The sequence below is a fragment of the Tripterygium wilfordii genome, chromosome 2 (assembly GCF_013401445.1).
Source record: "Tripterygium wilfordii isolate XIE 37 chromosome 2, ASM1340144v1, whole genome shotgun sequence".
NCBI classification, from domain to species: Eukaryota; Viridiplantae; Streptophyta; class Magnoliopsida; order Celastrales; family Celastraceae; genus Tripterygium; species Tripterygium wilfordii.
In genome coordinates this window covers 7,830-77,108 of record NC_052233.1, presented here as the reverse complement: position 1 = coordinate 77,108, position 69,279 = coordinate 7,830, and the positions used below count along the sequence as shown (strand labels likewise).

Here is a 69,279-nt window from a genome sequence, read left to right as displayed (position 1 = left end):
GCCGTCAGATTGTCCAGTACATACGTGAGGGGGAGTGTTAGAATACGTATAAATGATGTGAAACGTCCCAACCCAACAAGTTAACTTATTGGGTAGAATGACAAAATAACTAATCTTAACAAGAACCATTCCATTACAATACATAAGGGACAGATAACAGCGAAAGTTACACTATATTGCCTGCTACATATGCATCGTTCTGTCATAGAGAAAATAAGCAAATAGAGTGTTAAGGTTACCTGTTGGAGTATTTGAATCCCAATCCCAACAGCCAATGCACGCTTTACTCCTGGTTCAAAGAGGTCTTTCCAACCAGGTCCTTTAGCTGCAGTTTCAGCTGGGTGAATCATAGCTGGTCCAACTAGATGCTGATTCAAAAGCTCCTTGGAATAAAGAGCTGGTTGACTCACCACAGCAGCAGCCTGTATAACTTCACCAGTTATAGGGACATCGGCACCAGAGATAGAGACTAAAGACCCACGCCGAGAACCCGGAGTACCCTCTTCGTGTAAATAAATTCTTTTGAATCCTCCTTCCTTCTTACCGTCTAGACCTTCTCTCTCGGACCATTTCCACACCAACTGCCAGCCACTACCAATTCCCATGCTGCCAACTGGTTCTCCATTTTCTTGCATCACACTGCCATGTCTCATGCTTGCAATACTTCCATGAGCAGGCGCAACCATATCCTTATCCATGCTTGTTGTCTGATGTGAAATCAATGGACTACGCAAGTCGTCATCAGAATCGCCTCCACCAGCATCAGCATCAGCATCAGAGTGGTATTCTTCATCCTCTCTAGCGAGACTTTCCTCATCCCACTCAACATTCCTAGGTTGATTCCCTCCCACACTGAACATGCTGCCAAAATGTGGGAAAAGTGTGCTCCCTTGCACACTTCCAGTGTCAGGGAGCTTTTCGTGTACGCTGCCAAAGAGAGTAACAAGAGGATCCATAAAAGCCATGCTCTTGTTTGCCAAGCTTCCTTGTCGTGACACGATACCAAGATTACTCTGCCCAGTGACAGGTCTGGCAACCCAGGAAAGACCTTGTTCAGGGCCATATAACTTGATTTGGCCTTTCTGGGCAGATATATCCTGGTCATCAGTGAGGTCGGTTGGGCCAATAATGTACTCCTCCAGCGATGCTTCACCCCCGACTCCAAGTCCCTCAACCAGTAAAGCCATCTCAGCTGTTTATAGGCATTATATCATTAAATTGACACCATAATCAAGCCAGTGCAAGGAAGGGATTGATTTTCCCCTCAAAAGGAGAGCAATAACTCCTACTAATGCCAAATATCATAGAAAAAGCAACAGATATCACTTGATTAAAGCACTGACATGCACCAGGAAAGTGAATAACTACAGGAAATTGAATACTTCTACTCTTCTTTTCTATCAGCCCCTCCAAAATCAATCTAGTTATACTACATATTTTCTTCCACTTCTGTTTTGCTTTGATTTTAATAAAATATGCCACCCAAGAATTGAGCGTAAAGCCTTGTAGTACTTATGTTATTGACAAAACAAAACGATTTATGACATATGAAATCAAGAGCTAATTCAAAAAAGCTGGCTCTAGCATGAATTCATTCAAAAAGGTGGTGATTATCATCAATGCAACACTGAATATTTAATTTGGATACATGAACGGAGTTGACAAACTGATACCAAAAACAGAAATTAATGCAGTAACCTGAAACACCAGAGACCACTAGATATTAGGACTCCAATCACACTGGCTACCAGGATACCAGGAAATCGGAGGGCAGTATATAGGCACTGCATGTGTAACTCATGCATAAATCAACCACTACTACATTTATGTGTTTGAGAATTCAATTAACAGCTGTATGTTAAAAAACAATCAACAAGGACAGAACCGGTTTTTAATTGAGAAGGAGAATAATGATCGGTGAAATGATGGATTTGTTAAATTCATGTACTACTTGGATATTTAATGATCTTTTTCCCTTCTTTTGCCGTCAGAGGATCATATACCGTGAAATAGCACAATTGACTTGATTTCAATCACCTCAAAATGATTTCAAGTAAATGGATCACTGCTTCTCTAGCGTCCAAGGTACTAACTACTTTTGCCAACCTCAAACCCACATGGAATATCGTTAGTGTCAGCTCTCAATTAACTCACTGAACAACAAACTTCCAACTCTAGTGATATGAAAATAAAAGCTCCAAGCATATCAAGTATTCCATAACCAACTGTTTTGAAAGAGCAGAGAAGAAAAACTAACCAGTGACATCTTCTCTTCCACGCAGCCTCTGCAAAACGCGCCTGGCCTCAAGCATTTGTCCCTTACTCACAAGCCATCGTGGAGATTCGGGTAAGTAGAATATAGTCGATGCAAAATAAATAAGAGATGGTATAGAAAGAACCCCGAGCATTAATCTCCAGCTGGGTGACTCCATCAACGACATCCCGAAAACCATACAATATGACAGGAACATTCCACCAGATCCTGTGAACTGGGGAAGAGTATTCAACAATCCTCTTATTTCAGGGGGAGCTGTCTCAGATATATACACTGGTACCAAAGTAACAGCCAAACCAACCCCAAATCCATCTAAAAGCCTTGCCACGAGTAGGACATAAACATTAGGAGACCACAACATCACAAGACCACTAACAAAATAAAGGACTGATGAGATTATCAGCATACGACGGCGGCCTAGATAATCTGCGATGGCCCCAGAGCACGTAGTGATTAAAGTGGCCCCAATAAGTGACATGGCCACAATTAGGCCTTCAATAGTAGGCTCACTTTCCAATTTAAATTCCTTCTTTATGTACAAAACAGATCCTGCAGCAAAGACAGAAATAGTATTTTGTGATAATGGTTATAAAAACACGATCAAGCAAATCCAACAACCAGCTCTACCGCTGATCAACAAGAAATCAATGTTCAAGAAGTCTTAAGGCGCAAATATACTTACATGTTCTCAGGAAATTCAAGAGAAATTTGAATATGGAAACTGCATAAACATTCTCTATCGGAAAAAATGTTTGAAAGCATGAATTACCTGCGATGGTTGCATTATCCCACCCTTGCAGTAAGTTCCCAATAGCAGCAGCAATAGCCACAAGCACAGCTCCACTCATCTTTCTTTCCCAGTGACACCAACTTGAGATCTTCTCAGTACTGCAAACTAATCTAGAACCCTGAAAAAAGAAAACCAAAACCACGGATCAAAACAAGCAGAACTTGTTCTTGCGCACCCAAAACAAAAAATTAAGAAAACAAGGTTTATGAGCTATGACCTGAACGGATCAACACCATCTCGAGCAAAAAACGTTTAAAGAAGATATGATAGAGACAAAAAGAGGAAAAACCAGATATCCCAATCTTAGAAGAAAACAAAATGAGGGGATTTTTGGTTATCTATGAAAAGGAAGAGAGGCAAAAAAGCTTTGGGTTGTGAGAGTATCAGGTATCATTAGACCCAGAAAAAGCCATCAAATTTCCATCAGTTGGCATAAAAAAAGTGGTCGTTCTAGATGAGGTTTTCTAATAATAATAATGGGGAAAATGACATGAAAATAGGAAACAGAAAAAAAGAAGAAGAAGAAGGCAATAACCGAATTTGCTGAATGAGAAAGTAGGATGAGAAAAGCCAAAAGAGAAACAGAAGTTGATGCCCTTTGGCCTCTGCAACTAAGACAGCTGCCCTCCGAAACTCTCTCACATCCCTGCACGTCACCAGTGCCCTCCTCTGATTGCTCGCTCGTATAAGTCGGGGACAATGTCACCCTTCACAACGTCAAAAAGTTAGGACAACCCAGATTTACAATTTCAGGTATGATCAGTAAAGACGAGAAAATCTCCCATAAAAGTTTTTTATTGTTTTGTCGTCAGACTAGTAAAATAGGAGAAGATTCTGTGATTGAGAGAAACAGAAACCCCATAATGGAGAAAAGAGTCCAGAGATGATAATGGTAATCAGTCCAAGATCCACTATACGAGAACAGAGACTCTGGAGAATGGAATTTTCTGGTCTTCTACAACTACTATACCCAATATAAAAAATTGGAGGCTCGTACAGGCATACATCCCAATAAGAAGAGAAAAAACAACCGATGAGTTATATGGTGTTTTACCTAATAAGTCGTACAGTGACTAGAAAGGCTAAATTTTGCGTGAGAGTATACTGTATACCTGGAAACAGAAGCATACCTGAGAAAACGACTTTGATCTCTTTTTTCCTCAATAAGCAAAACATGAAAGTAAAAAGGACATGTTATGAATTTAGAGTCAGAATTCTGACTCGGTCATTTAGGGCTCAGACGGAGCCCCTGCTCTCGGTCTATAACAGATGTAGGTGGTTAAAAGAGTCGCAAGGATTTGCAGTGATTGGGACAGAGTACAAAGATGTGGTGGGAGGACTAGGAATCTACCGAGAGGGGAGAGGAATGAGATCCACCTCTTGTATTTATTTGTTTTTAACTTGTCAATTATTTGCATTTTGGACCCACTAAGACCATCAGTTCATGTGTGGTCGGGTCCCAATCATATGTTTTGTTTTTTTGGGTCCCAATCATGTTGGCCCGAAACAAACTCAAATTTTGATTATACCTTCTCTTTTTGTTTGTTTGTTGGTTGGTTGGTAATTGATCAAAAAATGATTAAATTGATTTGGCCCAATTCATACAAAACAAGCCCCCCAGCCCAGCCCAGCCCAAGGTCAAGGTGGGGAATTCAAATTAATGTGCCCTATAAAAGGAAAAAAAGTGTCTACGAAACCCTGTTTTTTGAATCTGGAACTGTAAACGTGGACTCATTGCCTTCAAGAACTCAGCCATGGCCATCGAACTTTTTATTATTCCAAACACCCCCCAAGCGACGTACCAAATAGGCAATCCCAAATCCTATACACACCTGTCTGTCCTCTCCGGCTCTCAGAACTCCTTATTTGAACAAATTCTGGTTAATCATTTGATGGGTTTCTGCCGTGATTCGTGAAAAAGCAATCCGAAATCCTGGGGGGTTTTTCGACATGGGAGGGCTTGATGTTAAGGGGAGGGTTCGTAAAGAGCTTTCACCTGGGCCTGCCTACTATGGGATTTGTACTGTTGGAGGAATGCTCAGTGCCGGAACTACTCACCTTGCAATCACTCCCCTTGATGTCTTGAAAGTCAATATGCAGGTTACCTCTCTAAATTGCACTGCGATACATTCCTCACCTCTTTCTTTTTTTTTTTGATTTACAAGTTCCGAGGGACTTTTTTAAGTTTTCACCGTGGACGTGCATTTTTTGTTCACTTTTTAATGCTAGAGTTAGTAGGACAACAATAATGCTGCTAGTGTTTCGTTGTTTATGATTGTGGTTGGTATTTCCATTTCTTGTGCTTATTTACTAATTTCTCTACTCATTGCCTGTAGATTTCATGTCAGTTTGTGCTAACTTAATCCGAGATCAGTGACAGTGTTTGAATTTCCTTCTTTCTACTTTTTCATTGGGAAAAATAGGTTTCAATGCAGCTTATTGTCAGACTTGAAAGAAAAACTGTAGGAACAGTCGTATTGGTATGTTGATTGTTCAAAGCTATATTAATGATAAGGACTTACTTTTTGAAGACAAATTTGTGAATGTGTAACTTATCTTTACCTTTTCAGATAAGAAATGTTGCTTGTACTTAGATATGATTTTTCATTTTATCAATTAGTGTAGTAATGTTGCCACATTATTCTCAAAGTGTTTTTTTTACTCCATTACAAATTTGAGGCTCTTTTAATGCAATAATCTGTTTACTACAGGTGAATCCAATCAAGTATAACAGCATTTTATCTGGGTTTTCTACCCTCCGGAAAGAACAAGGAGCTTGTTCTCTATGGAGAGGTTGGTCTGGAAAGTTCATTGGATATGGGGTTCAGGGTGGCTGCAAATTTGGTCTTTATGAATACTTTAGGAGGCTGTACTCAGATGTCTTGGTAGATCATAACCGGACTTTCATATTCTTTCTCAGCAGTGCATCTGCTCAAGTATTTGCTGATGTCGCTCTCTGTCCATTTGAAGCCATCAAAGTCCGTGTTCAAACACAGCCTAAATTCGCAAAGGGCTTGGTTGATGGGTTTCCAAAAGTCTATGCAACTGAAGGGCTGGCTGGGTACTTACCTGAATACATATGATGATCTTTCCCTTTCTCCTTCGCTGACGTTTTCCACTCTTATCTTTGTTTTCAGATTTTACCGTGGACTTTTTCCGCTTTGGGGCCGGAATCTTCCTTGTAATATTTTTTACCCTTTAACACTCTTGTTCATTTGTGTGTTTTGCTAGTGCTAGATTATGTATTTAATAAGTTTTTCTCTTTGTTATTGCATCGTAAAGCATGTTCACCTCTTAATGGTTCAGTGATTTTGTCAAGCTTACATACTGTGTTAGAGGTTCATATTCTTTGATATTATGATTTTTGGAACTGTTTCAACCAGCAAATTTGCATGTTTGTACTAATCAATTTAAAGAAATGGTGATGCTTGGCAAAACATGATTGGATGAGTTAATAACAATTTGCCAGTCACTAGTAATCCAATTACATTATATTGTTTGTTTCACATCTATTTGACATGTTTGTTTCTTTTTTGGTTGTGCTGTTTTGATTTTCGTCTTTCAAAGATTCAATTTCAGGAATGACATGTTCAGATGTTCATGTCAGATGGGTACATCATAAGATATGAACATTTCTAATGACTAGTTGACTTTCAAAAAAGCTGAAAACTAGAATTTGGTAATTGTGCTGTCCTAATGTCCTTAAAGACCTTTCTACCAGGCCCACCTGCATTTAGGAATTGGACTTTGACTTGTGGAACTTGAGATAGTCTTGCAACTTCACGGATGCAAAACTTGGAAGGATGCATTTATCTTGGAATATAGAACCACTATTTGTATGCACTGTCAGAAATTTCATGGCACGGTTTGGATACGTTCATTTGAGGAAAGCCAATGAGCAATAGGCCTCTTCTCACCCTGCCTTTTCTTTTAGGTTTTCCATAAGCTTGTGCAGGAGTATTTACAAAGTTTCTAGTGTGTAGGCATAATCTTGTACTATTATTAAGATCAATGAATATTTATGTGTTGACTTTTGAGTGATATTCTGATTGGCAGTCTCCGTGATAATGTTCTCGACATTTGAGCACTCAGTGGACCTTATATATTGCAACATGATGCGAAGGAAAAAGGAAGATTGCTCTAAAGCTCAGCAGCTTGGTGTAACCTGTTTAGCAGGATATGCAGCTGGAGCTGTTGGAACTGTAGTCTCTAATCCTGCCGACAATATTGTTGCCTCACTTTACAACAGGAAGGCTGAAAATGTGCTGCAGGTAAAACCTCGCTGGCTCTATCTGTAATTTTTTTAAGACCCTTTGAAACTTTTTCTCTCTAGCCAGTAAGTTAAATGGATTGAGTACATTTCTTCTTATGTCCTCCAGGCCATGAAGAATATTGGGTTTGCCAACCTTTTCACTCGCAGTCTTCCAATTAGGATCACAATAGTGGGGCCTGTAATTACTATGCAATGGTTTTTGTATGACACCATCAAAATTTTATCTGGACTGTAAGTGCTTTATTAGTTTATTCTTTACTCATTTTGAAAAATTTTATATCAAAAAAATATGTACATTGGCATTTTTGTACTTTCTCACAATTCCAGTTTTGCGATAAGAAACTCCTAACTAAAGAATCAATCATTTGAATGTCCTTTTCTTTTCTGACAGTTCTAGGACATGAGACATTTTATTATATAGTCCACTCAGAGATCTCAGCCTTTTATCGTGAATACTTGTAGTTGTAGGGCACCTGGCTCTATTTTCTCCTCCTTTTTTCAACTAATGATGAATAAATTGTGGCTGAGAGATTAAATGTTCCATGAAATGACAGTAATGTTTCATATTATTTTTTGACTAGAAGTTTGAGAAACTGAAATGATTTATGATACGGCATGACATTTCTTCCTAGTGGTGAAATACTATTGATAGGGCATAATTTTCTTCCTAGTAGTTAAATATTATTGATAGGGCATAACTTTTTTTGATGTCAAAAGGAATTCATATTAGGAAATCAAATGCTATGAAGCAAGATGCAGCCATGCTTAAAACTATGAAACATTATAAAAGGTTCAATTTATTGCAATTTCGGGTTTTCCTAAACAATGTCAAATCTTGGATATATCCTTTCTGTATTGTGGAGTTTTGGTTTTTGTACATCTTGTCATTCTCCTGCATCGCCTTTGTTGGGGGAGCTTCTAATGGGAGTTGTTTAATCTTTAATCTAGTTGTTTCCTAAATGAGATGCGTGGTATTTGCAAATTGTTAGCTTTCCAGTGTTATATGTTGTTGAAGGCTTGCTTCCACTGACCTTCAAGAGGAGTGAATGTGATTGGATTTCCCTTTGCATGCTACTTACCATTTGTTGTTGCTTGTAACTTCAGGCCTACTAGTGGAGGGCTTAGCAGAGATGTGAAAGAAGCGAACCTATCACCTTAAAGGTCAGTGGAGTCTGGAAGTTGTACCCTCATAGGCTGATCACTGCCATACAAAAGAAGATACATGTCTATTATCACCGGGATAGTTTCTATATTTATTGAGCTTGTTTTCAGTATTCTTTGACTCTCCTTTTCAATTGCATTTAGTAATATAGGAAACAAAATAACTCTATTTCTCTCAAATACTAATTTGATATATATGTCATAACAAGATGTCTGAACCAGTATGCGGGTGTTATGAGATCCTTGTTTTGTATAATGATCAGTCATCAGTATCAATGTAAGTGCCAGTTTTGATCAGGTAATACTTGTATGTTATGTAACAAATCATGAACAACTACAGACGCTATCTGGTGTCTGCCATTGCATATTCCTGTTAATGTCGGGTAAATGCAGGACATAGCCTTGTGACAGTTTCTTAACCTGATGGCTTGTGTTGATATTGGGTTCTTTTTAGTTTCTAGTTGTGATAAAAGCGAAAGTATGTCTCTTTGAACGAAAAGGCAAGGAAAACCAAACCTAGCCTAATCGACCATTGGCATCGTGGTTCCAGGAAGTCAAAACAGGATGGCATATATATATATATATATATATCTTAGCTCTTAGTGAAACAGTATGAAAGTTGTGAAGGAATCTTTTACCTGATTAGAGTGTCTTTGTATAATAACGAGCAAGCTCTAATTCATATTGGATTCCCGAAGTCTTGTCTTCTATGTGAACTAAGATATGTTCACTTTTGTTCTTTCAATTGAGTTAGGAGTCTCCTTTTAATAATCCTATTACAATACGAAAGTCGTCTTACCACTACCGTGAGCCGAAATAGGTTTCTCGACGTACCGGATATACCTTTTAAAAATATTGATCTTGGGTGTGCTGCGTGTCAGCTTTTTATTGGCAGGTGGCAGGTGAATTTTGTTTCATCAAATAGCAATGGCTAAAATCTCATTGTACTTCACTTCTTTGCACCAAATGAATCAGCTTAACTCCTCACAATAGAGATTCTAAGAGTTTTTTTTCAATATAACATTGACAAAGATAATATAACATTGGGATGAAATTATTTCCCAATATAGCACTACATGCCATTCACAATGACATGTTCTTTACCATTTTTATACGATTGTGTGATCCATTCACGCCACTGACGGTAGCGTGAATAGTATCAAAATATCAGTCACGTCAACTTATTTCCCAATATAGCACTACATGCCATTCACAATGGCATGTTCTTTACCATTTTTATACGATTGTGTGATCCATTCACGCCACTGACGGTAGCGTGAATAGTATCAAAATATCAGTCACGCCAACCAAGTTGGCGTGACCTTATACAACACATATATATGTATAAATTAAATAATATTTAGTTTATTCTAATGCTGCATGTGATGCATTTAATGACTCTACTGCTGTCATTATAAATAATTGGTTGGGAAATTACAGCGACATTCTAGACGAGGCTGGTGAGGGACATCGATTTGAAGATGTTATAGGCCCTGATGTTGAAGTTACACCCCAACATGGTGCTAGATATCCTATAGGTCCATCACACCGACGTGGTCATATTCCCTGTGCAACTGACTTTACGATGCATCCATCCCAGTTGACGCGTGATGAGATTAATCCATCAACTACTCCCACCGCATGGCTTGAATCATATGACAATTTATGTATTTATTTGCTTGAATCATATGATGATTTGTTTATGTTGGATCAAATGATGACTATTTTATGTATTTTGCTAGATATGGATTGTTGAGTTAAATTTATGACAAATTGGTTTTAATTTTTTTTTTATTTTGTTCATTCACGCCACTCTAAGTGGCGTGACTGAACAAAAATTTTGGTTCACTCCATCACAGATGGCGTGAACCAAAAATTCCATTAGTCACTCCATTGAGAATGCAAAATCAATCACCCCATCAATGATGGCGTGATCATAAAAAATTTACAAAAAACACGTTATTAATCTGAATGATCTGTAGTGCTATATTGAGAAATAATTTCATCCCAATATTATATTGGAAAATATTATTTTTCTCAATGCTATATTGGAAAAAAACTCGAGATTCTAATATTCTAAGTCTGTGTGATGACCAGTCAACTTCCCAACCATCACTATGCAGTCAGCGGATCCTCTTGGTCAGCGGATCCTCTTTATTTATTTATATACAATATTTAGAATTGAAATGTTTAGCGTTGAACGTGCTGCCATGTGCCCATGTGGCGTCAAATAATAAAAAATTTGTTTACGAAAAATAAAAAATGTATATTATTTGTATGGTAAACCTATATATATGTGGCAATACTAATTTGATTATAATTTTTTTAATATAATATTTGTTGAAACTTACAATTTTTATTTTTGTTTGGTATTTTTGTGAATTGCTTGGGCTTTCCTTTGATATTTACAGCACGAAATATTTACAAGCAACTTGTATTTATTTTGCAGAAAAATATTTTTAAACCCCGATTTATAATCTCATTTTACCTCCAATGCATATGGATGGTTGGATATTAAGTGAACCTTATATATATATATTTTTAATCAATGACTATCACACATACCATATATAATTGAGCATAAAATGAGAATAATAAATTATAGTTTTTTAACATTGCGTTATTTCGCGCAAATGAGTGAACTCAAACATTCACACTAAACATCAATATTTTTTATTTAGTAGTAATAATTTTTTTTTACCACTTGCATAAGGATATAATATAATAGTATCATGATTCCACACGATTTATGTTAAAAAGGTACTGTTCACGCTTCTTTATTCTTAAAAACATAATTGCTTATTTTTCTTTCATAAATTATGAAGGTTATATTATTACTATTTTCTTGAAAGATAGAAAGAGAACCATACACAACCTTCTAAATTTAGGTGCCTTCTCCTTAAACTTGGCCGTAATGACTTTACCAAACAGACCTTTAGGACAACTCAGTTTGGGAAAGAACCACTTGCACTTAAACCACGCGTGACAAACACCCACCAGTGAAACCAAAAATCTATTGGATCATATCCACTCCCGAGAATTACTCTCTTCCTTAATCATGGTCAACGGTGAATCTCTGCTTCTCCTTTAATATTTTCCCTTTTGTAAGGCTTTTCTTTTTCATTTTGAAGTCTAATATTTATTATCCAAATTAAAAAAAAAAAAAAGAAGCAAGGAGAAAGGAAGTGTGTTTTGGTATTTATTATCTGACGATGCTGATCTTCAGGAATTAAAAAACCCGAGTAATAGAGGGGGAGGTTAGCTGGTCAGCACTTTCATCGACGATGTTTCCCAGCAACAACATCATCCCAAATATATACTTATATCAAAATCATAATCAACTTGAAGATTTTGGAAACTTTGAATATACATGCTAGTATTTCTCTGATCCCACTTTTATTGTATTCGGCTCCTTTGTTTCTCTCTGACGGCTGCTTGATTCATTGCGCCATTCGTTCTGCATATACACCTGGTACAGGATCCATCTCTTTCTCATTTGTTATTTATTTATATGCTGGGATCAATCTATTTCTCGATCCATTCACTTTTATTCTTTTCTGGGATTCTCTCAAGATCTGGTTTTTATTGTCGTCTGATTGTAGCTTTCTTTTGTAACCCTGACAAAGCAAATACTGGTAAAGTAGTTATCTTCCCTTTTTCTATGAATTTGACACAAGTGATTAAGTTCCTGCTGAAATAAACACGGCTTTAGGATCTGATCTGTGATGGGCTGCTTTTGATTTTGTGTGGATTATGGAATATTGCAGTAACTTTTTGCTGTTTGCTCGAGGTTTCTTTTCATGTGTTTGGACTGATTTGCCTATACAACATTTTTCATTCGTATGCATCAGTGTAATTGCTAACACGCATTTTGGATGAGGAAAAGACAGTGAATGAAGTGTGGTAATAATACCAATCACATAGGGGAACGACGACTGTTTCATGGGCAACACATGCCGCGGATCTTTCAAAGGGAATTTGTTTCAGGGCACTCAGCCCGAGGATCAATCTACCTCCAAGCGCAATACAAATTCCTCTGATCACTCAAGCTCCGATCATTCTCCTTCCGGCCTCACAACTGCCAGCGATTTCTCCAAAGATCACTCCAAAAGAGATAACCATTTACCTGCCATTAGCCCCACTAAGAAAGATACCATCATGAGACGGAATCCTGATACCCAGGCTTACTATGTTCTTGGCCATAAGACAGCCAACATTCGAGATCTTTACACATTAAGTCGTAAACTAGGACAAGGACAGTTTGGTACTACTTACTTGTGCACCGAGATTGCCACGGGGATTGAGTTTGCTTGTAAGTCCATCTCCAAGAGGAAATTGATCTCCAGAGAGGATGTGGATGATGTCAGAAGAGAGATTCAGATAATGCACCATTTGGCGGGTCACAAGAACATCGTGACAATTAAAGGTGCATATGAAGATCCCTTGTATGTGCATATTGTGATGGAGCTTTGTGCTGGGGGTGAATTGTTTGATAGGATTATCCAGAGGGGTCACTACAGCGAGAGGAAAGCAGCTGAGTTGACAAAGATCATTGTTGGAGTCGTTGAGGCTTGTCATTCCCTTGGGGTTATGCATAGGGATTTGAAGCCAGAGAATTTCTTATTGGTTAACAAGGACGATGATTTCTCTCTCAAAGCCATTGATTTTGGGCTCTCTGTATTCTTCAAACCAGGTACCTAGCACTTTCCTATCTTTCTGGTAGGTTTTGACTGAATTATATGGATGACTAGTTATTGTTGGTGTCGGATAGTTTGTGTTTGAATCTAAGTGCATATAATGCTGCATATTGCCTAATGCACCCAAGTTAATTTGTACATAAGTGTTTATATGGCCAGTTTTTGTCCATAGACGATCTTGTTGGATTGAGTTTTGTCCATAGACGATCTTGTCGGATTGAATTTTTCACTTTGTTTATCATAATCTCATATGGAACTGCGGTGTTTTTTTAACTTCCTAAAGCCTTTACCATTTCAGGTCAAGTTTTCACTGATGTGGTTGGTAGTCCTTATTACGTTGCTCCGGAAGTGCTTCTCAAGCATTATGGGCGAGAAGCAGATGTGTGGACAGCCGGAGTGATTTTGTATATATTGCTTAGTGGTGTACCGCCTTTCTGGGCAGGTATGCAAGATGTGTTTATTTTTGGGTGTACCGCCGACCACCATAACAAGAATGAACCTTTTTTTTTTATGTGAATTATGCTAAAAGCCTTATTTGCATGTTGTTCAGAAACACAACAGGGAATATTTGATGCTGTTTTGAAAGGGCATATCGACTTTGATTCAGACCCATGGCCCCTTATATCTGACAGTGCAAAGGATCTTATAAGGAAGATGCTATGCTCTCAGCCTTCAGGACGTTTGACTGCTCATGAAGTGCTATGTATGTTTAACTTTAACCTTTTCGTGGATATTCAAGAGAAATTGTCTATTCTGGTTGGACTTTAAGAAGCTACTCTCCAAATTTGTGATTTATTTTCATTATTTATTACCACACATGATTCCAGGCAATAACCTAATTATTAATTTGTAGAATTAATGTGATACAACTGTGTGCGTGATCTGCACACGAATCTTTGGAGTCACGTGCATATCACGTGTATGTAAGAACGATGTCGTTTTTGGCATGTTTACATGTTTGTTTGTTATTTTACATACACGTGACTCCGCCGTTAACAAAATTAGTCAGCCGGGGGGAGGGGGTTCTGCTAACGTTGACCCAGACCTTAGGGGTGAATCTCAAAACTTTTGAATCATAGAGGGTGGACCTCAAAAACACCTTAATCACAGGGGGTGTATATAAGTTTTTCCTTATAATCAATAGTAGCTTGCATGCCTACTAAAAATTCCCCTCAATTGAGGTGGTTAAGGTATATACTCGACTTGGTGGTACCCAAGTTCGAGCCCCCCACCCCGCTTACTTAACAAAAAACTAGTTAAAATTCATCACAAATATATATATGCCAACTTGAAATGACCGAGTGATGTAGGGTCAAATACTTGTTTTTTAATAATCTCAGGTTCACCTTACTCTTGTTAAATAGTTTTGTAACAAATATGATTCCTTCTAAGAATTTTTTCTGCTTCTAGGAATTGACTTCCAGAAAGATTCTGCACCGCTGAACACTCACCATATTTGTTATGTACATGTAGGTCATCCTTGGATTTGTGAAAATGGAGTTGCTCCTGACAGAGCAATAGATCCAGCTGTGCTTTCTCGTCTGAAAACATTCTCTGCAATGAACAAATTAAAGAAGATGGCTTTGCGGGTAACTAAATGTGAATGATACTTGCATGTTGATAAAGCTGTTTTACTATATTTTGTTTTGAAATAGCTTTTCTATTTAAAATGCATATAGTTGATGTTGACTAGTAATCTAGTATGCTCCTTTCCAAAAAAGCTTGACCTAATTCTGATGAGGACTTTGGCCTATTTTTTGCGATAGGTAATAGCGGAAAGCCTTTCTGAGGAAGAGATTGCTGGATTGAGAGAAATGTTTAAGGCGATGGATACTGATAACAGTGGTGCAATTACATTCGATGAACTCAAAGCTGGTTTACGAAGATATGGCTCACAAATGAATGATACAGAGATACGAAACCTTATGGATGCGGTAAGACAATTGCTTCAAGATATACAATTCTGTCTTCTTTGTTCTTTCAAACAAGCCAACAAGGAACTAAAAGTAAAGAATGAAGAAAGAAAGAAAGGTTGCCTGTTGTTGTTGAGGATTGTCTAATTCTCGCGTACTTTTCCAATTTATTATTTTCATTATTTACTTTCCAGACCCTTCCACCACTGCAGGAGCTTTACACTATGTGTCTCTCCTTTTTTAAAGTTATTTCCTTCTCAAAAATTATTTATGTTTCTAGTTTCCTTGCACAATGCTTGTTTGGTATTCCTACGATTCAGTTGAGTTGCAAAATTTTTGAGATTGGAAGTCATATTAAAAAATGAGTTTTACTTTATCGTTATGAGGATGATATTGAGCATATTGTTCTCATGCTTATTTTATAGTTCAGTTGGATATTTGTCCCCAGTCAGCTAATCTGATGTACTTGTTTTCAGGCTGATGTGGACAACAGTGGGACCATAGACTATGGAGAATTTATCGCTGCAACCGTCCATCTTAACAAACTAGAACGTGAGGAACATTTAATGGCAGCATTTCAATACTTTGACAAGGATGGAAGTGGCTATATTACAGTTGATGAGCTTCAGGCGGCATGTCAGGAGCATAATATGCCCGATGAACTACTTGAGGATATCATCAGAGAAGTTGATCAAGATAATGTTAGTAATCTAAACTTGGTGTTAATATCTTAATCAACATCTCCCTTTCTCGCTACGCCTATTTTCTCAGAGTGAATGTGCTTGATTCATCCGAATGACTGGATGCTTCTTGTACGAGTACCTGGATGTGAATGGACTTTTTAATTATAAGCTTGAGGCTTCAAGTTTGTTCTCTAGTGCCTTTCCATCCCTTTCTATTGAAAGATCATGCCTATAGTTCAGGCAATGAGTGTCATACTAGTGTGTGTGCATCTGTGTATTTGTCTTGCTGTAATGATTCACGATGATCCTATCTTAATTTCGATGGAAATCATAAATGTAGATCTTTCTTGCGTTAGTTTCACACTTTCATTTGTTTATGATTAACATTTGCTCTTTTTTGGTATGTATTTTTCTTAGGATGGAAGGATTGATTATGGAGAATTTGTTGCGATGATGCAAAAAGGAAATGCTGGTATTGGCAGACGAACCATGCGAAGCAGTCTGAGCATGACAATATAGATGCACCGGGTGCTCATTAGCAGCCGATTATGGACATTGTGTACAGGTATTGTTTGCTTTTGATATTACAACTACCTTGTTACTATTAAATTTCCTGTTGTAGAATAGCTTCTAAAAGGCCTCACATTTTGGATATTTAATATTGGAAGGCAAGATTGGAAGATCGTGTAGGTTCTGTTTTTTAATGGAACATGGAGGTACTATAAAAATTGTGAGCTTGGCCAAAGACATGCAAATATACTAATGAAATTGATAATTTGACACTTATTTACAGGATTAGGAAACATCAGACAAGCTGGGTTTTGATAGTTCTGCAAAAAACAAATTACAGGCTGTGTGGGCTGTGTGGGGGATTTTTCTGGGCCTAGGGACCTATCCAACCCACACCCAGGTATTGTGTATTCCGGGCTAGGCCAGATTGCGACTCTAGTCCATGCCTCTAAGGCCCATCAACTCCTCACGCATTTATTTCGGGATAATTTAAATAAGGAGTCATGGGTTAGCAGTGAGGGAGACGAGAATATTAAATTATCCTGAAATAAATGCGTAGGGAGTTGATGGGTCGTAGAGGTGTGGATCAGAGTCGCGATCTGGCCTAGCCCGAAACGCACAATACCTGGGTGTGGGTCAGATGGGTCCCCAAGCCCAGAAAAATCCCCCACAGGCTGCATGTTTGATTTATTGTGAAGACGAATGTAAACGTCAATCTGGATTGAGCCATTTAAAGCTTGCCTCATTTTATTTTACGAATATCAAGCTAATGAATAATGATGCTTCATTGCTTTTTGTGTCTGGTATTAAATTAACTCCTATTTGATTATGTGATTATCGAGCTATAATATCCAACTCCAAATGTTGACAGGTTGATAATAGTACAGCAAAGCCTTCTGAGGATGCTTAGCACGATGGCCTCAAGAAGCAGTTTTGGACCTCCTGGAGGTTTTCCACTTGAGCTTTTGCTGAAATATGTGTCTGCATTGTTGTGTGTCTAACAAGGAAAATACTTGAGAGTTGGTAAAACTTTATTGTTAATTGTCAGAGTTATTCGAGTTTCTAAGTTAATTTTTCGTTGCTCTATTTGTAGGTGCCTACTGATTTTGAAGTTAAAAAAGAGAGAGAGGATGTTCTGAACTAGATTAACCCCTTTGAATTATTGTATTGTCTCTTTCACTACAGGTTCTGCCCACAATGCCAATATATTAATTTTTGCTTATGCTAGTGTGATTTTCATGTCACGTATTTAAGCCTTCTATGGTGAAGTAAGATGGTCTAAAATGGCAACCAATATTGGATGGATTTGATATTAAACTATTTATACAACCTCTGTATGCATTTCAATTAACCTCTCACAATGATGACCTCTGTGGACCAAGTCAAGTAAAACCTAGATGTGAACTGTACGCTATTTTCTTGATTGAATTCATGCTCAATTCTAATACATGTACTAATCGAATAAAGCTGTTGTTTAGCTCCTTTGCGCTCATGAATTTTAGGCTCTGGTTCATTAATTTTCTTTAGATTTTTTGGTCACGCGCGGATTTTCATGGTCATGGATCATGGTTGAGATACGAGGATGCAAATTTTTTTCCCCCTTTTCCAAAGTAGGGCCTTTTTTACAAGACAAGAGCAGGATTTGAACCTGACCTCGTGGTCAAGAAGCTGTCGTCTTTCTGTCTTTTCGTACAAAAAAGTCGAACAGTCTGAATTCGTGCTGCTGAGATGTAGCCACAAGCAGGATCCATGTTTGGTGGGTTGCCGGGAGTATGCTGTAGTAAAAATTACAACAGACCCCATTGTAGCTCTTTTGGAGCACAAAGATTTTTTTTTTTAATTTTTAAAAATTGTTAATGTGTAGTATTCGGTTTAACGAATCCAACGACATATTTTTTGATCGAAACAAAAATCAAATTCATCCCGAATGAGACATCAAATGTTTTGTGTTTATATCCGACGGTCTAAAATTGTCATGTATTTTTCATGTTTAATATGATTTTTGTTTCGAACAAAAAATATACCGTTGGATTCGTTAGGAAGAATACTACACATTTATTATTTTTAAAAATAAAAATAAAAATTTTTGCCAACTTAAAAAAATATATTACAGCGGGACCTGTTGTAATAAAAATACAGCAAGTCCCCGCCACCCATGTTTGGTATCTTTTATAAAACTAGGTGCGAAACCCGCACTTTGCGCGGTCTGTGATAAAGAATTTCACTATCTCATATTAATCAACTAACATGTACTGAGGAATTTGAGACAGATCAATAAGTAAGACCAATAATGAATGGAAAGAAAGGCATACCAAAGAAAATTAAGTGAAATATAAAATAGCATACAATAGGGATCACAAAACAAAAATCACACCCAAAAAATAAGTTCTATAAATCCTCATCTAAATGAACAATAATTTGTTCAATCTTCACCATTACTCTGGCAGACACAATAATTCTATAAACCCTCGTCTACATGAGCCTCCTAGTAATATGACCTTCAATCATCACTGACCTGACAGTCCAAAAGAACAATATCAAGCATTTTCAACTCGCCCGACTTCAGCTTTATCGACTCAGCCCCTCAACCTGTCTTGCAACCCCCTTCGCCGATGACATCTCTTCTGCTACCGTTGAATCCGGTTGCTTTATCTCTGATCGGCAACATGCACCCATCAATCCTCTGCTTGAATATAGAACAAAAGGCAAAAGAGGGATCTCAATCGTATAGATCCCAAGCGTCGTGTCACAAATCTAATTCGAAACGACGATAATGGGAAACAATATATAACTTTTCTGAGTCCCTTAATACTAATTACTAACAATAATTTTTCAATAAACTCACAATAATAGTCTGTACAAAATTAATTCTCATAAATTTTAAAGCAAATTCCACTAACACCTCTTAGTGGGAATGCAAGCCGTTAAGTATGAACAGCAATTAAGATAAATTTAATATGATTTAATTTTATTTAAAACAATAAATAAATAAAGCCGTTAAGTGTGAACGACACTTAAGATAAATTTAATATGATTTAATTTGATTTAAAACAATAAATAAATAAACAGTATTTGTGTATGTATTTAAAACTTGATTTTTATTTAGTCTAATCTTTACCATAAATCCAAGTGGCAATCATAGAGCTAATTTAGGCGCCGATGTGGCAGCACCAAAATCATTTATTTATTCAGTAATCATATTATGTATATGATATGATGTATATGATGATAAATTTAATATGATTTAATTTTATTTAAAAAAAATAAATAAATAAAGCCGTTAAGTGTGAACGGCAGTTAAGATAAATTTAATATGATTTAATTTGATTTAAAACAATAAATAAATAAATGTTATTTGTGTATGTATTTAAAACTTGATTTTTATTTAGTCTAATCTTTACCATAAATCCAAGTGGTAATCATAGAGCTAATTTAGGAGTTGATGTGGACTTTTCAATAAAGCCGTTAAGTGTGAACGGTAGTTAAAATAAATTTAATATGATTTAATTTGATTTAAAACAATAAATAAATAAACATTATTTGTGTATGTATTTAAAACTTAATTTTTATTTAGTCTAATCTTTATCATAAATCCAAGTGGCAATCATAGAGCTAATTTAGGAGCTGATGTGGCAGCAACAAAATCATTTATTTATTCAGTAATCATATTATGTATATGATGTTTATTGCGCTGTGCCGACACTACGCCTACCCACCTCCCAAGGTTAAGGTTAGACAAATGACATCGATCCCATTCTGACATCTAAATAAAAACTCTAAATTTACAACAAAAGTATACTTTTCATAGATTTATAGTTCTCTAATAGTACCAATACTCAACAGATACTTTAAACTATACTCTAGATCATTTAAATATTCTTTTATACTTTCAGTTTTATTATTTAAACTCAATTTCTTTTACATTTAAATCAATTGACATACTAATAAATCAATTGATATTTCTTTTACATTTATATATTATACTTTTATTCCTCAAATTCTTTTATTTGTGATATTAATAATTCATTTTTTTCTCTTCATCGATATTTATTAATGATTAATGAATTTAATATGCAATTGGTTGAAGACATAAAATAAAAAATTAATTGTGTGCGCTACAAAAGCTGAAAATTTTAAAAGAGTAAAGAATTTAAAGAAATGGGACCCACACCAATTAAAAACAATTTCAAAGATTCCCAATTTGCTACAGTAACGTGTGCATTTGCAGTATTACTATGTAATATGCAGTTTTACCGTTTCGTTTACCGTATTTACTGCATACCACTTTTTTGATAAATAGTAAACAAAAAACTGGGGAATTACAGTCGCGTATCTGTTTAGCGTCTCTGCTGGAGATGCCCTAATCATCTCTTCGTATTATCTGAGATGGAACGTTTTGACATCTGTCAATGTGTACCGACATTTTTAAAGCTGTTTCCGTTCCGAAGACCAAATCCGATTCAGACCATCCAACTCATATTGTACAAGATTGTGCAAACTAAATTAAATATGAAAATTTTTATAAAAAAAAGGCCATGGAAATATGGAATTGTAAAGAGTGCAACCTAAAAGCCACACTTTCAATTCTCCGAAATAATCTTTTCTTTGCACATTATGGTGAGTAAGAAAATTAAAAAGAAAAATGTGACGAAGGTAAAACTAATATCAAATTAACATATATATATTATACGAGTCCTAATAATTGCTTCTCCAACAAAAACAAAAACCAAAGTGCCAAAGTATCAAACAAATGTTAAGTCTTTATATATAGATACAACAAATGATCGATCATTAACAATTACAGAACAAATTAAGAAACCATACATTAATAAAAATGATATTCGAGCTAGAGGATGAAATGAAACTAAAGAATATATGTAACGCTTGATCTGTCACTGGTACGCGTAATTATTCCAAAACACAATTCAATGAAGCTGGAACAGAAACACTACATATAAATTGGCCTCGGATTCAGAATCAGAAATAAGCCTTTCCACGATCTGAATTGTACTTACAAGTTTGAGGAAGAACTCCAATGTTGTCGTGAGAACCGACAAGGCGACGGATCTCAGACTTTAACTTGTAGAAAACGTGTCTCCAGCTTCCCTTGTTGTGGCAACCAAGAATTCTGGTTTCCTCTTCGTTCATCTCTAGATCTTTCGCGAAGGTGGGCTTTCTGGAGAGGATCCAAGTCCACCCCAACTCCCACCATTTCTTTATGGAGCTTCCCGCGTACTCTCCCATCGATTTGGATCTAGGAAAGTTACTTAAAATTGAGGAAGAGGACGACATCATAAGTGCTGCTCCAGGCTGGATCTTAAGTGACAATGAAGACAGCCTTCTTCGAAGCGTTTGCTGCTCCTGATCTTGTGATACTGCTGCCACCACTTGCTGCCGCTGATGCGAGACCGGGAGCGCATCGCTTCTCCTTTGGAATGTTTGGATAATGGAGCTCATGGTTGCCAATTTAGGGAGAAGAAGGCACTAGTTGAGAGGCCTGACTTGACTCCTGATAAAGTAATGGCAATGGAACAAAGAAACATGTGTAGAAGAAGGAATGCGAGAGAGAGAGAGAGAGGTGAAATGTTGTGTTCACAATAATCACAGGCTGTTTTATGCCCTTTTTCTTTTTCTTTGTATGGGGATGAGGTGGATTGATGATGATGGCGGGGTTATTCATTTTTTATTTTCCATTATAATCCATAATTTTTCTTAAAATTTCACAATTGTGGGATTTTGTGGTCTAATATCTCTAATTACTATTTTTTTATAAACAGCTGGGGAAGTGGGGATATATAAAATAATCAAAAAAAAAGTTTATAACAAGGCATCAATATGGATGGCCTGACGGAAGGAAATACTAGAAAGACATACATGGATAGAGAAACTATATACATTGGTTTGATATTTAGAGCCACCAAATGTAATCCACCCTTCTCTTAATTCATTCCTTTGCCAACAAGTCTGCCATTTCATTTTTTTACCGCAAGATGCGCTGCAGATATACGTGTGGAAGTTAAGCCTAGATAAGGTGAGTGCATTCATGAAGGGGGCCAGCTTCCGTGGAGGTTCACATTGATACAAACCCAATTGACTGCATTTTTAGAGTCAGATTCCAGAATGAGTTCTTTGCCAGATACCTTGTTGCTGGAAGCCGATATCTCCATAGCTTTACCAATAGCCCTCAGCTTCGCTTCATTTGAGTCACATACGCCAGCACTACATGAAAATGGACAGATGATATGTCCAACAGAGTCCCTCAGTACACCACCAATTCCCGCTCTCCCAGGTTTGTCTAGTGATGATCCATCAATATTCCACTTTATTGGCGACTTAATCATTTTGTTTAAATGATTTGTATATATCTTTAGTCTAGGGTCAATATCATGATTGTCATGATTAAGGAGACAATCAATGTCATGATTTGTATATATCTTTAGCCTTCTTTAGTCTTAATTATAGGGTCAATGTCATGATTGTCATGATTAAGACTAAATATTTAGTCCTAGAGACATCAATATGTAGTTATATATGTTATGCTTGTAACCGAGAGATAAAAAACAATAACATACACAGAATATCTTTTTGCTTTGTTTTCTCTTTCTCTTTTTCTTCATGGTATCAGAGGAATAGTAGCTCCTGCAATTTATTTCTTGTTAATCGACTATGGTAGATAACAAGTCTGATGTTGAAAATTCAGGAGCCATTACTTCTTCTAAAGTAACTGGTTCCACCTTGTCAACCAATATAGAAGCCGAAGTCAATCCGAATCAAAGGTTGAGTTCTACTTTGCTAAATGAATTCAACTATCTTCCTTGGTCGAGAGCAATAACTCTTGCTCTTGGTGGGAGATCCAAACTTGGTCATATCAATGATTCTCCTCCAGATTACAATTCTCCGGATTATGCAGCCTGGGAAAGCAAGGATCAACTTGTTATGTCATGGATTCTCAATTCCATGGATCGGCATATTGCCGAAATTTTCACCTATTCAGAATCTGCTTTTCATATGTGGAAGGCAGTCCGTGAGATGTACGGACAACAAAATAATTCAGCTCGAATTTTTCAAATCAAGCGAGATATTGCAAATTTGCAACAAGATGGGAAGCCATTTGTACAACTACTTGGGAGTCTCAAAGGGTTGTGGAATGAACTTGAGGTTTATCGTCCTCATACTGCTGATGAGAAAGTACTCCGTAAGCGAATTGAAGAAGACAAAATTTTTCAGTTGTTAGCTAGTCTTGGTCAAGATTATGAAGACCTTCGTAGTCATATTCTCATGACTCCGGAACTTCCATCATTGGGTACTGTTTGTGCCACTATCCAGCGTGAAGAAGTGAGGAGGAAGGTCATGAACTTGGAACCAAAAAATAGTGCATCTGAGACTCGTGCTTTTGCTGTGAATAGACGCAACCATGATGATAGGTCGTATATAGGGAAACGACCAGACTTGAAGTGTCAACATTGTCACAATATGGGACATTCAATTGAGCGTTGTTGGATCCTTCATCCTGAATTGAGACCTAAATTTGCCAATAACAAGGGTTCTCAAAAAAGGATTGATCATAGAGCTCATGTTGCTGCCTCTTCCATTAATTCTTCATCTGGAGATACGATAAGCTCTAATCCAATTTCACTTATTAATGATTTTGCTGCATATCTCCAGAACAAAGGTGATCAAGGATCATCATCCTCCGGAAACTCAAATGCGGCAGCTCTTCTTGGTAAGTTTGCTGGTTTTTTGGCAAACTCTGGACACGACAACGTTGAAGGTATATTGACTGCTCTCTCAACTGCTTTAGAGTTTAGTACTGTGCATAATCTTTGGGTCATTGATTCTGGTGCCACTGATCATATGACCAACAAAATCACAAATTTGTATGATTTTGAAACTTTTGTTCCTCCAACTCATGTGTCAATTGCCAATGGGAAAGATGTTTCTGTTCTCGGTAAAGGAAAAATCAAACTAGTCTCTAAAGATGTGGAATCCATAGCTTTGTATGTGCCTTCTTTTCCAGTTCAATTGCTTTCAGTTAGCAAACTTACTCTAACTCTAAATTGTCGTGCCATTTTCTTGCCTCACGCGGTTATTTTTCAGGACCTTATCACCAAGAAGACGATTGGTGAAGGCTTTTTTTATCAAGGACTTTACTATCTCTCGAAAAATCCTCAAAACTTCAAGAGTTATCAAGTCTCAGCTTCTCCTTCTCTCTCTACAAACCGCATTTTATGGCATCGACGTCTAGCCCATCCTTCTGCAAATGTATTTACTAAATTGATGCCCAACTTGGGTACCGAATCCATAACTTGTGATATTTGTCATTTTTCCAAGTCTACTAGACTACCTTTTAAGCTTTGCTTGTCTAGAGCTACAAAAATGTTTGAACTCGTACACTCTGATGTATGGGGACCTATTGTTGAATCTTTTGATGGTTATAAGTATTTTGTTTCCTTCATTGATGATTTCTCTCGTGTTACTTGGCTATATTTGTTGAAATTCAAAAGTGAGTTTATGGAAGTTTTCAAAGATTTTCATATTCTGGTCACAAATCACTATTCCTCAAAAATCCAAATTCTTCGTTCTGACAATGGCACTGAATACATGTCTCAAAAAATGACACAGTATCTAAATTCTCATGGCATCTTGCATCAAACTAGTTGTGTTGGTACTCCTCAACAAAACGGAGTAGCCGAACGCAAAAATAGAGACATCTTGGAGAAAACTCGAGCCATGATGATACAAATGCATGTTCCTAAGTTTTATTGGTCTCAAGGAGTGTTGGCTGCTGTATATCTAATTAATCGGTTACCAAGCCGAGTGTTGAATTTTCAATCTCCTCTTGAAGTTTTGCAAGGAAAATCACCTGACTTGTCCCATTTAAGGGTATTTGGTTGTTCTTGTTTTGTGCATATACAGGTTTCCAATCGTGACAAGCTTGATCCACGAGCTGTTAAATGTTTGTTTCTGGGATACTCATCCACAAAAAAAGGGTATAAGTGCTATCATCCAACTTCCAGAAAATTATTTGTTACCAGAGATGTCCGGTTTGAAGAAAATACTCCTTATTATGAAAAGTCCAATCATCAAGAATTATTGGAGGATGTTTTTCCTCTACCTGTACCAGATATTATGACATCTGATTCTGCAGACTTTTCTATATCCACATCAGATGCCTCACTTGATGATGTAGCTCTTAATCCTGTTCCTATTACGGCTGATGTTCCTGTTACATCTGATAATCCTGTTACGACTGATGTTCCTGTTATTCCGCTGCACCCTCCTCGTCGGAATCCAGTCCTAAACCGTGCTCCTCCAGCAAAGCTACAAGATTTTGTTACATACGTTGTTCGACATCCTATTTCTTCAGCACTTGCATATCATCGTCTTTCCTCTGCTCAAGTTGCTTTTCTCACTGCTATTTCGAGTGTGTCTGAGCCTAGGAATTTTCAGGAGGCTAACTCACAAGAAATATGGCAACGAGCTATGCATGACGAGCTCCAAGCTCTTGCTGAAAACCGAACTTGGCGTATTGTTAAACTTCCTAAAGGAAAACATGCTGTTGGTAGCCGTTGGGTGTATAAAACAAAATTTAATTCTGATGGATCCATCGATAGACATAAGGCGCGTCTAGTGGCCCAGGGATTTACTCAAACATTTGGAGTGGACTATATGGAGACTTTTGCTCCCGTTGCTAAAATGAACACTGTACGTGTTTTATTGTCTGTTGCAGTGAATCATGGATGGTCGTTGTGTCAGATGGATGTAAAAAATGCTTTCTTGCATGGGGATCTTGAAGAAGAGGTCTATATGAAGTTACCACCCGGTCATCCACAAGGGTCGGATTCATCCTTGGTTTGTCGACTACACAAGTCAATCTATGGGTTGAAACAATCTCCACGTGCTTGGCATGCAAAATTGAGTACAGTACTTGAAGAAACTGGTTTTAGAAGAAGTATTGCTGATTCTTCTCTCTTTGTGCGCCTTGGACCAAATGAGAAATTGATGGTTCTTATCTATGTTGATGATCTTATTATTGCTGGAAATAATATTGATGCTATTTCTCATCTCAAGGGTACACCACAACAAAGGTTTCCTATTAAAGATCTCGGTTCTTTAAAATATTTCCTTGGCATTGAAATGGCAATTTCTCATAAGGGTCTATTTCTTAATCAACGTAAGTATATTATTGATTTACTTAAAGATGCTGAGATGATGGATGCTAAGCCTGCACCTACTCCACTGGACAGTAAGTTGAATCTCGACACAACTGGTGAACCACTTCAGTCTATTCGTCCCTATCAACGTCTGGTTGGTAAGCTAATTTATCTTACTATTACTCGTCCAGACATCACCTATGCTGTTAGTCTTGTTAGCCAATTTATGCATACACCCACATCTTTCCATTTGAGTATTGTCAAACGAATCTTACGTTATCTCAAGGGTTCTATTGGACGTGGAATTGTCATGGCAAAGAATGGTCACACACAAATCACGGGCTATAGTGACTCTTATTGGGCTGGTAACGTTATTGATCGTAAGTCCATCACAGGCTACTGTATGTTCGTCGGCGGTAATCTTGTGTCATGGCGAAGCAAAAAACAACATGTTGTTGCACGATCAAGTGCCGACGCTGAATATCGTGCGATGGCATCAACTGCCTGTGAATTAATATGGCTTAACAGTCTTCTTGTTGATATGGGTTTCTCTAGTAATGTTCCTATGACCTTGTTTTGTGACAATCAAGCCGCCATGCATATTGCTGCAAATCCCGTGTTTCACGAACGAACAAAGCACATTGAGGTTGATTGTCATTTTATTCGTCAACAAATTCAATCTCAGATCATTCAAACTCACTACATTCGTAGCCATGATCAACTTGCCGATGTGTTTACAAAGGTCTTATCTTCTGCACAGTTTCATCGATTGTTGTCCAAGCTTGGATCAATTAATCCCCTTGATCCAGCTTGAGGGGGAGTATTGGCGACTTAATCATTTTGTTTAAATGATTTGTATATATCTTTAGTCTTAATTATAGGGTCAATGTCATGATTGTCATGATTAAGGAGACAATCAATGTCATGATTTGTATATATCTTTAGCCTTCTTTAGTCTTAATTATAGGGTCAATGTCATGATTGTCATGATTAAGACTAAATATTTAGTCCTAGAGACATCAATATGTAGTTATATATGTTATGCTTGTAACCGAGAGATAAAAAACAATAACATACACAGAATATCTTTTTACTTTGTTTTCTCTTTCTCTTTTTCTTCACACTTTAACATGTCATTCGGAGGAGGAGACCACAATAATTGACGATGGGATCTGGGCTTTTTCCAGCTACTTCAGTTTTGTAATCAGTCCACATTATGTTGCAGTTGCGTACTAGAGTATGGAAAGTGAGGAGATAAAGAGTGTGTCCACAACTGTAGTCTAACAAAAATCATATGGAGTACATTGTCCCAATTCACTGATTTTCCCCTGAAAATAACTTCATCCTTTCTTTCCATTTAGACCATGCCGCAAAAGCAGGAACACTGTTCAAACAAGCTGCCTATATCAGATGTAGGACACCATGCTAGTCCCCACCAGTTCACCAGTTTATACCGTATATTTGCTGGCTCCAAATATTAGCAAAAGAGATGGTTTACAATCTCCTATTGTGAAAGGCAGAAAGGACAGAGGTTGGTAGCTGGCATTATAATACCCTTATGTGCTAATATATCTCTGATGGGGAACTTCTTTTGGAGCATTATCCATGTGAATATTTCAACTTTTGGGGGGCAAGACCTTTCCACACTGAAGCATGCAAGGATGTAGATTGAGGGGCAGCATGTTGGTATGTGTCTTCAGCCAGTTTTTGTTGAAACCCAAACACAACAAGTCCCACATCTAAAGAATAGAATGAAGTTGTGTGGTTTATAAGGTGTTGGATGGGCCTAGTCTCATGAGCCATTGGCTTTTGAGATAGTGGGCTTCCATCCAATATCAAGTAAACCCATGTTAGGCCCATGTAATATGGGTTTACCCCCGGTCCAAATTCCCAACATGGTATCGGAGCTCGGTTGCGGGGGTGTGTGTTTGGGGCCCAACAAAGTGGCCCGGGAAAAAAAAAATTGAGGCCTCCCACCTCTGAGCACACAAAGAGATGTGACAAGTGGGATGGGTTTGAGGATGTAGGGACCTGTGTTTGAGGGGGAGTGTTGAAACCCAAACACAACAAGTCCCACATCTAAAGAATAGAATGAAGTTGTGTGGTTTATAAGGTGTTGGATGGGCCTAGTCTCATGAGCCATTGGCTTTTGAGATAGTGGGTTTCCATCCAATATCAAGTAAACCCATGTTAGGCCCATGTAATATGGGTTTACCCCCGGTCCAAATTCCCAACAGTTTTGCATAGATGGACTTTACTGTAAAAACACTTTTTGATGTAAGTTTACATATCATTCTGTCATCTCTGTTTGGGCATATAGTGCAAGTGGACAGTAGCTGCAGTAGGTCGCCAGTGAGTATCTCTTCCCAACTGTATAAACCTCTCATCCATAGGAAACTCCAGCTCCAGTTGTTATTATTCCAGGTTCCCATTGCTTCAATTGTGCATGTTTTCTGCAAAGAAATTGAGTAGAGCCTCTCAAACACCTCACATAGAGGTCTTTCAGTAGCCCAGCTATCTTGCCAGAATTTTATGAGGTTTCCTCTTCCAATGACAAATCCAAAGTTCTCATGAAAAAGTCTACCACACGTAGTGCTTGGGTCAATAATTAAATTTTGCACACTTTGCCACAAATATGAAGCAGAATGCGAGGTTGGGATGCTTAGAGTTTTTAGGTGAATATGTCCTCTTCTACAATACTTTCCACTTATGATAGACCTCCACACTGAGTCCTCCTCCTTCATATATTTTTCCATGCCCACTTGAACAACAGTGCCTGGTTTTTCATATTCATATCACCAATCCCTAGTCCACCAGCTTGCTTCAGTTGTATTACCTGCTTCCAATTAATATGGTGCAATTTTCTCTTCTCATCTGTGTCTCCCCAGAGGAAATTTCCAGTTTTTTTACCCACAATCACAGGCATTCTAAATAGTGACATAAAATATATGGGCAAATTAGACAGTGCTGACTTGATTAGTGTTAATCTTCCCCCAATGGACAGTTACCTCCCTTTCCATTTTGCCAAGCTTCTTTGGAACTTTTCTATTACATTATAGATATTACAATTAATTTGATTAACTCATAATGTAACTATCTATTACATCTATGTAACATGGAATCAATTTCATGTTTATCAATATCCATGCATCCCTTAAAAGACCTATTAGAGGGGAGAGAGGTTGTTCAATTCTATTTATGTTGGATTAGTTTACCCTGCCAAGTTAATGTGGGATAATCATAAAGTTCTAACATCTCCACTCACGAGTGGACTGGCTCGTCATAAAACTTCAGAACAACCCAACACGTGAAATGAGATCAAACATCGCTAGGGAGGTCACTCCAATACCATATCAAGAGCTCATGCATCCCCTTAAAAGTCTATTAAAGGAGAGGGTGCTCCATTTATGTTGGATTAGTTTACCCTCCCTGATAAATATGGGATAAGCATGAGGTTCTAACAATGTTTTAGCAAAATTTTGTACGTCCACTCGTCAGTCGGAAAGAAGAATAATTTGTATTCATAAATAAATAAAAAATGAGGCTTTTAAGGCAAAGAGCATAAGGCAAAGGCCTCATCATGATTAACTTTTTTTAAACGAGGTTTGGGAATAAATTAGTCACATCATTCAATTCATGCGGTTAAAATACCGTGCATAAACCTAACTCTTAATCGTTAGGAGAGCGTATTCCTTTCTGGAGTTGGTAGATTTGATTCTTACTAAACTTGTATATATATCCATGAGTTTATCCAATACACACCCCGAAAAGTAGTGTCTGCATATTCCCATATAATTAAAAAAACATGGAAATGGCGAAAACCATGGATAACAGTGATAAGCTTGGTACGATTTAAACAATCGGTGCTCCTGTCATGCGTGAGAATTTCAGTCAAAATGTTATCCAAAACACAACACATTCTTTCGTATTAAAATCAATCCTAAGCACATGGTGGTGGAATTTGAGTGCCTATGTATTTAGCTTTGACATTTTTACAGGAGGAAGTGGCATGTTTCTCCCCTGATGAGTACTCCAGATGGACATCTTCAAGGTAAATATGCTGGCATGGGATTCCCCTGCTACATTCCAGTGACACTGCTACTGGAGAGGACGACGTTCCTCTTATTTTCCTGAAATATATTTCACTCAGCTTCACCTTTGAAGGTTCCTGCTGCCAGGTAATAAAAATTCTTGCGTTACGTAAGTTTCTACGACAACCCAACCCAATCCAACCATTTACGTGAACAAAGTAAATTTCACACATTGACATACCTGGGAACTGCAAGAAGAGAATGGGCAATAGGCCTGATCGATTATGATCGGATTGGTTACATTGTTCATTACGATATTTTCAAATGTCATATTGGTGGCTGCACTGCTACCAGGTGAATCAGCCCATGTTTTGATTCTGATGCCATTCATGGTTCCACTCATCCTGCAATCTCTAACAATCAATCCTCTCACGTCCCCTTCATTTCGGTATCTTCCCAAGCTTCCAACACTAATCATGCTAATTGATTTCAGATTCATATTTCAATTGCATGATTTAAATCCACAAAAAAGATCTATCCAGTGAAATACCTGATGCCATGACCGGGGCCACAACTAATTTGACTGATAGTGACCTGCGAATTGCCTTGTCCAATTGAGACGCAGTCATCACCAGTACCTATAGATGATTGAGAAATATAGATGCCAGAGCTTCGCTCTATGTGAATTCCATCAGTATTGGGACTGTTTCCAGGTGCAGATATTTGGATCTTAGTACCTTTGAAGTTCTTGCACTCCACAAGAGCTATGTGGAAGAACTTGCTATTCACTGAAGTTATGCCTCGAACCACCGTCTTATTCATTGCCACAAACTTCACATTCTGAAAGAAGAGACCATTCACATGAGGCTTTTCAGAAATTTTAGCGTTTCTAAGGCTTGAAAAGAGACGAACGTAACAGTGAGCTGCAAAGGAAGGAAAAAAGAAGCCACGGAACTTACCGTTGGAAGGAGTTTGCAATTGGAGTTAGTGGGGCAGTTATTGTGAGGCCAGGCTTTGGAACCTTGGCCATCAAAGGTTCCTCCTCCGGTCAATGTTAACCCCTCTAACCATGCAAACTCGACCCAACCAGCATTGAATTCGTAACTGGATAAGTTTGCGGTAGCCTTCAAGTGACCCTGAAAGCACATTTCCTCAATTCAGTTATAGACAGATTTCATGGACGGACAAAAGTCGAGTACAAATATATTCAAGCGGGTTAGTGTCTTTACCTTCAGACGGATAGTTAGTGAGGATACATTTCTGCAGGGGCCTGCGAATCTGACAGGGCCTATCAAGTATGTTCCTTTTGGAATCACAAGGTATACCTTACCAGTTGCCTTACATGCCTCTTTCCATGCTGCAATGAAGGCCTGAAACCACAAATGAGATAAAACTAAAGTAAGCATTTGCATTGTTCTATAACAGTTTCGGCTCTTACAAAATAATCTACATATTTGACCCGGTTGGCAAAGTGAAAATCAGAACAGAAAAAAGAAATTATTAAAAGAAAAGTAAGAGACCAGCAAAAGGGAGGAATAAAAATGCTGCTCTGCGTTACTCAAGAATCGCAGTTACAAGGTATAAAATAATTCTCTTCTTTCTCGTTCAGTTGGTAAAAGATAGGAACACAAACTTTGCTATTGTCGGTTCTGCCATTAGATTGAGCACCAAAGTTGTTGACATTGAATACGAGAGAGCTCCTTCCACTGTGATGTGATGTAATGCTAGAACCTGCTTTGACACCATCAAAACAGAGTATGACCAGGACCAAGAGCAATTTGGCGTCATATTCAAGAGTCATCCCTATTCTTATATTTTCTGTGATGCACGAAGAGTTTGAGTGTGTGTGTTTTTCAGTCAAAACTAAGGTAGCGCTATACTTGAAGGGTTAGTTAGGGTCTTTGAATTTTAAGAAATGAATGGAAAGGGCGGGCTTGATCAAATTACAGTAACTGTCAGTTCAACAACTCCCTCCCCACTACTTCCCTCAATTTTGACACATGTAACATGGCCATTAACTGCTGCTTTCCACTACTTTTCTCAAAAGAAAAGAAAACACGGGAAAAATCTTCATGGCTTTCACAATGACTTTGGCGGTTATGTCATCTCTCTTCTTTTGATGAGCCACTCCATGCCCATGGAAGTCGACCATTTTTAATTCACTTTTGTAGCTTATCATACCTTTATAATCGCCAGCTACAGCTCAGATTAAGAATACCAATAGCAACAAGGGTTGGGTAGATAATAAGCTTATCCAAAAATCTTCTCATCCCTTTTTCCCTCCACCAATCCGCTGCAACTCCATTCACAAATCATGCCTCTAAAGTGAAAGTGAAAGTGAACGAGAATAAACTCTCATAAGAGCAAATGATGAAGCCTAATCTTAATTTGGGGCTATGAAGCTGTTATACCAAACAAGCAGATTTGATCTTTTATACAAACATGCTTCCAACATATTATACCAAAATTTAAATAAAAGAAAAACTCTCTTCGCATACGATACGGTGCATTTTTTTCCAATAAATGCTAACCTCCCAAAACCCAAAACTCGAGATTATATATAGAGTTCAGACCTTCTACGTGAGTTTTCAGCAAAAAAAAAAAAAGTGAAGATCTAGGACATGATCGTCCAATTCATCCAAAAAACAGAAAAATTAAGACCGCAACAGAATTTCCCACTCTCCTCAAATTACAAGAACAGAAATGAGAGAGCTTTTACGAATCCCACCTGGATTCCTCATCTTTGATTGTTCACCCCAGTTATGGCTAACCCCATCAAATATATGGATAAACAGACTCCACCCATCAAACAAAACTATCAACAGCACCACAGCAGCGCCAGGACCAGGTGGAGTATAGCCACCACAACAACACCACCACTTCCAAGTTACAATAATAAACAAATTGTAGCCTTTTTGCAATGAACAATCAACAAATTATAATGACAATCAGATGCAAATACGAACCCATTTGTTTTAGGTTGTACGTTGTAGCCAAATCCCTTTCTTGCCTGGCTGCTAATACAATATCCAAATAACTTGCACCAAATCGCAACAAAGTTTACTCTAATACGTGAAGAGCAATCAAATTTGGATTTCAAGCATTTAATTACGATACAATACTAAGAAAAATAATAAGATGTATTGCAGCACATTAAATTCAATGTTACATGAATTATATGATAGGAGCACAAGTGGCAGTCAACATTCCAAGTTATTGGTACGCTAGTTTTGCTGTAATGGAGGGGCAAATTGACAGTAAGCGTGGTCTATTGAGGATGGGGATTAACCCGCACTGCTTATTGTGAGGACCGTAACCCTCTCATCGTTGGAGACTCATAACTCATCTTTGGAGCTTTCTTTGCTCGGATGCTCAACATAAGATGAATAGGCTTTTATTATTGACTCATACATATCAATTCCTTTCAGATATTCAGCCTGGTTCAGATGCTGCAACCATGGAAAAATAACTTGGTTTATGACTTCAGAATGCATGATGATCCACATTTCAGTGGGAAGAAAAAAAACTAAATTGTGTAGGACTCATTACCATGCAAAAAAAAAAAAAAAAAATACATGTTTGGAAGTTCACCTCATTATGGTCATGAAGTAGAATCGGAGTGTTCGCCATAGGAGAAAAGCCAATAGCTGGCAGGCCTTGGTTGCGGAAGTAGCGAGCATCTGTTGAGGCAGGAAATATTTCTGGTTTACCAAGCTTTCCACCAGCCTTTTGGACAGCCTTTTCCAATAGGGCCCACCACGGATTAGAACTGCCAGTGGTTGGAACCCTTGGCCTCCCAAAATTGTCTGTTACAGGGGTTTTCTGCTTAAACTGCCCAAGCTAAAGAAATAATTAGAGAATGCCTACATAATTTATGTTAAGCAAATATGTTCCCAAATTCAAGAAACCAGCGTTTACAAACAAAACAATACTGAGTATAATAAAATATCCAAAATTTTCCAATCAGATCTACATTTGTGTGTTCAAACTCAGGACATTCTGTTAACACATATCAGCAAACAAGGCTCCTTCTTTTGCATTAACACACTTTCCCTTCAAAATGTTAGTTATCGGTTCTACACTCCTTTAACATAGTTTTATTTGGATTATAGAAAGCAAATTCCTAAGGCCTACTCTGTTTTAGCAAAAAACCATTCCTTTTTCTCTGCAGTGTCCAAAGAACATGCATTCAAAAAACTGTCAAACAGCATAAGAATATTTGAGAATACTGCTATAATTCTCACATATTAAAACAACCAGTACCCTAAACACTGCCGAAATAGCAATAGTATTAATAAGTGTTCTTGTTGTCCATCCAGCTTCTTTTACATGGCACTTTTAAATGATAGTTTTTTTTTTATTACTAACCCCACTATTGAATTTTTTTCAGCTTCTTTCGGTGGCAACATTTGTTGGTGGAACTAGTATTGGGTCTTGTTTATTGTGCACATGTTGGGGAAAAAGTGTTCTTAGAAGCTAAATGAGTTTGTTTTTGTTTGTTCGGCCATTGGTGAATTTCAGTTTGGGGTGGTACACAATGGATGCTGTCTTCTTAATAAGTGTTCTTATGGAGGAGTTTCGAGAGAGAGAAAGAGACTTTCAACTAGTTTTATCAGTTTAGAAAAGGCCTATGATAGGGTTCCGAGAGAGGTAATGTAAAGAAGGGTCCTGAGTAGCTACTTAAAACTTTAGAATAATTGAAGACATCACAAAGGGATAGCAACTAATGTGAAGAACAAGTGAAGGAATTGCAATTATATTAGGGTTACATAACAGATTGTCACTGAGCCTTGGATGAGCTCACAAGACCTATACAATATGAGGTCCGTTGGTGTATGTTGTTTGCTGATGACATTGCCTTAGTGGGTGAAGCCGTATTATTTTAGTTTGTTAGAATATGTATAAATGATGTGAAATGCTCCAACCCTACAAGTTAACTTATTGGCTTGAATGGCAAAGTAACAAATATTAACATGGTCTCATAGTGAGAGGTCTTGGCTTCAAACCTTAGCTTCCGCAATTTAATCCCCCATTTATTGTTGCCCCAAGCGTGGGCCTTTATGTTAGGTTTTTGTTTCCTTGAGTGTGGGCCTTTGTGAGAGTAGCTCTAGTATTGGGTCTTGTCTATTCGCTTCTTTATCCATTGAAACCTTGTACGAAAGCTACATTAGCAAGCTAGACTTCTAAGGACACTAAATGGAGTACAACGGTCCACTTTGAAGCTTTGGAATTGCTCAACTCTCTCCATAGACGTGCTTTTGACGTTTTTGTGCAGTTTGAAACATAACTCGGTCTATTCGCTTCTTTATCCATTGAAACCTTGTACGAAAGCTACATTAGCAAGCTAGACTTCTAAGGACACTAAATGGAGTACAACGGTCCACTTTGAAGCTTTGGAATTGCTCAACAGAACCAAAATTCTCATGCACTGCAAATGTAGGTGAAAATATACTAATACCTCATATGTCATATTGCGTGAAGTAGGTGCCCACTCTTCCGCAATTCGCCTCTCCAAAGATTCTACGTCAGCAGTTGGTGGGACACGAATATCAAAACCTGCTTCTGCTTCAGACGGCTGTAAGTTCATGACAAATCCCTGCGAGACCAAAGGGAAGGATCACACTATGCTGACTACATTAAGAGCAGAAAAAAACAATGGAAATTGAAGCTACATAGGCAATTCTCATCAGAAAATTTCTACTCCTATGTTCAGTTTTTTTGCTTCGCATATAAACAAAACTCATCACCTTCGTAAGTTGGTCTGATTGGTTTTACATTAAATCTTTAAATTGAAGATTTTTATCTAGTTTCTATAAGCATTTACACCAGCAAATCTTGTAATTGCAAAGTTTTGTCCAATGTTATAAACAATTACACCAAGCTACAAAGCCAGCACTAGGTCGTACTGTCGTAGTAAAATGACTTGCACAAAATACAGAGCAAAGCAAATCAATGACGAAATAAGATCAAGCATTAGATAAAAGGCGCTTACAGTTGGAGATGGTGTGCCAGCCTTAAGAAATACCATATTTACTGAAATGACTTCACCTTCAGCCTTCAAGCCCGCCTTGACCAAATCAAACTGCGAAGCTCGAAACTTCCTCACAGTCTCAATGCTTTTGAATAAATTCTCCATGGCCGAGTTGTCATATAGCTTTGCTCCATGGCCTGGTGGTCCAGTGGCCTTTATCACCAGCCACCAGGGACATCTCTCCCCGTAAAACATCTTATACTCCTCACTCGGCGAAGCCAGCCCTGCTCTTCATATCCCATGATTAGTTTACTAGCCACATCAAGCAGAAGAAAACTCTGAAGAAACTAACAATCCCAATTACCTTCATCAAGGACTATACCCACGTTCATGTTCTTGAAGACGTCAGAATCAGCGAACTTCTCTGCTCCGTCGTGGCCGCCAATCTCCTCGTCGGGGGCGAAAGAGAGGTATATGTTGCGAACGGGGTTAAAGCCAGAAGCCTTCAAGCGACGGATGGCCTCCAGGTACTGCATACCGACACACTTCATGTCCTGTGAACCTCTGGCGTAGATGTTTCCATCGGGGTCAACGTGAGCCTCGAAGGGAGGGTGGGACCATTTGTGGTGCTCGACCGGGACGACATCGGTGTGGGAGTAGAGGAGGATGGATGGGAGAGTAGGGTCGGAGCCGGGCCACTTGAGGAGGACGAGGGGTTTCCCAGCGACAAATTCTAGGGTCTGGGATTGGAGGGAGAGGGATTCGGCCTCGGCGAGGAGGAAGTCGGCTGCTACCCTGTATAGAGGAGTGGGCTGGGCCGTGTTGATCTGGAGGTACTGCTGGAATCTTGATATTATTGCTGATGCTGGTAACTGATCATCTGCTGCAGCAGCATTTGAAGCGGTAAGAAATAAAATCAGAATCAGCATAGAAACAAAGGTTCTCCTCATTTCTTTGCTAGGAGAGATGGAGGGGAGCAATGGGAGTGAGTGAATCAGTGGTTGACTGATTCGCAGTCTTGGGAACTAGGGTTTTATTGAAAAATGATCCCTGTTAATAAATTTTTTTCAAATATAAACTTTCTTTTTAAAACACTTAAATCTGACCCTTTCAGTCAAGAAAAAGACATAAACACCATTTTACGTCTTTTTATGCAATTCCCTCTCACTTGCAACTTTAAAAATGATTTCCCTCCTAAAACCACCTCCCTCTTTTTATGAAACCTCTCTCTCCTTCAAATCCAGTAAAACAGCAAATTGATACCTCTTTCCTTCAAACTTTGTCACAGATCTAGTGAAATCCATATACCCAAACTCAAATTTTCAAGGTAGAAGTGTCGCGACGTCAAATCCCCGTAAGCTGTCATAGCGATGTCACCCACAATACCAACAAGCCTAAAGTCAGCAATGCAAGCCCCGTCTTCGTTTCCATCGAACATAGAAGTGCTCACCGTCGTCGATAAGTGTCCCGTCCTTCGTACAAAATATTTCGTTGATAAATGCCTGTTTTTTTCGTTGACAACTATATTTGTTTTCGTTGATGTGAGACAAATTTTTCGTTGAAAACTTTGTTTGTTTTTGTTTAACTCAGACAATTTGTTCGTTGATAAAACATTTATAGGATTGATAATATCACGATTTAAATGAAAGGGGTTCTCAACCAAATACTTTAACCATGGCTAGATGCATAGCACAAAATATGGTTCGACCAGTCAAAATGAATGGGATGGTTATCCTTCGTACAAAATATTTCGTTGATAAATGCCTGTTATTTTCGTTGAGAACTATATTTGTTTTCGTTGATGTGAGACAAATTTTTCGTTAGAAACTTCGTTTGTTTTCGTTTAACTCAGACAATTTTTTCGTTGATAAAACATTTATAGGATTGATAATATCACGATTTAAATGAAGGGGGTTTCTCAACCAAAGACTTTAATCATGGCAATATGCATAACACAGAACATGGTTCGACCAGTCAAAATGAATGGGATGGTTATTACTTAAGTTTTGCTGAATGCTTAAATGGAATATTGAGGGATGTTCGAAACTTACCTATTACAAAGTTGATGGATCATCTGCAGTCTTTATTACAACGATGGTTGACAAACTTTTTTATTGATAATCATCATTGTCGTTTACTACTTATGTTTTTTCGTTTATACTTTAATAATGTTTTCGTTGACAAATTATTTAGTTTGTGTTATAATTTCGTTTACTACTATAATTTTATCATTGATAATTAAAGTTTTTGTTAAATTGGCAGAGCTAGAGTCATGACTGTGGATCTATTTAACAAATATCCATGAGGTATTTTGTCGTACAAGAAAACAATTCAATCCCTGAACAATTGTCTTGTTGGTAGATCTGAGAAATTTAAGGAGAAGAAAAATGATTATAAGTGGTACAATCTCTTGAGTTTTCCTTGGGCTGTTCAATTGTTGGCTTATGAGGTTAGTCCCAGTATTGCTGAATATTTTCCCAACGGTCTTGATGTAAAAATGCTGCCCATAATGTTGAAGTGGTCATCAACAAAGGCACCCAAATCTAAGACAATCAATGATTTACTGGAAGACGAGGAGGTTCTCATTGATAGTGAAAATGTTTACGTTGTTAATGAGAATGTTTACGTTGACAATTACCATGTTTACGTTGATAATATATTATATTTTAGTTGATAAGTGTATTATTAGGTTGATAATGATTTACAATATAGTTTATTAATTTATATGATTTTTTTCATCTTCAGGTACATGTCATTGAAATGGTTCCCACACATTCAGAGCGTGACCAGAATTATACTACTAATATAGATGAGAATGTTGAATTCATAGTGAACATGGCAAAAAAATTTAAGCAATCAAGAATAAGCCCGAAGTTGAACATGATGTCACTTTAGCTAAAAAGTTGGATGATACAACTGATATTTCCGTAAGACTCAGTTCAATTGAGCAGAAAATTTTGGCCCTCAAATCGACTCAGAATACATACAAAAAGGAAGAGAAGAAGATTGTAGAGGAGATTGTTGAAAAAAAAAGAAGAAAAAAAGAAAATGAGGATGAAAAGAATAAAGTGATTACTTTTATTGATGATCAGGAAAATGATACTGTATTTAATTGTATTTAATTTATATAACTCTAATTATTTAATTTCTATGATATATTATATTTATCAACGAAAACAGTTATAGTAATAAACGTTACAAATAATAGTTATCAACGAAAAATTAGGGACCCTAAGAAATAACTATCAACGAAAACGGTTACAATAATAAACCTTGCATATAATGGTTATAAATGAAAAATTAGTGACCCTAACAAATAACTATCAACGAAAACAATTACAGTTATCAACGTTACAAATAATAGTTATCAACGAAAAATTAATGACCCTCACAAATAACTATCCTTGGCAAAGTCAATAGAATTAGAAGTGTCCCCAATAAGACGAATGTTTGCGGTGACTTCTCCATTTGGGTACACTACTTCACTTGAGGGGATGGTGGAAGGAGTTGTGTGTAGATTTGGTGAAATAGAATTGACGGCGAATTTATATGTCCTCGATTTTAAAGACTTTGATGTAATTTTGGGTGTAGATTGGTTGACAAAACATAGAGCTATTATTGATTTTTGGATGCGTAAAATTACCTTGAATGTACCAGGAGGTGGGGTGATTAAATTACAGGGGTCTAAAGGAGTGTCATGTTTGCACTTCCTGGAAAATCATGCACATGCGGATTGTCTTGTAGCAAGCTTGACCACTTCGGCACCGAGTGGCGATGTAGCCAAGTCGATACCGGTGGTTGAGGAATTTATGGATGTATTTCCGGAGGACTTGCCGGGGATACCAGCAAGGAGAGAGATAGAGTTTACTATTGAGTTGGTTTCGGACACTAAACCAATTTCTATTGCTCCTTACCGAATGGCACCGGCGGAGTTGAGGGAATTGGGGACGCAGCTGAAAGATTTGGAGTCAAAGGGGTTTATTAGACCGAGCATTTCTCCATGGGGCGCTCCGATGTTATTTGTGAAGAAGAAAGATGGAACTTTGAGAATGTGTATTGATTACCGGTAACTCAATCGGGTGATTGTGAAGAATAAGTACCCATTGCCGAGAATCAATGATTTGTTTGATCAATTACGGGGTGCAAGACATTTTTCTAAAATTGACTTGAGATCCGGTTATCATCAGTTGAGGATTAGGGAGTCAGATGTGCAGAAGACGGCTTTTCGAACACAGTATGGGCATTATGAGTTCCTTGTTATGCCTTTTGGACTCACTAATGCACCTGCGGTGTTTATGGATTTAATGCAGCGTGCACTCCGACCATTCTTGGACCGTTTTGTGGTGGTATTCATTGATGATATATTGGTATATTCACCCACGGTCCAGGAGCATGAGTTGCATTTGCGGGCAGTGTTACAAACATTACGGGAGCATGAGTTGTATGCAAAACTGAGCAAGTGTGAATTCTGGGCGACGGAGGTGAAGTTTCTTGGACATGTTATCACACAAGAAGGCATTGCGGTGGATACGTCCAAAGTGGAGTCAGTGTTGAAGTGGGAAAGGCCGAAAAATATTACCGAAATTCGGAGTTTTCTTGGCTTGGCAGGATACTACCGACGGTTCATTTGTGACTTTTCGCGTATTGCTGCACCGATGACGCAGCTTACACGGAAAGAAACACCGTTTGTATGGTCCGAGGAGTGCGAGAAGGCATTTGAAGAGTTGAAACGGAGACTTATATCTCCACCAATATTAGTTGTTCCGGAGAGGAATGTGGGATACCAAGTCTATTGTGATGCTTCTAAAATAGGCTTGGGATGTGTTTTAATACAACAGGAGAGGGTGGTGGAGTATGGTTCACGGTTATTGAAGCAGCATGAACGGAATTATCCGGTTCATGACTTGGAATTGGCGGCGGTGGTGTTTGCACTTAAACAGTGGAGATATTACTTGTATGGAGAGAGGTTTGAGGTGTTCTCTGATCACAAGAGCCTCAAATATCTCTTCACACAAAAGGAGTTGAATCAGAGATAGCGAAGGTGGATGGAATATCTGGAGGATTATGATTTTGCATTGAATTATCACCCGGGGAAGGCGAATATGGTGGCCGACGCTTTGAGTAGAAAGAATACCATTGCGGCAATTTCTATGCGGGAGTGGGAGTTTGTGGAGTTGATTAATTCATTTGGGTTGGAATTGCAAGAGCGAGAGGAGAAGTTGTATTTGGGATGTGTTTCTGTTCGACCGACATTGATTCAAAGGGTGTTAGATGCACAAATTGGGGATGCAACATTTGATGTGATTGAGGAGGAGTCCGGATGGATTAGAGGCGGAGATGGTGGTGTGAGATTTGAGGGTAGGTTGGTGGTGCCAAATGATGAAGAGTTACGGGAGGAAATTCTGCGGGAGGCACACCATTCCCGGTTTGCCATGCATCCGGGGGGTAACAAGATGTATCAAGATTTGAAGCGTCAGTTTTGGTGGCGTGGAATGAAAGTGGATGTGGGTAGATATGTTGCTAGGTGCCTCACTTGTCAACAGGTGAAGGCGGAACACCAAAGACCGGCGGGGTTGTTACAACCACTTACGGTTGCTCAATGGAAATGGGAGATTGAAGATCGGTTGACAAAGTCGGCACATTTTCTTCCAATTAACAAGACCGACTCACTTGAATCATTGAGTAGAGTGTTTGTGCGAGAGATTGTGAGGTTACATGGAGTTCCGTTGAGCATTGTGTCGGATAGAGATCCGCGTTTCACGAGACATTTTTGGGAGAGTTTGCAAGAAGCATTAGGTACTAAATTGACTATGTCTACTTCGTTTCATCCGGAGACCGATGGACAAAGTGAGAGAACGATCCAAATACTTGAAGATATGTTGCGGGCGTGTGTTATGAATTTTGGTAGGAGTTGGGAGGATTATTTACATTTGGCCGAGTTTGTTTACAACAACTCGTATCAAAGTAGTATCGGAATGGCGCCTTTTGAGGCTTTGTATGGAAGGCCGTATCGATCACCTTTGTGTTGGGCGGAAGTTGGAGAGAAAGTGTTGTCCGGACCTGAATTTGTGAAGGAGGCCAAACTCAAGGTAGAGGAGATTAAAAAGAGGTTGCTTATAGCCCAAAGCCGACAAAAATCCTATGCGGATAGAAGAAGGAGACCATTGGAGTTCTCGGTGGGTGACAAAGTGTTTGTGAAAATAAGCCCTAGGAGAGGAGTACAACGTTTTAGCAAGCAAGGCAAGTTAGCACCAAGATATGTTGGGCCTTTTGAAATTCTTGAGAGAGTTGGGGAAGTGGCATACCGTTTGGCATTACCGCCAAAATTGTTGAATGTGCATAATGTGTTTCATGTTTCGACACTTCAGAAGTATGAACCGGACCCTTCATATGTGTTGGATTGGGAGACATTGACGGTGGAGGATGACGGAACCTATTTTGTGCAACCGATGAGAATTCTGGATAGGCAAGATAAGGTTACGAGGTCAAGCACAATACCATTGGTGAAAGTGTTATGGATGCATCATGGAACCGAGGAAGCAACTTGGGAGTTGGAATCCGAAATGAAGAAAAAGTATCCACATCTATTCGACTTCTTAGGTATGACTTAAATTTCGAGGACGAAATTTATTTAAGGGGGAAAGGATGTGAAAACCCAATTAAAAGAAGAAAGGAAAAAAAAATAAAATGGTGAAGTGTCCGGACACCCAAACAAAGTGTCCGGACACTTCGAGCAAATTTTGAGCAGTTATACACTCTGACTCATTTTCTTCACAAAGTGTCCGGACACCCTTTAGAGCCGTTAGAGCCGTCCGAACACTTATCGGGAAATTGGGTTTTAAAACACATTTAGACAATTCTGGGTTACTATTTCTCACACATTTGACAGAGAGAACGCCGAGAGAGAGAGAGAAAACTAGAGAGAAGAAGGACTTTGGTGTGAATCAAGGAGAAAGAAGCTTGACTTGAAGATTTTGGACTTTCTAAAGCTTGGTTTTCAAGATCTCTTCAAGATTGAGATAAGATTTCCATGGATTTCAAGCTAGGGTTTATGGGTTTTGTGGGATTTCGTGAAATTGGAGGTTTTGGGGTAAAAGTTTGTTGTTTAATCAAAATTTATGGATATTGATACTAGATTGGAGCTTGGATTGAAGTGTGGAGGTAGGAAGAGAAGGGATTGAGCAAGGGTTTGAAGAATTGACTAAGGTAAGTGTCTTTATTGTGAATGTATGTGTTGGAATTGATATTGTTGGAAGGGAAATGATTGTAAATGTTATAAAATAGGTTATTTGAACTTGGAGAAGTGGTTGCTAGAGTCGTGGTGAGGTTTTTGCTCAAACGAGGTAGGGATTTTCTTAACCCTAACGAACACTTTGGCTACCCGAATTATGATTAATTTCATTAGTTTTCGCCTTTTTGTTCAAGGGGAAACAAACCTTGGATTGTGTGCTTTTGTGAACTCAAATTTCTATGTTGTGTGTTTAATGTTGAATGCATTACCCGTGGACATTCGATCATCTATCGAGTAGTCGATATTCTTGATTACATGGTTGAACGACATTGCGCACAATGAATTTAGTTGCATAACATTATGTGTGATGTTGCATTTGTGCATGGTGAGAGTGGTAGTTTGGATTTTGGTACATACGTCAACGTGTACTAGTGGTTCCGGATATTTGGCTCTAATGACACGGTTGATGGTACTTGTGTGAACATGCACTAGTGGTTCCGGTAATTGGCTCTAGTGGCATGATATGGAATATTTGGGAGAGCATGTGCTAGTGGTTCCGGTTAATTGGCTCTAGCAACATTGCTCGGTTGGACGTACGGATTGCATTTTGTTTGACGACATGACATATTGTTGCATAGCTTTATTTTTTTATAATAATATTCTGGCCTTATTACTTATTTTATATTCCTATTCGATATCCCTACTGAGCCTCCTGCTCACCGTGTTATTTTTCCCCTCCCCAGGTGATATAGGTACTAGCGCTAGTGCTCCGACTACGGATCAGTAGGGAGGAGCGTGACGCGGATGGCCTGGACTTGGGGTGGTTTGTGGTTTTATTTTGTGTGGTGTTTGATTAGTCTTTGGCTTAAGTGTATATTGGGATATATACGTAATGTGTGGGATGAATGATGATTTTGGATGGTTAGGCTTGATGCCTTGATATGTATGTGTGTATGATGATTTATGTTTGGGATGATATGGCCGGAGGCCCTGGATATTTAGTTTGGTGTTATGGGAATTGTGTGTTTTAAATTGCTATGTTTTATGCAGGAGGCATTCTCCGATATACGGGGAGGTGCTGTCGAATTTTTGTTTAAAATTTGTGTTGGTATAATGGTGAGTTAATGGTATTGGGTCCTTGTTTTAGGTGGCGGCACGTGGGTGCACACACGTGTTGCCAATAAGTCACGTTCCTGGGACGGGGCGTGAAATTACTAAAGCTCTGCAATCTGCTGGGAGTTCATTGTCCCCGCTCCATGAGCTAGTTTAGAAGCGAGCTATAGAGCAAGACACCCATACACTCCACGACTCCCTCATTGGTCTATCTGTTTTGATCAAGAAGGTTTTAGATAAAATAAGTGAAAATTTGAATATATGGAGTTAGATTGTAAAATAATTTTTATTAATAAAAAAAAATTTCGGTACATAATTTGATTCAGTTAATATATGTTATAGTATTTACAATTACACGAATACTCGAATATATATAAGCAAATACTCAAACATATATCAAAAGATACTCGAACATATATCAAGAAATACTCGAACATATATCAAGCAATACTCGAACATATATCATTTAAGTTAAAATTCAATTCCGAGAATTTTAAGAGACACGGCTACTACTCGAAAAGAAGTAACCGTCTAGCTCCCCCACGTTTTTTGAAAATAACTACCCACTTCTTTGAACGTGGTTGCTTCATCTTTAAATAGGAGATAAGAAGAAACAATAACGACATCCTTTATCCTCTTCAAAGATCAAAGATCCCTCTTCTGATTCAACTCCTGCAAAGAGAGCAATAAATGAGGAAAACCCCATTCTCATAAGAGAGCAAAGACTGAAGACCCATCTTCTTCAAAAAAGACAAGGATCCAAGAGAAAGGCTCCACTTCCAGGAACAACAAGGAGCCTGACGACTCTATCCAAATATTCATTGTATATGAGGAGTTATACGGAGAAAACCCTCAGAACTCCATTGAAAGGTTGAAAGAACTATTGAAGGAATCCGAAAGGAACCTTGAGAACAAATATGAACGTAACCAGTCCTCCACGGACGTGCTTCGTTCAATCAGGGATGCATTGATCATCATTCATGACAATGCCTGGGGTAACTCTTGTGGCCAAAATGTTTATCGACTACAAGAGTCCCTTTTGGATCTTGCAGCCCATGTTGGAACTGCAATGAATGTCATAAACGATGTAATCCGTACATGGACACGTTAGAGTTTAAATCAATTCATGTCCATTTTATCAAATATTTCATTTATCATTCTATGAATTAAAAATACTCGAACAGATATCGAAAACTACTCGAACAGATATCGAAAAATACTCGAACATATATCAAGAAATACTCGAACAATATATCAACAAATACCAAAACAATAACATTAATTGAATCAATTGAATATCTTGTGTCTAATATTCAACGCAAGATAAGAGTGTCCTAAACCAAACCCATCTACAATGCGAATTTAATAAGCACTCACTTCGGGTTATTATGCCAATATAGAGGAAGAATGACGACAGAGATGGGAATGCCCACAATGCCAGGGTATTTCAGACAGAAAAATATAAAAAAGTGTTAGATTTCATAGTTTGACAAAAATGGATTAGTTTTCAAAAATGGGTTTTAAAAAATGCTACTTTCCAAAAAAAACCCATTAGGTAATTAGGTTGAAATAAAATATAAAGTCTATTCTACCCTAACTTATTCTTCTTCCTCTTGTTCATTCCTCTCATCTTCTCCGTACTGCTTCAACCGAGCTTCCATGGCGCCAAGTCGGTCAGGGTCTATTACAAGCTTGCCTATGCTTCTCCCCTCACAGACACAACCGGATCAAGCCATGAGAGACTGGGCTGAACTCCCTCTGGATGCCCTACAGGTAATCCTGCAAAAACTAATTATTGGTAAAGATTATTATCGATTTGCTTGTGCATGCAGATCGTGGTCCAGTGTGGTAGTAACATACCTTAGCCGCTATGCCCCTATGGATTCTCCTTGTCTAATTGTCTCTGGTACTACTTCCCAATCAAGACACCTTGCCTGCGCAGTTGGCAAGGACATTGCTAAAGATCAAGATTTCTTACCCCAAATCAGTGTTCCACTCAGAGAAATTTGTATTGGATCCTATCAAGGGTGGGTTGTGATGATTGACGATGACATTGACATGTACCTATTGAATCCTTTCTCCGACACTTGCATTGACCTTCCTCAGATTGATATGTTGGAGATAAATAATCTTGGGTCTTTTATTATACATGGCATTAGCTTTAATATGGATGGCAAGTTGGCGAGGTTTAACTATTGTATTGGCAAAGTAATCTTATCAACAATTCCTACAGCCTCGGATTGCTTTGTTCTATTTATTTATGGACACAAGAAGCTGGCTTTTTGCAAGGTGGGTGATGAAGCTTGGAGCTACATTGATGATGGAGCTTTGAGGTATGATATAGACCGAAATCCTAAATTTTATATGGATGCAATTTATTTCAAGGGACTGTTCTACGTTGTATCAGCAAGAGGAGAGATTTTTGCTTGTGACCTCACTGTTTCTGAACCTACACTGACTGAGATTTATGGCAATGGGTCTCTCACCAGTCATGCCCTCATCAACAGTGTTCTCCCCCCTTATACACAACTGCTTTGGTATCTAGTGGAGTGCAGGGGGGAATTATTTAGAATCTTGCAGGCAGCAAAACCTCAGGGTAAGGAGGAAGATCATGTCAACCTAGCAGAACCCATTGTTATTGAGGGAGAAGATGGACATAAGACTCTTGATAACCTTTATCAGGGTGTTTCGTATGGCTCCTTTTACTTTGAAATACATAAGCTGGATACGAGGAGTGGATCAAAGCCAAGTTGGGTACAAGTAGACACTTTTGAAGGGGATGCAGTGTTTTTGGGTAGGAATCAATCATTTTCTCTCTCAAATCCGCTTGACTTTGGCTACAAAGGAAATCGAATATATTATACAGATCATAGATCTGTAAATATTGAACCGGGCGTGTTCAAATTGGAGGATGGAATTGTGGAGCCACTTTACAAGTCAAATTCTTCTGGGCTTATAGTGCCACCCGCTATTTGGGTGATTCCCCGGTCATGGTAATTTGTTTATGGCATTGTCTTTTTTGCTTCTGTCCTTTCTTTTTTATTTGCTAGCTTAGTAAACCTGTAGAACTTTCAGTATTTATGAATCAAGGTGCTTAGATTTTGGTTTTATTTTGACAAACAGTACTTCTGTTTCTTGCGAGTGTTCCGTTATTGTAATTGATTAAGCACTCTGTATTTTATTTGAGTTTTTTTTGTTGGAATGTTATTTATCTTAGCTTGGCAATTATGCTCAGTGCACTTGACTGTTGAATGCTGCCATTGAAATTATTGGATTCCCAACTTAGAACGGAGAAAGGTATGATGAAGGTGCCACTCTACGATGTGGTTTCAGATAGGACTTTGTTTTCAGGATTCTATAGTAGAAGATGAAAGATGCAGCGGTATATCGATATGAGTCTAGTAATGCAGTTCTTGAACCACTTCAAATATGTTACTCTAGTACCTAGTTTTCTGGTTAACATGATGTACCTTATCAAACTAAAAAAAAAAACAGAGAAGGGTGCATTTGATTGTTCCCTTATTTTCTTTGCTTCTTAGTAATTCAGTTTAAAATGATCAGAACAAATATGCCTGCTGTTTGCATCGTCACTGTTGCTAATTATATACCATCCTTTGGGACTGGAAGGAATTACAAAAAAAAGGAAAGAAGGGTTCATTCAGATCAAGAACTTCCTGTTCATTTCTAGAGAGCATGAACTAAAGAGTTATTTATGAACTTTGTTACTTGCAGTAGTCCATTTAGCTATTACATTATCTTGGTTAACAAGGAAAATCCTTAGCTATTACATTAACATGGTTAACTAGGAAGATCCTTAACTATTACATTATCTTGGTTAACATAAAATCCTTAGCATTGTCAAAGAAATAATTTATCTGATGAATTCGCAAGGAATACCTGCTTTGATCTTGGATGATATGATATGGCTTATGGCATCAAACTGTCAATTCTGTTTGCAAATTTGAATCTTGATATACATGCCATTTTTCATATCTTTGATGCTCGAGCAGAACAGGTCTAAGTCGAGGGGCAGTTGTGCATTTCAAAGACAACATCCCCTGAAGTCCTTCACACAGTGAATACAGCACCTGGGAAGGGGGACAGACACAGCACTATACATGCTTTTATACTGAGGCACTGGCTTTTTAATAAAACAAACTTTATCCATATACCAAGGCAATGAGGCATTTGCTTGTTGAGGCTAATTTCACGAAACAAAAGGAATAAAAAATAGTGTGGAGATAGATATGAACTTACAGAAAAAGTTGGTTGCAGTCAATATTCGCACAGTTCGGATGCCTTAATTTTGAGACTGGAAGGGTTTACCCGTTTAGGGTGTTGGGAGATGTTAGGTTGGGAGGTGTTAGGTGGTGTTGGATTGGGAGGTGTTGGGAAATATTTGTACCAACGGTCTCGAACGCCTCAAACAGTCAAGGGTTGAGAGGTGTTCGGGACGAACTTAACCCTCCCCAATACCTCCCAATACCCTAAACGGGTAGACCCTAAGTAACAACTAGCAAATAAATTCTCATTCCACTTCTGAGGATCTTCTTTCTCAAGATAATGAGAAATCCCTCTCCTCTCTTCTAAGTGTACAAATTTTGAAAGCCCCGTTGCCTGTCATACAAGATTACTCACCATATAAATTGGAAAATCTTAGATTTCATAGCCATAAAAAAGGTAAAATATGTGAGCAGCATCTCAAGATTCAGCGATTGTAGTGTTGTTGTTGACCAGACCAAATACTCTTGGGCCAGAGGATACCTTAATATTTAATTCGTGTGCTTGGAATTCCACACGCCTTCTACAAATTTATATGAAGCTCTAAAATCCAGAAAAACAAAATAGTGCCCATAATATATACCGAGTTTTGAGGTGGAAAGATGTATATAATGTTTCTTTTTACAATCGTTCACACATTTGAAATTCTCAAATCCTAGTATTATTCTATTATACAACATCAGATATTTGGGCTAATCGATGACTTGCGTCAGCCCAATTAACCTACAAAACTTGGAAGAAATCTGCTTATCCTGTGAAGTTTTGATGATGAGTTTCTCACTTTCCCTGCAACCTTTTCATCTGCAGAAGCAGGATCTCAAACCTCTTTAGACCAAGCACAATCGCTTCAGGGCCACGGTTTGAGTCAGGAATGACTTATTTGTGGGCATGATGTGCAAGCTTGGCCGAGTAACCCAGTATCGGCTTCAGTATCTGCATCATCAAACAAATAAGTGCTTCACCTTCACCATCACCAATGCGCTAGTTTTGACACGAGATCTTTTACACTCCTGAGTTGGTACACAACATTTTGTACTAGGCACAACAGACTTTCTCCAGGCAAAAGACAGGCACCCAGCTGAGCAGTTCATAATGGGGCTTAATCAGTGGGTAGTTCACATATATTCGACCAAGCCTGCTTTCTGGAACATTGTGATGCAGCACGGTAAACATCCTCGGAGTCCAGAATTTCTTGATGACACTACAAGCTGAAGATACTGAGAAAGCATTTAGATACAAAGCCCTATGAATCACTCTCACTTTCTTGCGCATGCATTTCTTCTTCACTGCGTTGCAAGAGTTCCTCGTATGCTTTCATGGAGTCAGCTGTGAATCTCTCCATGGCCTCAAAAATACGTTGCAATTCCCCTGCAGATTACCACTGCTAGTGTCACTTTGAAATACAGCATGTCCAGATACCGAAAGACTGTTACCCCCATCAGCCAGAATTATTTTTTTATCGAGCATTTGAATCTCCTTTTGTATGCGCTGATCCTCCCTATCCAAGTTCCTTACTTCCTCTCCAAATCATTGTTTGCCATCATCCTTTCCCGCATTGCAAGCTTGTCATGTTCCCAGAGCTGAAACACACTCATGGCAAAAATGCGCATGGACTGAACCACTTCCTTCTCAGATATCCTGTCTAAAGCTTGAGACCACTGATTACATATCACAAACACTGGGGGCGCTCCTATCCTACCAGGTGAAAGGGGTGGTCTGCCATCTTCTGTCTCTTCTGGCTCATTAAGAAGACATTTCATAAGCCAGTTATTCAGGGCTCTCACATAACCTTTGTGAGCTCCTATCCAACTGGAGAACCTAAAAGTCCAGTTTAGAAGCTCATGTTCAAGCTGCAAAGTGGCTTCAAGGTGAGCATCACTCAACTTCCTGCTGCTACCAAGGCGACCTAAATTTCTGGCTTCTCTCACAGCTTGGGACTGAGTATGATGGCACTCAAGCATACCTTGCCACATCCTAGTTAACCTGAAGACATCACCAGACACCATAGGGAAAAAAAAATTAGCGAACAGAACTAACCACATGTCACACAAATGCACAAGATCATTGGAATCACAAAGTATAGAATTTATGAGCCATCCATTAACAGAAATAAACCCACAGGTTTTCGTAATAAAAGCAAAATCACAAGAATGTAACAGATGAGCATCAAAGAGCTAAATGCACAAGAATTTGTTGTGCCAACATGTAACAGATAAGGATGTCAAACATGTAAGCATCGAAGAAAACTCACAACCCTTTAGTATAAATTCAAAATTCGAAGACATCATCCTCACAAGTCGGAAGTCTTCCTTGAGCTAAGTCAGATATTAGTTTCTCCATACCGCCATTGTGAATTAGAGGGCCTTATATGCATATATCAAGCCAGTCGTAAAATGCTAAAAATCCGCATTTCATTTTTAAAAATAAGAAATTAGTCGTTGATCCAATATTACAAGACAGCAATGTTAGACTCAAAATCCTTGTGATGGGCCTATGCACTATGATGACGAGGACAATCATTACCATCAACCTGTATCACATAAACTATCATAAATTCATAATGATGCTTCCAAAGTTCCAATAATTTTCAGAGGCGGCAAAGATGTTTTGAAATCCTCCGTAAGCACCATTTCTTTCATAAATTTGAATTTAATGGAAAAGGACTCGTCACAATAAATGAAATATAGGTGCTTTTTTTTACCTCCACAATTGACAGTTAAATTGAGTAAAATCTTGATACGAGAGAGGGGCGTGCAGCAAATACTTATTTTAAAATTTTAACAACCCAAAGAAGGTTGTCAACCATGTTAACAATACATATGAACACAGAGCCATTAATCGTATGGTCACTTACACAAATTCCACTCCTATGCCCAACAATGGTCGTTAGGAAAATTTTATCCTAATCACTCCAGACAAACTGATAAGGCTCTGATAGAAGTGGGTTAACACGCAAGAGTTCAAAGATTGCAAGGAGCAGCCACCCCCAACTCAAGCCGCCACATGAGAAAAGTAGAGAGGAAAAAGAAAAACCCACCTCCCAAGTCCCAACAGCAATAGCAATGGCTTCATTTCGTCGCCAATTTTAATGAAAACCAAACCTAATTTCCCATACTACAAAAAGATCCCAGCCCATCAAGGGAACTAAACCATAATTTCGCACTCTAGGCCCCTCCTTTATTTGCCTCATGCCTGTTCCATGAACCACTCTCACTCCTGATTAGTTATTCCACTGCGCAGCCCATCGAACAGTAGTGGTAGCTTTATTAGCTTACACGAAAGCATCATCATCATCATGAAACCCTTACACCAAAGCAATCATAGCTGAATTCCTACCCCGGCAACAGTCAAAACCCTCATGCTTATTACCAGAAACAGAAATCCTCACACGCCCATTGCATAAAGTTCAAATCGTCAGTCCTATACTAATCCATCATACCTTATTGCAGTCCCTAATACAACGTACCAGTTCCGAAGTATAACTTCAAAAAGGCAAAATTATGCACCTTAGTATTTTCATTGCATTCAAACATCAAGCTGTCTTCTTGATCCGATGAAATTTGAGCTTAATGGTATCAACAGCATATAATATATCCAAGTACATTACTAAAGTAGATAGATTTAGTTTTACAAGGACTGCTCCTGCTACCAAGGTTTAATCATGTTCCATATGAGGACCTTCAAAAAGAAATATATGACACAAATATGAATAAGTTGAGGAAAGAAATTGCCCGTGATATGAGAAAATACACACAGATAAAAATATATAAACAAACAAGAATGACACCATACATATGATACAAGTGAGTGAAGCACATCAAAAAAGAGAAGAAGGAAAGCGAGAGTAAGCAGTAGCTATGTTACTTCACTTACCCTTGAATTAATTCATTTAGCTGTGACCATAGCTCTTCATCCCTAATCTTATTTATGGTCTCTGAAATCTTGTCAACGACTTGAATTGCAATTCTCATTTTTGTTGATAGACTTTTTATTAAGCTACGCGTAGAATCAACCTTATGAGCCTCAGCACCTCTTTCATCCAAACGCTTCAGCTTTTTACATTTTCTGTCATGAACTACCCGCATCTTTTCCTCAGCCTGGAAAAAAGAATAATAGCAAAATTGGAAAGCAACAAGCATACAATGCAGGGTCAGGAAGTAATAAATTGATTCATAAATTCAATAGCATTGAACAACTTGAAGATGTCTCCACTTGATTCTGAGAAGCATGATGTACATTCCCCGCCAGATATACGTGTTACTTAGCATCAACCAGGATAGAGTAGAACCCCGGCCAGTTGAGATCATTTAACACTTGCTCCGGTGCTTATAGAGATCATTTAACGTGTATGGGTTTGAATTTAATGGATTGGTTAATAGAGTCCATATCTATATATAGTCTTTAAATAAATGCATGCCAATATAATTTCTTTGTGTTAGCTTTCTGAGCCGGAGATGTAATTAATTCTAATGCAATTGCAGCTCATGCATCTGGAGAGTATATTTGTGAGGAATAGTTGTTTGAAGCCTCTTCACCTGCTGAGGAAGTTAATGGCCCGAGTGCGACCACTGAGAAGCCAATGAACCAACAATGGAAAGCTTCATCATCATCCAAATATGAATGTTTGGAGCCATTAATTTATCTGCCAAACAATTAGAAAATCTCGATACAAACAACCCTTCTTATATATGCATTACTCATTAATTTGTAAGTTGTTAATTAATAATGAGCTGTAACTTGAACTAATTAACCTTTTCTTCGCAAGAGCAAGATAGAGTCGTTGGCATTGAGAAGAGCATGGCCATGATACATAAACGTCAGTTCATGGATTCTTAGGGTTTTGCAGTAGCCAATAAACACACAAGGAAAATAGCACAAGGGAGATTCTTAGCTGACATTACTATTGAAATGGGTTTGTCCGTCATTGAACAGTTGACCACTCCAAATAAACCAAAAAAAAAATGTTTGTTTTAGTTTGTGTAAAATCATCTTGAGTGTTAGTTTGACGAGTATCAGAACACAATTTCCCAAAGACCATTAGATTGTTTATGAAATCCATTTCCAATATGCCTTTTCAAATTCACTTTGAGAGAAATTGAAAATCATAAAATTTATATCCGCTTTGTGATACTTTCATAATTGAGTAAAAATAAACTATAATTAATGTAATATGTCATTTAATCAAGATTAATCTCCATTAACTAGTGTAGCCTACGTCACTTAACAAGTTAAATCAACTAGTGTAGGCGAGTAGGAAAAGAAAATAAACCAAATAGGCATGAATGTTTTAATTAAGAAAAATGTTCTTTTTTTTTTCCCTTTATTTTGTCCTGAGATATTGTAAATAGATTAGGTAAGGGTTTTTTGAAAAAGTAACCCCCAACAAAAAAAAAATTGGAAATCTAACCCACTTTTTCAAAAACATGAAATCTAACACTTTTTACGAAGGAATTGACACAAATACCCTAAATACATTTAAACGACCTCGTTTTAGTTCAAAGGTTGTTTTTCACTTCCCGCGACATCCTTCACCTTCTTGTTTGTTCTTTCACTTTCTTGGACGACGATTTCTGATAGTTTCCATTCTCTCAGAGACTGTTATATACGATTTCTGCCTCATTCGACCTGGTACATTATGGGTATGTATTATTTAATGTTGTATTTATGGTTCGTTCGAGTAAGCAGTGGTTATGGTTTGTGTTTTTCATTTTACCAGTGCTGGGTGCTTAGGGTTTGAGTTTTTCTGGTTATAGGGTTTCCATTTTTCATTAGCGTTTATGGGTTTAGGGTTCGAGTATGTTGTTAATGGATTCAGGTATTATGGGTTGATGTTCGAGTTTTCTTGGTTGGTGTTCGAGTAAATAGGTTATCCTGTTTGAGTATTTGAGTTTGACTGTTCTGTTCGAGTCAATACATATGCTTGTTTGAGTATTAGATTTTTTTCTGTTCGATTATTCGAGTTTGACTGTTCGAGTAGATAAGTATGCTTGTTCGAGTATTTAAGTTTGACTGTTCGAGTAGATAAGTATGCTTGTTCGAGTATTTGAGTTTGACTATTCAAGTAAATATGTTTGCCTGTTCGAGTATTTGTTTTTGACTGTTCGAGTAGATAAGTATGCATGTTCGAGTATTTAAGTTTGATTGTTCGAGTAAATATGTTTGCATGTTCAAGTATTAATAATTTTGTGTTTTATTTAATCGTCTCATGCAGACTATCTGACAAGTGAGGAGCAACATTTCCCCGCCCGGGGGTAACCACATTTTCAAACATATCAATTGTTACCACTTCAATTAAATTGAAGTTGAATGAGGAGCAGCTGGAGGTTTTTAGGCAATTATGCTTTGGGATGATGTTGGATGTACATGACATCAGTTGTTCTTCACAACTGATACACCAACTTCTATTACGTCAACTTGTTTCTCCACAGTATGATTTGGAGAAAGATTGCATTTCAATATTGGTGGAAAGAAGTGCACATTTGGTATTGAAGATTTTATGATTATCACCGGACTATTATGTACAGAATCTGTGCCCGATGTGTCAAGTCTGGTTGATACATCTGTTAATAGGCTAAAATCCCTATATTTTGAAGAAAAAGATGGAAAGGGAAAGGGTAAGGGGAAGGCAACCAATGTAAGCAGAGCTGAGCTAGAGGAGGCATTCGATAAATGTGATAATGCTGAGGATGCTTTGAAGTTAGCATTGGTGTATTTTGTTGAGTCTGTATTGATGCCTAGGGAGAGAAGAAATGCCATTAATCTTCAGTGGCTCCAACTTGTGGATGATTTGGATGCCTTCAACCAATATCCATGGGACAACGTTTGCTACCAACGTACTGTTGGTTCTCTTGCAGCTGCCATGGTTGGACGGGCTGAAAAATACTTGAGTAAGGATAAGGCAAAGGAGACCTATAGCCTTTATGGAATGCCAATAGTACTTTAGGTAAAAAAAAAATCATTCTATTTGTGTTCCCTTTATCATTTATTGTAATAATAGTTGAACATTTTATTTGATTATTTACAGATTTGGGCTTATGAAATTGTACCCATTATAGGCCAGAGGTATGCCACCAAATGCGGTGAAGCACAGCCCAAAATACTCAATTACTTAGGGAATAAAACCCCTAATTCAGATGACTTTGTGTCATACGTATTTGAACTGATAAAGGTTAGTTAAGTTAAAATGTTTAATAGTTATTGTTGTTCGAGTAAATTGTTGTTTATTTATGTTCGCGTCTGTCGAGTATTCATATTTTGATGTTCGAGTATTTATATTCTGATGTTCGAGTATTTATATTTTGAAGTTCGAGTATTTGTAGTTAATCAGTTCAAGTATTTATATTCTGATGTTCGAGTATTTATATTATGATGTTCGAGTATTTGTAGGTAATCAGTTCGAGTATTTATATTTTGATATTCAAGTATTTATATTTTGATGTTTGAGTATTTGTATCTTGATGTTCGAGTATTTGTTGTAAATCTGTTCGAGTATTTAGAATTTTATGTTCAAGTATTTGTAGTTTGTTGTTCAACTAGCATTGTAATCGGCAAACTTCGAGCATCTCGTAGTATAGCATTCAAGCACTCCGCAATGTTCGTCGTCATGATACTATATCTCTTATCGGAAGACAGTGCTCTAGACTACCTATGGAAACCAGCTTCAACTAAATAAGCATAAGGTCTACCTCTGTCGACATTACGTAACTGAATTGTAGATTTATCTTTTCAAAACGTTTGGGAGATTTTTAATGTTTAATAATAATTATGACGTTTCAATTCCTGAGAAGAATTAAATAGAGTAGAGTTAATACTTATGATTATTCCATATAGCACAATCTATTAGAAGATAAAGATCAATCCAAAAGAATTATCTCCTTTTTCTATAATATGGCAAGCTCTCGAAGTTATGTGAAAACCCTGAAGAAGGAACTGGACGAGGTATATGAAGATCTTGAAGATCACGAAGCTAAGGTTGCAGAGCTTACTAAAGCTCTACAATCTGCTGGGAGTTCATTGTCCCCGCTCCATGAGCTAGTTTAGAAGCGAACCATGGAGCAGGACACCCATACACTCCAGGACTCCCTCCTTGGTCTATCTGTTTTGATCAAGAAGGTTTTAGATAAAAATAAGTGAAAATTTGAATATATGGAGTTAGATTGTATAATAATTTTTATTAATAGAAAAGGGTTTTTTGGAAAATTAGCATTTTTTAAAACCCATTTTTGTCAAAACATGAAATCTAACACTTTTTTACATTTTTCTGCCTCAAATACATGTGAAGGGTCCGGCTCATATTTTCGGAGTGTTGACACATGAAATACATTATGCACATTCGACAACTTTGGCGGCAATGCCAAACGATATGCCACCTCCCCAACTCTCTCTAGAATCTCAAAAGGCCCAACATATCTTGGTGCCAATTTACCTTGCTTGCTAAATCGTTGCACTCCTCTCCTAGGGCTCACTTTCACAAATACTTTGTCACCCACCGAGAACTCCAATGGCCTCCTTCTCCTATCGGCATAAGATTTTTGTCGGCTTTGGGCCATAAGCAACCTCTTCTTAATCTCCTCTATCTTGAGTTTGGCCTTCTTCACAAATTCAAGACCGGACAACACTTTCTCTCCCACTTCCGCCCAACACAAAGGTGATCGACACGGCCTTCCATACAAAGCCTCAAAAAGCGCTATTCCAATACTACTTTGGTACGAGTTGTTGTAAACAAACTCGGCCAAATGTAAATAATCCTCCCAACTCCTACCAAAATCCATAACACACGCCCGCAACATATCTTCAAGTATTTGGATCGTTCTCTCACTTTGTCCATCGGTCTCCGGATGAAACGAAGTAGACATAGTCAATTTAGTACCTAATGCTTCTTGCAAATTCTCCCAAAAAGTCCCGTGAAACGCGGATCTCTATCTGACACAATGCTCAACGGAACTCCATGTAACCTCACAATCTCCCGCACATACACTCTACTCAATGATTCAAGTGAGTCGGTCTTGTTAATTGGAAGAAAATGTGCCGACTTTGTCAACTGATCCACAATCACCCAAATGGTGTCCTTCCTCTTCGGTGTCAATGGTAATGCTGTCACAAAATCCATTGTGATATTCTCCCATTTCCATTGAGTAACCGGAAGTGGTTGTAAGAACCCCGCCGGTCTTTGGTGTTCAGCCTTCACCTGTTGACAAGTGAGGCACCTAGCAACATATCTACCCACATCCACTTTCATTCCACGCCACCAAAACTGACGCTTCAAATCTTGATACATTTTGTTACCCCCCGGATGCATGGCAAACCGGGAATGGTGTGCCTCCCGCAGAATTTCCTCCCGTAACTCTTCATCATTTGGCACCACCAAGCTACCCTCAAATCTCACACCACCATCTCCACCTCTAATCCATCTGAACTCCTCCTTAATCACATCAAATGTTGCATCCCCAATTTGTGCATCTAACACCCTTTGAATCAATGCCGGTCGAACAGAAACACATCCCAAATACAACTTCTCCTCTCGCTCTTGCAATTCCAACCCAAATGAATTAATCAACTCCACAAACTCCCACTCCCGCATAGAAATTACCGCAATGGTATTCTTTCTACTCAAAGCGTCGGCCACCACATTCGCCTTCCTCGGGTGATAATTCACTGCAAAATCATAATCCTCCAGATATTCCATCCACCTTCGCTGTCTTTGATTCAACTCCTTTTGTGTGATGAGATACTTGAGGCTCTTGTGATCAAAGAACACCTCAAACCTCTCTCCATACAAGTAATATCTCCACTGTTTAAGTGCAAACACCACCGCTGCCAATTCCAAGTCATGAACCGGATAATTCCATTCATGCTGCTTCAATAACCGTGAACCATACTCCACCACCCTCTCCTGTTGCATTAAAACACATCCCAAGCCTATTTAAGAAGCATCACAATAGACTTGGTATCCCATATTCCTCTCCGGAACAACTAATATTGGTGGAGATGTAAGTCTCCGTTTCAACTCTTCAAATGCCTTCTCGTACTCCTTGGACCATACAAACGGTGTTTCTTTCCGTGTAAGCTGCGTCATTGTTGGGTCTAAATTAACCTTACTAGCAAGTGTACTAGTCGGCGACTACAGCACAATGATAAGCAAGGGTCGAATCCACAGGGACGGTGTTATGTTTAATCCAAATGTCTATTTGTATGTATATATGGACAATGCAGTCAAAAGTAAAATTCAACTCAAGATTGTTTGGTTTGGTAATTAAACTAAAACAAGCAAAGAGCAAAGTGTTTTTGGTATTTTCTTAGAATTAGGATGCAACTAATGCAAATGAGATGATTTAACAAATATGAGATGAACACCAAGGCTTCGGAATCCCCCTTGGGAAATGACTTGGAATGACATAAATTCACACACATATTTGCTAATTCGGGCATAACGAATCCGTACCTAAGTCGGTTTTAGCGCACTTAAGTCGAATCTCCCTAAAATCGATTACTAGCCATCTTATTGGTCTAGGTCGGATATTCCTAAATACATTCTAGCCATCCTATTGGTCTAAACATGCATAGGAATTCATGAAGTTCTATGGAGATTAGGATTCATACAAATTGTCACCTAATTAAAGGGAGACACATTCATAATCAAGTGTTTCAAGAAGCATAATCTACTTGACATATTATTGTCTAAGCAAATTCTCCAAACAATTTCATCCAAAAAAACCTAGGTGTTGGCCAAACACCACAAGCATGAAGAAATTGCAATCAAACATAGAAACACAAGATTTATACCCAAATCAACTCATATATATGTAAATCAAGTCATAAACAAAGTCATCAAACCCAAGGCTTCAACCTAGCCTTGGCACAAGAGATTTAGTTACACATAATGAGAGAAAAACACAAAAGGAGAGATGAGAAAATCATGAATAAACCCAATTAGTTGAGTAGATCCAAGTTGAGCTGAAGAATCTCTCCTCCTAGCTCCAAGAGTCGCCTTCCCCCTCTGGTTTCGCTCTCCAGAAACTCAGTTCTCGGTCTCCAAGTGTCCTGCGGCTCGGCAAGTTCGCGAATTAAAACATACCAAAAAACTGTCTTGTGCGCCTAGGCGCGTTGTATTCACGCCTAGGCGCACCACGCCTAGGCGCACGCCTAGGCGCAATCCTAGGCGTGCACAACTTCAAATTCACGCCCAACTCGCTGGACTGGGCGTGCACAAGTGATACTGGGCGTGCACAAATATTGCGCCTAGGCGTGGAATGATTCCAAAATCTCCATACGACGTCCGATTTGCACGATTTTAGCGTCTACGGAAAGCTTGAGATGTCTAGTTTCCAATGCCTTTTATTTCGCTTGATTCCGATAACGTGACAAAAAGTTATAAGTATTTGAACACACGAAGGTCGGTGGACATTTTCTTCAGTTCAGCCCTTTTTTCATCACTTTTCATCCAAACCGCAATCAACCTATCAGAAATACAAATCAAAACATAAATACACTCATTATTTATCAAAAGAAAGCTTAAGAGGGGGATATTTCTACCAAAAACAATAGGTATTATCATACCTATCAGTCATCGGTGCAGCAATACGCGAAAAGTCACAAATGAACCGTCGGTAGTATCCTGCCAAGCCAAGAAAACTCCAAATTTCGGTAATATTTTTCGGCCTTTCCCACTTCAACACTGACTCCACTTTGGACGCATCCACCACAATGCCTTCCTGTGTGATAACATGTCCAAGAAACTTCACCTCCGTCGCCCAGAATTCACACTTGCTCAGTTTTACATACAAATCATGCTCCCTTAACGTTTGTAACACTGCCCGCAAATGCAACTCATGCTCCTGGACCGTGGGTGAATATACCAATATATCATCAATGAATACCACCACAAAATGGTCCAAGAATGGTCGGAGTACACGCTACATTAAATCTATAAACACCGCAGGTACATTAGTGAGTCCAAAAGGCATAACAAGGAACTCATAATGCCCATACCGTGTTTGGAAAGCCGTCTTCTGCACATCTGACTCCCTAATCCTCAACTGATGATAATCGGATCTCAAGTCAATTTTAGAAAAATGTCTTGCACCCCGTAATTGATCAAACAAATCATTGATTCTCGGCAATGGGTACTTATTCTTCACAGTCACCCGATTGAGTTGCCGGTAATCAATACACATTCTCAAAGTTCCATCTTTCTTCTTCACAAATAACACCAGAGTGCCCCACGGAGAAACGCTCAGTCTAATAAACCCCTTTGACTCTAAATCTTTCAGCTGAGTCCCCAATTCCCTCAACTCCGCCGGTGCCATTCGGTAAGGAGCAATAGAAATTGGTTTAGTGTCCGAAACCAACTCAATAGTAAACTCTATCTCTCTCCTTGATGGTATCCCCGGCGAGTCCTCCGGAAATACATCCATAAATTCCTCAACCACCAGTATCGACTTGGCTACATCGCCACTCGGTGCCGAAGTGGTCAAGCTTGCTACAAGACAATCCGCATGTGCATGATTTTCCAGGAAGTGCAAACATGGCACTCCTTTAGACCATTGTAATTTAATCACCCCATTCAAGGTAATTTTACGCATCCAAAAATCAATAATAGCTCTATGTTTTGTCAACCAGTCTACATCCAAAATTACATCAAAGTCTTTAAAATCGAGGACATATAAATTCACCATCAATTCTATTTCACCAAATCTACACACAACTCCTTCCACCATCCCCTCAAGTGAAGTAGTGTACCCAAATGGGGAAGTCACCGCAAACATTCGTCTTATTGGGGACACTTCTAATTCTATTGACTTTGCCAAGGATGCAGTAATGAAAGCTGCAGTCGCACCAGAATCAAACAATACTCTCACTAAACAGTTTGAAACAAGAAAAGTACCTCCAACGAAGTTTGGATGCTCAGACCCTATCTGGTGCCCTAAGGCAAATACTCTCCCCTGAGTCAATGCATGCTGAAGCTGTGACTGCTACTGCTGTGTCCAGGTCTATGATTGTCCTCTTCCAACAGAGTCACCTGAGGAAACCGATGGTGCACGAGGGGTAGTAGGTGTGGAAGCAGCCGATGAAACCCCAGACCTCTGCTGTGTGTCTCTCCTCCTCTGTGGACAATCTGCCCGCATATGGCCTATCTTGCCATACTCAAAATATTCAGGTCCAGAAGTAGTCCACTGGTGCCTAACATGACCCGTCTGTCCACATCGAAAACAAGCCCTCGGTCCCTGCTGTGATCCTCTACCTCCCTGGGACCTCTGCCCTCCATTGCTCTGTCCAGACCTGCTCTGTGAAGTCTGACTGTCTGTCCTCTGCCTCTTCTGACCAGACCACCCCTGCCTCTGTCCTCTAAGAGTCCCTCCAGTACTACCACTTAAGGATTGACCACTAAAAGTATCCCAATACTTCCTTGAATCTTTATTAATCTGCTCCTGCTTCAAAGCTTCCTCCCGCATATCATCATAGGTAACAATCTTCATACTAGCCAACGGTGCACCTACATTCGGTATCAAACCTTGCCTAAATCTCTCCGCCTTGCTCTCCTCATCCGGGGCATACATCTTCCCAAATTCATATAACTCCTCGAACTTGTAGCTGTAGTCTGCCACTGACTCCTCCGGTTTCTGTAACAAAGTTAAGAACTCCCTCGCCCAGAGCATACCACCAATCATAAGCCTTGTCCTTCAGGAAGTACGAGGCTACCATTCCCCGCCTCTCATCCGGAATACCCAGGGAATCCAATCGTCTAGTCATCTCTCGGATCCAGGTATAAGCTTTTGCAACATCTGTGTCACCGTGAAATTTAGGAGGTTCCAACTTGCGAAGTCGATCCACCTCACTTATTTGTCGTTGAATTCTGTCAACCTCCCCCGAGGTCTGACCCTCCACCACACCACGAGTATCCAATCCAGTTCGTATCTGACTACCCTGTGTAATATTCTTCATCACCTCTGACATCTCTTTTATCACTTGCATTTGAGCCTCAAACATCGAAGCCACCTGAGTTGGTGCATTTGAGTAGTTGATAAAGTTTGCCCCTGAGTTGGTGTAGCCTCAGGAACCACTCCCTCTCCACCTGCCATATTCACTGCAGGATTCTCTGCCTCCTCAGAATTCCTCACCATAGTGCGCCTTCCCCTCTGTTGCACCCTACTCCACGTAGGTAATTCAGGAACTATCACAGGAGCGGGTATCCTTTGTTCACCGCGTCCCCGCCCAGCTCCTCGACCGCGACCACCGCCCCGCCTACCACCACGGGTCCTAACACCCCCGCGTCCACGCCCCTGATCCTGGGACTCGAGGGAACGAACATTCCTATGCGTGTCCATCTACAAACACAACATAAATAACCAACGTTCAATATTGTCATAACATACGAGGATTTACGGGATTCGAATACATACCGGAACAGCGGAGGTCGTGACGTGGCCTGGACATACCACACACACTATTCACATATCATACGTTACACAAATACTCACCCATACACACACAAATAATCATACGGGACCCAACCCTTAGGTCCTACATAGAGCCAACCTGGCTCCGATACCAACTTGTCACGCCCCGTCCCAAGAACGTGACATATTGGCAACACGTGTGTGCACCCACGTGCCGCCACCTAAAACAGGGACTCAAATCAACTTAATCCACAATTTTAAAAGTAACAAAATTTAAACAAAAATCCGGCAGCACCTCCCCGTATTTCGGAGAATGCCCCCTGCACAAATTATAGCAAGTTAAACCACACAATTCCCATACCACCAAAATAATCATCTAGGGTCTCAGACCATATCATCCCAAATCATAAATCCCTATACGCATGTACATACCAAGGCCTCAGGCCTAACCAACCAAAATCATTATTCATCCATAACATAAACATAATAAAAGCAAACCACTACACCAACACTAGTCCAGGCCATCCATGTCACTCGCCTCCCTGCTGATCCGTAGTCGGAGCACTAGCGCTAGTACCTATATCACCTGAGGAAGGGGGAAAAATGAAACGGTGAGCAGGAGGCTCAGTAGGGATATCGAATAGGAGCATAAAATAAAGAATAAGGCCAAAATCCTTTAAAAAGTAACACAATGCAACAAAATGTCATGTCATCAAACAAATGCAATTCTTACATCTAACTGAGACATGTCGCTAGAGCCAATTAGCCGGAACCACTAGTTCATGTTCATACAAGTACCATCACCCGTGTCACTAGAGCCAAATAACCGGAACCACTAGTACACGTTGACGTACATGCCACAATCCAATCCTCCACTTTCACCATGCACAATGCAACATCACACATTAATGTTATGCAACTAAATTTATTTGCGCGCAAATTCACTAAAACATGTGCTCAAGAGTATCGACTACTCGATAGATGACCGAGTGTCCACGGGTAATGCATTCAACATTAAACACACAACATAGCAATTTGAGTTCTCAATAGCACACAATCCAAGGTTTGTTTCCCCTTGAACAAAAAGGTGGAAACTAATGAAATTAACCATAATTCGGGTAGCCGAAGTGTTCGAAATTGAGGGTAAAAAAATCCCTACCTCGTTTGAGTAAAATCTCACCACAACTCTAGCCACCAATCTTCCAAGTTCAATAACCTACACCATACACACATACAACTAAATTTATCTTTCCATATCATCAATTTCATCAATTCTCTCCATAATTTGTTCCTAATTTCAAAGTAATCACTTACCTTGCCCAACTCTTTAATCTCTAGTCCAATCTCCTCTTGGTCAACACAAATCTCCAATCCAAGTTCAAATCTGAAATTATGATTCATAACTCATGATAAATTCAGAAGTTTAAGTACTCAAAACGTCAATCTCATGAACTTAACCAAACCCACAAAACCCTAACTTCAATTTTTGTAAAAACTTACCTTACTCTCTTCTCTTTTACAAGCTAATGAAGTGGGGTGTAGACTATAACCTTGAACACCCTTGCTGACCGGAATTCTCACAGGAAATCTTGCCGGAATTTGGTTTTGAGTGGTGGGGGAAGTGCACGGTCACTTCCCCTTCTTTTTGTTTCTTCTTTGTTCGGTGAAGGTCTGCGACTTGCAGACCTTCACCCACTTAATCTATTTTATTTTTTTTTCTTTTCTTTTTAACCCTCACATAACTTCAATTTCTATTTAAACCCCTCTACTATATATTTTTTTCTCCATCCTTTTACCATTTTCCCAATAAGTCCTCCTTATCCTATTTTTTTATTTTTTTATTATTTTTATAATAAGGTTTTACATTGCAGGTGTTTCTTCACGAGGTCTAGTCGAGCTGCCTTTCCTTGGGCATTCTTTGTCATTGTGGGCAATCCCATCTCTGTCGTCATTCTTCCTCTATATTGGCATTATAACCCGAAATGAGTGCTTATTAAATTCGCATTGTAGATGGGTTTGGTTTAGGACACTCTTATCTTGCGTTGAATATTAGACACAACATATTCAGTTGATTCAGTTAATGCTATTGTTTTGGTATTTGTTGATATATTGTTCGAGTATTTCTTGATATATGTTCGAGTATTTGTAGATATCTGTTCGAGTATTTTTCGATATCTGTTCAAGAGTTTTCGATATCTGTTCGAGTATTTTCGATATCTGTTCTAGTAATTTCGTGGATATCTGCGGATATTGTTTTTATCCGCATATGAAGGTATACCCGCTCATGATTGATGACGTGATTTTCGTATCAGATTCTTTAACTCTTTTATCTTCTGGTTGCTTTTGTATTTGACTATTCAAGATTTATGTTGCTCTCAAACCCAAAGAGTTCACTGTTATATCGACTTTATGCCTCGCCATCTATGTCGTGAAACAGGTATAAACTAGCAGGGTACCGACACGTTGTCGCGGACATATATTTTTTTCCCTTTTTTTTTAGTATAGTTAATGGAGATTGATCTTGATTAAATGACACATTACAGTAATGATAGCTTATTTTTACTCAATTATGAAGGTATCACAAAGCGGATATAAATTTTATGATTTTCAATCTCTCAAAGGGAATTTGAAAAGGCATATTGGGAAATTGTGTTCTGATATTCGTCAAACTAAGAGCATCCACAATGAGATGATTTTGGAATACTTAAGATGATACTTTCTTGATAAGTTAAGTGTTAGATGTTCACAATGGATATAATGAAATGTATTTTAAGTACTTGAAATGTTATTTGAAAATGATACTTGAAAATTTAGTTGTGGAAAAATGATACTTGAGAGTTGGAGTATGTATATAGTTGATGAATAGTGAAGAAAGATGATGAAAAGCAAGAGAGAGATGATGAAAAGGAAGAGGGAGAAGATTAAAAGGAAGAGAGGGTTGATGAAAAGAAAGAGAGAAAAGATGGATAGGAAGAAAGAGATTATGAAAAGGAAGATAGAGCAAATAAAGAATGAATATGAGTGTTGAAATATATGGAGTGTTGATGAATAATATTTATTGTGAGACCCACTCATCTAATTAAATTATGCCAGGAGAGAGATGAGAAGAGAGATAATGATTTTGAAGTGCTGAATATTTATTTTCCTACTGTGGATGCTCTAACACTCGAGATGATTTTACACAAACTAAAACAAACATTTTTGTTTTTTTTTTGGTTTAGTTGGACTGGTCAACTGTTCAATGCCGGACAAACCCATTTCAATAGTAATGTCAGCTAAGAATCTCCCTTATGCTATTTTCCTAGTGTGTTTTGCTTGCCAACAATCATTTGACAACCATATAAATCAGTGTTATCAGACTCGACCCGCGCATCGACCCGTGAAAATAAATTTTGAAGGTTCAACCGGTTAACCCGAAGGGTTAAGGGTTGAACCGCATATTTTTTTAATTAATTTATTAATTATTTATAAATAATTAATAATAGTATAATACTATGAAAATAAAAAATGTATATCTCAATTCTCAAGTTCTCAACTACAAAAATGAACTCCGTAATCCAAAAATCACAAATTCCCAATACAAACATAAACCCCATAACCTAAACATCAAAAATCCAACATCCAAAGTACAAATATAAACTCCATAGTCCATAATTATTAGTCAAAACTCATAAGTCCAAACACAAACTCCATAATCCAACATTCAAATTCAAACATAAACTCCATATGAGTTCATAATCCAAACATAAAAAGTCCAACACTCCAACATCCAAATAAAAACACAAACTACATAATTCAAAGTCCATAGATAAAAGTTAAAAACAAATAATGCAACATCCAACAAGTCAAATAAATAATGATATAATGCTCATTCACGTGGAACATCAAACTGAGTAAAGCCATATTGAATCCCTCCATCAAAGTTCTCATGATGCTCAGTGCTTGTTACATTATCAAATCCAAATGTATCAGTCACCTGCTCTGTGATTCTTCCATGATCAAATCCAAATGTATTAGTCACCACGTTAGAAGTAGATCCTTCAACTCTAACTTCAAATGGATCCACCTCTTCACCTTCATCATCCAATTCTTCTCCAAGAGTTTGAAACTCATCTACATTGATTAAAGTAAAACAAAAGATTAAGTGTATAAGAGATACATTAAAGTAGTAAAGTGTAAATAGAATTAAACTTCATATAAAGAAAATACTACCATCTTGGAGTTCTTGTGCATGGTTTTGAGCACTACAACTTGCCAAATTTTGTCTAAAATCTTCAATTTCTTCAACGGTCAAAAATGGAGGTTCCTCCTCCAACACCCAAAGTTCATTCGAGTTAAAGTCTTCAAAATCAATAGGATCATAGTTACGACCCTTCCAATAATTACTACATAAAAAAAATTCATTTTCAAATACAACTTGGTAGTGTAAAATATAAACTACAAAAGTTGACAATAGTTAAAACTTAAAAGTAAAGCTCAACATAAGTAAAAGGTATTAATTTTACCGTTGTTGTAGCCTTAAGTTGTAGTGCACATAAACGAGATCATTGAGTCTTTGATGTTCCAACCTATATCTCTTTTTTGTATGTATATGCTCAAATGCACTCCAGTTTCTTTCACAACCCGAAGCACTGCAAGTTTGACTCAATACTCGAATGGCAAACTTTTGTAAGTTTGGTGCGCTACTTCCAAATAGAACCCACCATTGATCTACAAAATATAAATACTAAGGGTTTAGGGTTTAGGGTTTAGGGTTTTAGGGTTTAGGGTTTTTAGGGTTTTTAGGGTTTTAGGGTTTAGGGTTTTAGGGTTTTAGGGTTTAGGGTTTAGGGTTTAGGGTTTTAGGGTTTAGGGTTTTTAGGGTTTTTAGGGTTTTAGGGTTTAGGGTTTTAGGGTTTTAGGGTTTAGGGTTTAGGGTTTTTAGGGTTTTTAGGGTTTAGGGTTTTAGGGTTTAGGGTTTAGGGTTTAGGGTTTTAGGGTTTAGGGTTTAGGGTTTAGGGTTTTAGGGTTTAGGGTTTAGGGTTTTAGGGTTTAGGGTTTAGGGTTTTAGGGTTTAGGGTTTAGGGTTTAGGGTTTAGGGTTTAGGGTTTAGGGTTTTAGGGTTTAGGGTTTAGGGTTTAGGGTTTAGGGTTTAGGGTTTAGGGTTTAGGGTTTAGGGTTTAGGGTTTAGGGTTTAGGGTTTAGGGTTTAGGGTTTTAGGGTTTAGGGTTTTAGGGTTTTAGAGTTTTAGGGTTTTAGGGTTTAGGGTTTTAGGGTTTAGGGTTTAGGGTTTAGGGTTTAGGGTTTAGGGTTTAGGGTTTAGGGTTTAGGGTTTAGGGTTTAGGGTTTAGGGTTTAGGGTTTAGGGTTTAGGGTTTTAGGGTTTTAGGGTTTAGGGTTTAGGGCTTTAGGGTTTAGGGTTTAGGGTTTAGGGTTTTAGGGTTTAGGGTTTAGGGTTTAGGGTTTAGGGTTTAGGGTTTAGGGTTTTAGGGTTTAGGGTTTTTAGGGTTTTAGGGTTTAGGGTTTAGGGTTTTAGGGTTTTAGGGTTTAGGGTTTAGGGTTTTTAGGGTTTTAGGGTTTAGGGTTTAGGGTTTTAGGGTTTAGGGTTTTAGGGTTTAGGGTTTAGGGTTTTAGGGTTTTAGGGTTTTAGGGTTTTAGGGTTTAGGGTTTAGGGTTTAGGGTTTAGGGTTTAGGGTTTAGGGTTTAGGGTTTAGGGTTTATGGTTTTAGGGTTTAGGGTTTTAGGGTTTTAGGGTTTAGGGTTTTAGGGTTTAGGGTTTAGGGTTTAGGGTTTAGGGTTTAGGGTTTAGGGTTTAGGGTTTA

The 69,279-nt window shown here is 38.4% G+C and overlaps 9 protein-coding genes and 1 long non-coding RNA gene across 19 annotated transcripts in view; 4 read left to right on the top strand and 6 right to left on the bottom strand.

The window, feature by feature from the left end:
* The window catches only part of LOC120013057 (monosaccharide-sensing protein 2-like), an 8,144-nt gene extending 3,744 nt beyond the window's left edge, over positions 1-4,400 (bottom strand). The window contains exons 1-5 of one of the 4 annotated variants that reach the window (XM_038864692.1): positions 4,196-4,400; positions 3,283-3,772; positions 3,045-3,183; positions 2,258-2,824; positions 240-1,192 (exon numbers count right to left, since the gene is read on the bottom strand). In XM_038864692.1, coding sequence (XP_038720620.1) covers positions 240-1,192; positions 2,258-2,824; positions 3,045-3,123 — 1,599 coding nt within the window. In that variant the 5' untranslated portion in view covers positions 3,124-3,183; positions 3,283-3,772; positions 4,196-4,400. Of the gene's footprint in view, positions 1-239; positions 1,193-2,257; positions 2,825-3,044; positions 3,184-3,282; positions 4,114-4,195 lie in introns of those variants that run through there. The other 3 variants (XR_005471353.1, XM_038864705.1, XM_038864697.1) reach the window with 3 other exon arrangements.
* A 391-nt stretch (positions 4,401-4,791) lies between these two features.
* On the top strand, positions 4,792-8,888 carry LOC120009073 (mitochondrial phosphate carrier protein 1, mitochondrial-like). Its single transcript, XM_038859526.1, has 6 exons — positions 4,792-5,165; positions 5,777-6,126; positions 6,203-6,246; positions 7,122-7,336; positions 7,445-7,569; positions 8,443-8,888. The coding sequence occupies exons 1-6, from the start codon at positions 5,016-5,018 to the stop codon at positions 8,495-8,497; spliced, it is 939 nt and encodes a 312-aa protein (XP_038715454.1). The 5' UTR covers positions 4,792-5,015; the 3' UTR covers positions 8,498-8,888.
* A 2,833-nt stretch (positions 8,889-11,721) lies between these two features.
* Positions 11,722-17,653, top strand: LOC120009046 (calcium-dependent protein kinase 26-like). 5 transcript variants are annotated; one of them, XR_005470595.1, is made up of 10 exons: positions 11,722-11,971; positions 12,351-13,192; positions 13,495-13,638; positions 13,747-13,899; positions 14,670-14,785; positions 14,963-15,130; positions 15,586-15,810; positions 16,210-16,357; positions 17,174-17,250; positions 17,396-17,653. XR_005470595.1 is itself a non-coding variant. In XM_038859497.1 (10 exons), the coding sequence occupies exons 3-9, from the start codon at positions 12,442-12,444 to the stop codon at positions 16,309-16,311; spliced, it is 1,659 nt and encodes a 552-aa protein (XP_038715425.1). In that variant the 5' UTR covers positions 11,722-11,971; positions 12,102-12,134; positions 12,351-12,441; the 3' UTR covers positions 16,312-16,357; positions 17,174-17,598. The 5 variants fall into 5 exon arrangements, 4 of the variants coding, with proteins under 4 accessions (XP_038715425.1, XP_038715442.1, XP_038715433.1 ...); XM_038859497.1 differs by adding an exon at positions 12,102-12,134 and having other exon boundaries at positions 17,174-17,598; XM_038859514.1 differs by having other exon boundaries at positions 12,390-13,192; positions 17,174-17,598.
* Positions 17,654-21,042: 3,389 nt separating this feature from the next.
* LOC120009083 lies at positions 21,043-21,977 on the bottom strand. The gene has a single exon (XM_038859538.1). It carries the CDS (start codon positions 21,757-21,759, stop codon positions 21,280-21,282), a length of 480 nt encoding a protein of 159 aa, XP_038715466.1. The 5' UTR covers positions 21,760-21,977; the 3' UTR covers positions 21,043-21,279.
* An 8,293-nt stretch (positions 21,978-30,270) lies between these two features.
* On the bottom strand, positions 30,271-32,460 carry LOC119983394 (exopolygalacturonase). 2 transcript variants are annotated; one of them, XM_038827087.1, is made up of 6 exons: positions 32,121-32,460; positions 31,717-31,857; positions 31,447-31,623; positions 31,038-31,327; positions 30,729-30,957; positions 30,271-30,624 (listed from the first exon to the last, which is right to left on the bottom strand). In XM_038827087.1, the coding sequence occupies exons 1-6, from the start codon at positions 32,286-32,288 to the stop codon at positions 30,397-30,399; spliced, it is 1,233 nt and encodes a 410-aa protein (XP_038683015.1). In that variant the 5' UTR covers positions 32,289-32,460; the 3' UTR covers positions 30,271-30,396. The 2 variants fall into 2 exon arrangements, with proteins under 2 accessions (XP_038683015.1, XP_038683011.1); XM_038827083.1 differs by lacking the exon at positions 32,121-32,460 and having other exon boundaries at positions 30,271-30,627; positions 31,717-31,898.
* Positions 32,461-33,535: 1,075 nt separating this feature from the next.
* LOC119981547 (aminoacylase-1) lies at positions 33,536-37,482 on the bottom strand. Of its 2 annotated transcripts, none has more exons than XM_038824678.1 (5): positions 36,823-37,482; positions 36,480-36,742; positions 35,946-36,083; positions 34,079-34,327; positions 33,536-33,936 (listed from the first exon to the last, which is right to left on the bottom strand). In XM_038824678.1, exons 1-5 carry the CDS (start codon positions 37,406-37,408, stop codon positions 33,823-33,825), a joined length of 1,350 nt encoding a protein of 449 aa, XP_038680606.1. In that variant the 5' UTR covers positions 37,409-37,482; the 3' UTR covers positions 33,536-33,822. The 2 variants fall into 2 exon arrangements, with proteins under 2 accessions (XP_038680606.1, XP_038680607.1); XM_038824679.1 differs by having other exon boundaries at positions 34,079-34,318; positions 36,823-37,481.
* Positions 37,483-43,591: 6,109 nt separating this feature from the next.
* Positions 43,592-44,696, top strand: LOC120005847. The gene is made up of 3 exons (XR_005469920.1): positions 43,592-43,664; positions 43,743-43,801; positions 44,433-44,696. It is a non-coding gene; the product is annotated as an uncharacterized LOC120005847 (long non-coding RNA).
* A 1,700-nt stretch (positions 44,697-46,396) lies between these two features.
* Positions 46,397-48,030, top strand: LOC120005838 (F-box protein SKIP23-like). Its single transcript, XM_038855695.1, has one exon. The coding sequence runs from the start codon at positions 46,462-46,464 to the stop codon at positions 47,797-47,799; it is 1,338 nt and encodes a 445-aa protein (XP_038711623.1). The 5' UTR covers positions 46,397-46,461; the 3' UTR covers positions 47,800-48,030.
* Positions 48,031-49,636: 1,606 nt separating this feature from the next.
* On the bottom strand, positions 49,637-53,273 carry LOC120009201 (protein ROLLING AND ERECT LEAF 2-like). The gene is made up of 2 exons (XM_038859670.1): positions 52,957-53,273; positions 49,637-51,066 (listed from the first exon to the last, which is right to left on the bottom strand). Exons 1-2 carry the CDS (start codon positions 53,220-53,222, stop codon positions 50,595-50,597), a joined length of 738 nt encoding a protein of 245 aa, XP_038715598.1. The 5' UTR covers positions 53,223-53,273; the 3' UTR covers positions 49,637-50,594.
* Positions 53,274-63,044: 9,771 nt separating this feature from the next.
* Positions 63,045-65,431, bottom strand: LOC120017289. The gene is made up of 5 exons (XM_038870471.1): positions 65,344-65,431; positions 65,030-65,150; positions 64,794-64,863; positions 64,639-64,695; positions 63,045-63,407 (listed from the first exon to the last, which is right to left on the bottom strand). The coding sequence occupies exons 1-5, from the start codon at positions 65,429-65,431 to the stop codon at positions 63,045-63,047; spliced, it is 699 nt and encodes a 232-aa protein (XP_038726399.1).
* Between the last annotated feature and the right edge of the window lie 3,848 nt (positions 65,432-69,279).

Bases quoted from the DNA above. Each gene is read 5' to 3' on its own strand.
- LOC120009073 (XM_038859526.1), top strand. From the start codon at position 5,016: ATGGGAGGGCTTGATGTTAAGGGGAGGGTTCGTAAAGAGCTTTCACCT. The intron at 6,247-7,121 runs GTAATATTTTTT...TCTGATTGGCAG, and splicing joins TTGGGGCCGGAATCTTCCTT to TCTCCGTGATAATGTTCTCG. The intron at 7,337-7,444 runs GTAAAACCTCGC...TATGTCCTCCAG, and splicing joins AGGCTGAAAATGTGCTGCAG to GCCATGAAGAATATTGGGTT.
- LOC120009046 (XM_038859514.1), top strand. From the start codon at position 12,442: ATGGGCAACACATGCCGCGGATCTTTCAAAGGGAATTTGTTTCAGGGC. The intron at 13,193-13,494 runs GTACCTAGCACT...TTACCATTTCAG, and splicing joins CTCTGTATTCTTCAAACCAG to GTCAAGTTTTCACTGATGTG. The intron at 15,811-16,209 runs GTTAGTAATCTA...TATTTTTCTTAG, and splicing joins GAGAAGTTGATCAAGATAAT to GATGGAAGGATTGATTATGG.
- LOC120009083 (XM_038859538.1), bottom strand. From the start codon at position 21,759: ATGAGCTCCATTATCCAAACATTCCAAAGGAGAAGCGATGCGCTCCCG.
- LOC119983394 (XM_038827087.1), bottom strand. From the start codon at position 32,288: ATGACTCTTGAATATGACGCCAAATTGCTCTTGGTCCTGGTCATACTC. The intron at 31,624-31,716 runs GTAAAGACACTA...ATGTGCTTTCAG, and splicing joins CACTAACTATCCGTCTGAAG to GGTCACTTGAAGGCTACCGC. The intron at 30,958-31,037 runs GTATTTCACTGG...TAGCATGATTAG, and splicing joins GGCCCCGGTCATGGCATCAG to TGTTGGAAGCTTGGGAAGAT.
- LOC119981547 (XM_038824678.1), bottom strand. From the start codon at position 37,408: ATGAGGAGAACCTTTGTTTCTATGCTGATTCTGATTTTATTTCTTACC. The intron at 36,743-36,822 runs GTAATTGGGATT...TATGAAGAGCAG, and splicing joins GGGTATAGTCCTTGATGAAG to GGCTGGCTTCGCCGAGTGAG. The intron at 33,937-34,078 runs GTGAACTTCCAA...CCATGGTTGCAG, and splicing joins TACTTCATGACCATAATGAG to CATCTGAACCAGGCTGAATA.
- LOC120005838 (XM_038855695.1), top strand. From the start codon at position 46,462: ATGGCGCCAAGTCGGTCAGGGTCTATTACAAGCTTGCCTATGCTTCTC.
- LOC120009201 (XM_038859670.1), bottom strand. From the start codon at position 53,222: ATGCTTGTTGCTTTCCAATTTTGCTATTATTCTTTTTTCCAGGCTGAG. The intron at 51,067-52,956 runs GTAAGTGAAGTA...TGATGTCTTCAG, and splicing joins CTAAATGAATTAATTCAAGG to GTTAACTAGGATGTGGCAAG.
- LOC120017289 (XM_038870471.1), bottom strand. From the start codon at position 65,431: ATGACGACAGAGATGGGATTGCCCACAATGACAAAGAATGCCCAAGGA. The intron at 64,864-65,029 runs GTTATAGTCTAC...TCATAATTTCAG, and splicing joins GGTCAGCAAGGGTGTTCAAG to ATTTGAACTTGGATTGGAGA. The intron at 64,696-64,793 runs GTAAGTGATTAC...TGTATGGTGTAG, and splicing joins AGATTAAAGAGTTGGGCAAG to GTTATTGAACTTGGAAGATT.